This window comes from Salvia splendens, chromosome 7 (genome assembly GCF_004379255.2).
Source record: "Salvia splendens isolate huo1 chromosome 7, SspV2, whole genome shotgun sequence".
Taxonomy (NCBI): domain Eukaryota; kingdom Viridiplantae; phylum Streptophyta; class Magnoliopsida; order Lamiales; family Lamiaceae; genus Salvia; species Salvia splendens.
The window spans coordinates 34,432,721-34,504,809 of NC_056038.1; the positions used below are offsets into that span (position 1 = coordinate 34,432,721).

Below are 72,089 nucleotides of genomic sequence, written 5' to 3' on the forward strand. Positions count from 1 at the left end.
TTTCAAAATATTATTGTCGATCATTAACGAATCTGTACACATATCAATATATTTTAAATACAAGCTGTCTCTATTGATTCAAACATACCCTGAAAAATCATACTCCCGCCGTCTTAGTAAAGTAAAAACTTACGGAGTATTTTTTAGTCTATGTATCTGAAAAGTTTAAACTTTCTAATTTTAGAAATCTAACTACCCTACTAAATATACTAAATAATGTAAACTTACTCACCACTAATATTATTTCTACTATTTTTATTATACTATCTTATTTTACGAATTATGCATTAAAATCCGTACTTAACTAAATGGTCTTAGTTTTTTTCCGAGACTGATGGAGTATAAATTTTTAAGCTCTCAACCAACCGATATCTATAGACTATACTGAGTAGGTCGACGAGACTTCTATTCTACTAATTACATCAAATTTGGTGAAAATTTAAAATGACACGTCATCCCTTTTTTATAAATAAACATATCTAGTTTATTCCTTAATTAACTAAATTATCCATGCTATAGCGGTCCCATAGAAAACATTTACACAATTTAACACTTTCTTACGCTTTTATCTACATATATTTTGTTCTTTTATAAAAGAATCCATCCATTTGTAACTAGAAAAAAATGAATAAAAATAAAAAGAAGATTCTTAAACTACATGACAAAAATCGTGATATAGTTTTGTTCATATTTTTTAATGTTTGCATGATTTAAAACACTGGAATGCATATCCAAACAAGAATGCATCTACGTCCAGAAATGTAAATCAAATCTGATCTTAGGATTAGGTAATCTAATAGTCAATAACTAACCAAAAATACGAAAGATCATCATTATTAATCAATTTTAGGTCATTTTATAAAATTTGAGTTTGATGTCATTTTTTAGATCATTTTAGGTTATCATTTATTAAAATGACCTAAAATAGACTAACAATGACCTAAAAATACCCTCCGTATAATTTTGTTCTACATTTTTATGTTTAGATCTAATTTTGCATGAATTAAAACCCTATATAGATTCATATATATTGTGTGAAATCCCACACTACCACTAACTTATCATAATATTAAAAAATAGTATCCACATTCATTAACCTTTTCAATCGACTTTAAAGTATTTTTTAAAATCCGAATTGAGTTAAACGAAAATAGTTTAACAAACTTCTTTGGAGGATCATACAATAAATAACAAACTTTTAACAATGTGCAGATTTACCTATACCACAAAGGAAAACCGTATTCAATAAAGTCGGCCGCCGGATTAAAAAGTAAAACAAAAATGGCGGAAAATGTTTAAAGTGTTTTATATAGATAATGAAAAATTAGAGGGGCATGGAAATAAAAAGTGAAGTGAGAAAGGAACAGCTCACCTCTTAGATTTGAGGGTCCCACCAAATTTCTGCAAAATCTAGATTTCCTCGCCTGCGGGTCCCACAGACTTATGTCGCTCTTTTTGACGATGACCTTCCCTTAGAGCTTGCACAATGGAACGGATGTCCCGGCGGACATCCCGACGGACTTCCCAAAAATACCTTATACCACGTTATAAGGATATCACACTGCACTGCCACGTCATAAGGACATCCCACTCCACAATAACGAACATCTACACAAAACAATAAAAAATCGGGACGTCCGCCGGGACGTCCGTAGTGTCAACGCAATGGCGGATGTCCCGGAAAGTCGCAGAACTCCGGTGTCCGCAGCGGACGTTCGTATTCGTATGCATGTGCCTAATGGCGAACGTCCCGCGCTGACGTCTGGCACGCCGATCCGACTCTGCCGGGACCTCCGCCGTTGTGGATGTTGTTAACCTTTCACACATTCTCCTTCCCACCCTTTATCTGTATAAACTTGCTTCTAATCTAAGTTAGTATGGATATGAGATTTCGATTCCCTCCCTACTTCAGTGATATGAAAATTAAGACAAATATATCTAATATTAAAAAATCCTAATAATTGAAAGAAAATAAAAATACACATCACTTATATTAGTATGGAGAAAGTTCATAATATTTTCGACATGTGTAACCTAATTTTATATAGTAAATTTATTATCAATTACACATGACTATATAGTATATAAAGTATAAACACATTTAATCAATTTTCATGGTGTGCTTTATAAATACATTACGTAAACAGCTAACTAGATAATAGGAGTATTTCTAAATAAATTAAAAGGCATGTATCGGTAAGAATATGAGTATTATTGCTGGTCCTAAATAATTGATTTATCCAAAATAATATACCGCAATATATATAAAAATAAGACAAACTTTGGCAAACAAAATATTGATTCTAGGAGAAGTTCATTTATCGTCTTTCACCGTTGCGGCGTCGATGATTTCTATGAATATTCCATGTCTGTTGTACTAGACTATTATTACTATAGAAAATAATAGTACTCCACATTTTTAAACCAAAAAATACATTAATTCCCTGAACTCTTATACAGTTATATTCTATCACTTCATGATGATGAAATGTCTAGTAAGAATTTATACTGTTAAATATTTTATATTTCATTTATTATTTTTATTAATTGGACTATACACTTTTAACTCATTCCTTATATTTTATCATAAAAATAAAATAACATAGAACATATCTGAATAACTAATTGTTTCCATATTTTTTATACAAAATTTATGTCAAAATAAAAATGAGAGTATATTTCTTTTCTTACTTCATAAAATCCACTTGTGTTTTTTTTCATTGTGGGCCCATATAGTGGGCTAGTTGTGAAATGACTGAATTGGACACGTGTGATTGGTCTTGGAATATTTGCTACTTTTTGCCATTGTGTGTCTCTACTGTCTCACCTATAATTAAATGGCTAGGATAGGTTTAGTACCCGTCATTAGTCCTTAATTAAAAGCAACTTAATACATGATTAGGACATTTTGTATTGACACATGAATCTGTCCTTTTGTGATTAAGATAATTTAATGTTGGATACAAATCCATTATGCGCTAACACGAAAAGACTAGATTACCCTTTTAGATATTATAAGTATACAACTTTGCAATATAATCTCACCTATAATCTGACACATAATTCTCTTGCGATATCAAGATGGTTAGCGAAAAGACTAGATTACCCTTTTAGATATTATAAGTATACAACTTTGCTAATAATCTCACCTATAATCTGACACATAATTCTCTTGCAATATCAAGATTCCATCATATTGGTAAGTAGTACTCCTTCCGTCCCACCATAAGTGATGAATTTCTTTTAGGTACGATATTTAAGAAAATGATATATATTGAATTAAAGTGAAGAGAATAAAGTATAAGAGAGGAAAAAGTAGGAGAAATATAAAGAATAAAGTAAAAAAGAGAATAAAATAAGATAGGTTTAAAGTTTTATCTTTTGTTAAAAAAGAAAATTAATAACTTGTGGTGGGACAACCAAAAATGGAAAGTTGATCACTTGTTGTGGGACGGATGGAGTATAACTATATTAAATTATGAAATTCTCCTACACTTTCCAATTCAGGTATTGGCTACAATTTTCTCTAGCAAATTTTGAATATTGATCAGCACTGGCGACAAATTAACCGTAAATAATGAATTATGCTTGATTCAGATTTCCCAACGTTGTTTAATAGCTTGAGCCCATTATCTTTCATTAAATGATATAGAATAAAATATTATAAATTTTTATACTATTATTTAATTTTACCGTCAAATGCTATGAGCATGTAACTGTCTTTATCAAAACGGCATTAATAAATTGTTAATTATCAAATCTGTATGTGGATTAGCATGTTTGAATTAGCAATGATATAGAATAAAGAGAGGAATATAAACGTTATGATTAGTGGAGCCCCAGGTGCAAATCATGTTCGTGTGTATCAAGAAAATGATTATCTTTTTGAAACAAAAGACAGTTACTTAAAGGGTGGGTTAATTAATGATGATTAGGAATATAACGATACCAATTACTAATTAGTGTTTGCTGCCTTCTCAAATTTCCCTAGCGATGCATAGTGGTTTGACCGAATATTTTTGTGTATATATATTAGTTCGAGATACTTAAATTTCATAGATTCCCCATATTTATTTTATGTATTCATAAAATTGAAGAACATTGATATGAAAATTAATAAAAATTAAATCACATTGATAGAATAATATCAATTAAGAGAGGTTTTTGCTTTATGATAAATATTGTTTCCAAATATAGGGTTTTGTAAAATTCAAATATCATTTTCATATTGCATGACGGAAGTGATTTTTAGGACGTAGGATTATTTTTAGCTTGTATGATCAACTCTAATGATTAATACAATCCCAATTATGAATAAAAAAAGGGAAACAAGGCAAGGAAACAAGAAAACAATTGATTTGTTGGTTTTATTGATCATGTTTTTGGTGACACAGAGGATCCAACACATATGTCTAAGAAAGTCCTAAAAAAAGATATAATTCGATGTAAGATCGTTGTATTTAATTATGATTTTTAAAACCGACCTCACTAATCATTGTTATATCATCCATCCGAGAATTAAGGATCCAAAATGGTCCTTAAATTATATATTAATCCTAGTATTTTTTTTGACTTGTCCTTTCTCTTGTTTTCCATGAATAAGGGAACCAAGGGTCCCTAGATATTTATATATATACTTTAGCTGAAACTATGTTAAATATGGTTTTATAGTGATATGCAAATTAAGCAATAGTTAGAAGCATTCATAAAAATAAGAATTTCAAATTTGATAACCGTGTCCAGCAATTTTTAACATGTTAAACATGTGCAGTCTTAGGAAGTTTTTGCAAGTGTCACAAAAAAGTGTTTAAAATTGAAGGAAAATTGTATATATTTTTTATATTAGTACAAAACAAGTAGCATCACACAACCTAGCGTTATTTTCCGAACTACTATAGAAAAAAAAACGGACGAACACAAAAACAGAAAGAAAGGAATATCATAACCTAGCATTATTTTCCAAACTCAAAAATTCGGGAGTGATTTCACAATAATCACAAAAAGCACAAAAACAAGCTACGAAAGTACACGAAGGATCCGAACTAAACCCTAAACCCATCAAATTGTATTGTTATTCCTTGTTCGTGTCATTCAATGAACCCAATATCTAGAATATCTTAAGATCTTTAATTATAACCCTAACTTCTCACACTTGAATGGGACTTTAGAATTTTTTTTCTTCGGTTATTAATTATTATCACCATTTATTTAATTATTGAGAGAGAGGGATGCATGAGAATTATTGAGGTTTGAAAAATAATAGTAGTCTCTACACATGATGGGACCATATATATTCCAAACACATATAACGTGTGACGCATATGGTAGGGTTTGACATGCATAAATATTTGAGAATTATTGAGGTTTGATATGTATAATACATTTTTAAGAGCTGCAGTCCTCTCTCTCACTCTAAATAGTTGATGTGTGTGAAAAAAAAAGGATATATGTGTGAAAAAGATTACTTGTCAAAGCACTTTTAAGATATCAAAGAGATAGTGTAGGCCAACCCTAGATTATGTATTAATGAAGGCTGGGCAATACCAAATTAAAGAAGAAAAAATGGGTCCCCATATATACACGTAAAAAACGACTCTCTAATAATGTGTTTTGGTTTCATTTCATATAGTACTTACTAATTTAGCATGCTAGTACACTATGGGGGTGTTCGGTTTGCAATATTGTATATAGGATTAAATTTGTAGCGTGTTTAGTTCATGAGAATCAACCCCACAACTCAATCCTAGATGGATAATCATGGGATAATTAGTCATAGCTTAACCCCCTATGACTAAAATAATCTCACAACTTAATCCTAGATTGTATCTTGGTATTATTTTATCTTGGAAACCGAACACCACCTATATATATTTCTAATCTAGTTATCTTACACCATTTTATTTTCTTCGTAAATGCACTCCATTTGACTTATACATAATTTAGCATGCTATTACTCGATAATGAAAAACAATTCAATTGGTGTGACATTTCTTCTTCAACTAATAAATTGATTGTTCTGAGTCATCAAGGGTACTTATCGGTAAATCTCAAAAGGAAATTTGGGTTATATTATAAATTTATAATCCTCAATATTTGATTTTAGACGTTCGATAATGTCTCGGCCCAATATAAAGTGAAGTCCATTAACTCTATAAATGTTTCTTGATTTTTCACTCTAGATTTTGAAAAACCACTTTTGATGTAACGCATTTAATCCGCATATTACAATTTTATGTACGTAGTCATTTCATAATCCTGAGAATAATAGAGGAGTCAATAATTTATAAACGATGGTTTCTGCAAAAATTACACTTTAATTTTCAAGACATCTCATCAACCATCAAATTAAAAGAACTTAAACGAAAAAAAATATACATATAACTCAAAAATATTCCTAATATGCCCATAGATTGTTATGACGCGGGACTTGATTGTGCAAATTAATTGTACTTAATTAATTATAAGTGAGTTTTCGTCTTTAATTAATTTTATTCCCCAGTATCCTACTCTATTTATCCCCATCTAGGCCATGATTAAGATTTAATTTTTGTGTTGTTTTTGCTAGCAATTTATTTCATTTTTTTGGTGACTGGGGACAATCTTTTTTAGGTAGCAGCCCATCTATTGCCCAAGGAATCTGTTGGGCTAGGCCCATCAAATTAGTACACTTGCTCGCTCAAATTTAATTCAGTTGAACTCATTCTAAATCAAATCGTATTAGTTTGATCGTAATATGGGTCTCCTGTCTTTAAATAATATTGGCCCACCGGGATAGTCGGACTGGCCCTTGGCCCAATACGGATCCCTCTACTCGTACTTGAATTTGTTAGGGTTATTGGTCTCTGAAATCATATACTTTGGTCGAAATTCTATATTATTTCCATGAACTTAAAATTTAGTTGCAAATTAAATGAACTTTTGTTGTAAATTGATAGAAATGGTATTTCGACGAAATTTAGGAGAAAATTTTAAATTCAAGTAATGAACAAATTAACCTTATTTTCACTCGTTAAAAGTGACATTGTATCTTATATTGATCGGGTTCACCTACATAATCAGTTGCGCCATGTCGAAATTGTGGAAAATTTGCCACACAAGGCATATAAATACATAATTGGCGAGCAAATTTTAAGTTAGTAGAAAATACTCAAATTTTGGCCAAAGTATGTAAATTTAGCTACCATTGCCCTGATTTCTTATTCACCCTCTTATCCAGGTTCGTAGTCACATATACATGCAAACATATTTTTGAAAATTAATTTGGTGCATAGTCACTAGATCATGCATGAAATCCAATTCGAATTTCATTTTGAATCCTGATTAAATATTACAACATTTTATTCTAAAATTTATTGAGAAAATGCTGAGGTTTTCTTTCCAACAAAATTTCAAACTAGCTTGAGTTCCAATGCAATTTTCATTAAAGAATAATTTTAATTATTTCTTAAAGAATAGTTGCATTTAAGAAAAGCTCCATTCACTCGTATGCGCGTAATTTTAATAATTTTAAATACCTCTTGTTTTATGAACTTAATTATTTTTAATTATGAAAATGTCTCATTTAATTGATACTTTGTTCGTCCATAATCAATAGTTTTGTCCTATTTTGAATAGTACGTAAAATTCGTCTATGTTTATTGTGAGTTTCTCTAAATTAAATAATCGTGTGTGCTTTATTTTCATTGAAAATACTTCAGTCAATAGTTTATCTTCTCATTTTGGATAATTCATAAAAAAGACAGTCTATACGTTATTTCTCTTTTGTTATCCTTGTCTACACGTTATAGAGTTAATGCGATCAATTAACTATACCAAATACTCCATCCGTCTTATAATAAGAGTCACTTTTATTGTGGGCACGAATTTTTAGAAATATAAAGAATAGTGGGTTGGAAACGTTAGTGGAATATGAGACCCACTTTTGAATATTGGTTTTATAATAAAATGTGAGCGAAGTGAATTAGTGGAATGTGAGACCTATTTACCATGTCCATTTATGGTAAAAATGAAGTGTGACTTTTATTGTGGGACTGACTAAAATGGCAAAATGTGACTCTTATTGTGGGATTGACCAAAATGGCAAAATGTGACTCTTATTGTGGGACAAATGGAGTATCAAATACTCAAAAGTCAATATAACATTTTATATATATGGCCAATTTGAGAGAAGTAAACATCATACGCGTTATAGAGGTAATGCGATCAATTAACTATACCAATTATCAAAGTCTCAAAAGTCAATATAACATTTTATATATATGGCCAATTTGAGAGAAGTAAACATCATACGCGTTATAGAGGTAATGCGATCAATTAACTATACCAATTATCAAAGTCTCAAAGTCAATATAACATTTTATTTAGCCAATTTGAGAGAAGAAAACAACATAGTAGTAGTATTTAGGTTTACTTTATAGCATTACATTTTAGCGATCTTTTGTCCTAGTCTAATAACAAATCATCTGAGGATGGCTTATGTGGCTGTGCTTTCTCTCAAGCACACAGCATACGATCTCCTCACCAATTCTGCTCGCCTTTCCCTCGTCCCCTCTACTCAACAAATCTTATCTCAAGTATGCAACTACACTGCTTTATTACAAGAGCTTCTTCGAAGATCCAACAACACCAAGAGGCTGGATGGTTTCGAGGAGCCAATAAGAGATGCTGCGTATCGATTCCAAGACACTCTCGAGTTCTCAGAACTCGAGAGCTATGGGGACGAGCCGCGTGTAGACTTCGAGACCGTGATCACACAAGGGTATGTCTTGTTTTACGTAAGCACGCGACATTTCATGGTAGAACTAAATAGCCCAGTTTCAGATGAAGAAGAAGAAGAAGCGGACGACAACATTAATGGCTCGTTTGCTAGTACCGGTAAGGCACAAATTCAGAAATTTATTTTCTTGATTGATTTTTTTATTAACTAGGGATGTTAATCGGGTCAGTCCAATGAGATTCGAGCCAACCCTACTCGGGCTGCGGTTTAATCGGGTCATCATTATTTTACCTTAACCCTAAAGGTTCGGATTTCGGGTTAGCCCAGAGGTCTATAATATACTTTGGAATAAATATTTATGGTATGATCTTCTAAGGACAAAAAAGTAATTTTACAACTTAAATAATACTCTCCTCGTCCCTCTAAATAGTCCACTTTTGCATTTTGATCCGTTTTCAACAAAGTGTGAAAGACAATAAAGTTAGAGAAGGTAAAGAAAAAAGAAATATAATGAAGTTTTTGTTAGAAAAAAAGAGTGCAAGTAGTATGAGACGACTGAAATAGAAAATGGTGCAAATAGTTTTGAACATGAGAGAATTTTATTTACCGAATAACCATTATGTATTATTATTTCCATCATCTATTTTATTTTTATCTTACTTATCAAACGACCTCTAATGATTCATTTCCATCAGATCTAGACGATGGTGTGGATCAGATCGTCGGTCACCACACTGAGTTTTCCAAACTCCGGGATCACATGCTTAAAAGACTAAGGCCGGATGACATGTGCTTCTTCTCCCTCGTCGCAGAGTCTGGCACCGGGAGATCTATTATAGCCAACACCGTGTTGGAAGACGAAGACCAACGCTTCGACTGCAAGGCGTGGGTGACTATAGGTGCCCATTTTCAGCAATTGGAAATCGTAAGACTCATCCTTTACCAACTAGACAATGATTTTTCCGAAGAAGATGGTGATGACGAAGATGAGAGAATACGCAACTACTTGTACAAGGCTTTGGAGGGGCGTAGGTATTTGATTGTGTTGGATGATATGTGCAGTGTAGAGGTGTTGGAATACTTGAAAGGGTCATTCCCAGATCAGAGCAATGGGAGCTTGGTGTTGCTCACTACCAATAAAAAGGAAATGATTGGGTCATTACAACCTTATTTAGGTACTAATGTAATAGTGAGAGTTGGGGACTATCAATATTGGGGGTGGTGGTATTTAAGACAAGCGGTTTTTGGTGATAATTACCGATTCTTACATCCTGAAGTGTTGGAAGCTATAAAGAAGATTAGTGAGAATTGTGGGGGTCTTCGTTTGGCTCTTGCTAAGACTTTGCTATTTCTGGTAAAAAAAGACATCACAACAGTGGAGTGGAGCAACATAGCTGCAGATGAAGAACATCCTATTTTCAAGGTGGAGGATGAAGTTTCAGAGGTACCAACCTTTTTCACTAACATAAACTACTTACAAAATGATACGAATATTTGGTTTGGATGTTTAGGCCAGTGATAGATAACTCAACCTTTTTCTTGCATTCATTGTGTTGTCAGATGCATAAAATCAAAACTGAAATGGAGTCCTACAATTGGAATATGGATAACCCAAGAGAATGTCTTGTCGTAACATTGATTTCACGATGGATGGATCTTTCTGTTGACGTGGCACTAATCAAGAAGGCGATTAATCCAAAAAGGTATTTTTCTAAAATGGAAATCATATCACTTTGGGGGATGGCAGGCATTGGCAAAACTACTTATGCCAAAAAAATTATCCAAGATGAGGAAATATTTTCCAATTTTGATCATAGTGTTTGGATCACTCTAGGACCAAAATATGAAGCACGAGATATCTTAATAGATATTTTAGTACAAATATATCCTAGTGAAGATAAAATACAAATGAAAGAAGATGATGAGATAGTCACAAACTTATGTAAAGAATTATCTAGTAAGAGAATCTTGATTGTGATAGATGATTTATGGAGCAAAGAGCCCTTGCATCATTTGCAAGCATTATTCCCTAACATCAAAGGCAAAGCTTTGGTGACAACTAGGTTGAGAGAAGTAACTCAATGGGGAGAAGATGATATTGTTTATAAAATTCGGTTACTAGATAAAGAAGAGAGTTGGTGTCTTCTTCGTCAAAAGGTGTTTCCCGAGGGAGTGTGCCCGCCTGAGTTAGAGAAAGCCGGGCGAAAAATTGCAGAGGAATGTGATGGTCTTCCACTCCTAATCCTCAAAGTGGCCGATCAATTACTCCAAGAGGATAAGGATCCGAAGTTCTGGGACCTTGTAGCCTCGGGGAAAGAAACTTCTGTGTTTGCGAAAGCACATGATGAAATATCCGAGGCATTACTTCCGAGTTACAAGAGATTGCCACAACATCTAAAAGCATGCTTTCTCTACATGGGAGTTTTTCGTAAATGTTGTGACATGAACATATTCAAGGTCAATGATAAGTTGATGGCTGAGGATTTTCTCGAACATATTGTTTTCGAATGTTTATTTGACCTTGAGAGTGAGAGTGTCCTTTTGATCCATTGGAACACCCTCGGTTCCCTCATAAAGAGTTGTCGCCTCCATTCTGTGTTTTGGCATCTATGCAACAGTGAAGCCGCGAAGAATGGCTTTTTTCATGCGATCAATAGCTATGACGATTGTTTCATGGAGAACATGGAGAGTCAACGCAGGTTATGCATTCGCAATAGTACTTTGTTGGGCTTCAGAGATGTACACACCTCAATGGAGTCCGTTGCAAGTGCGCGTTCTTTTTTATGTGTGAGTCCACCTCATCAATATCCGGTCCCCGTAAGTTTTGGCTTGAGGTTGCTTAGGGTTTTGGATGCCCTAGCAATCCGCAAATACCAGTTCCCAGTTGAAGTAGTGGAACTACTTCAACTGAGATACCTTGCCTTGACTTGTTACGGCAGTCTACCTACATCAATATCCAAGCTTTGGAAGCTTCAGTTCTTGATTGTGAATCGGTACATGAGCACCAACACATCTTCGCTTTTGCCAGTGGAAATTTGGGACATGAAGGAATTGAGGCATCTTCAAATCATGGGTGGGCACATACCTAACCCGAATTGTGGTGCTTCTTTGCCAATGCTCACAACACTTTGGGATGTGAGTGCTCGGAGCTGCACACGAGAGGTTCTTGAAATGATTCCGAATCTGAAAAGGTTAGGGATACGAATTGAGCTAGCCCCCGATGGTGAAGGCGATTCTTCCTTCACTTACTTGAATAACATTTCTCACATTTCCGGACTAAAGTCACTTAAATGTGTCGTTGTAAATCCTCAATTCGGATCGAAGACGGTTCATCCACCTCCACCAATGTTCCCATCAAGCCTTACAAAGTTAACCTTGAGCGGTTTTGGATATCCTTGGAAATACATGAGTATCATTGGTAAATTGCCAGTTGAAGTGCTCAAATTGAAAAGTTATGCATTTCGAGGCCCAGTATGGGAGATTAATGAATTTTATTTCAAGAACCTCAAATATCTTCTAATTGAAGATACAGATTTGGTGTATTGGAAACTCAAAGTTCCTAGTTTTACGCAATTTGAGTGTCTTAGCATTAGACATTGCTACAAACTGAAAGAGCTCCCTATTGTCTTAAATTTGAATAATAAAGTGGAGATAATAGATTGCAGCCCTTTCACTGTGAATTGGGCAGAGCAGATGAGGCTAAAAGTATTGCCATTCCAGTTGACAACCCAACTTTCTTGGATTGGTCCAAAAGGTTAGCAATTTGGTTCTTATTGTATTTTAATCTTTTTAATGTTATGTTAAATACCTTATTTTCACACTATTCGTGACCATCTTTCTCATTTAGTCCATGTTAGCATAGTTTTTTTTTAGTTTTGTCCATTTAATTTGAATATACTATCCACTAAAATTTTATCTTCTTCTAGTTAATGTTGCAGCTGCTCTGGAAGAATGAGAATTGAAGTGCTTGTTCAAAGTATAAGAAGTTTGCTTGATTTCAGTTGTTTGCATCAAGGGTACTAGGTTGTGTTTAGTTCATATTATACTATGAACGTTCTTGTATTCAACGGTCCTCATTGAGAAATTGATTTAGTTTTGGCTTGTATAAATATTAACAACAGTTGTTCGAGCAATTGTAACTTGATTTTGTGTGCTTTTGTGATATCTTGTGATACGGGTACTCCATCGACCCATCACGATCGTAGAGCCACCCAATCCACCAGGGCTGATGGTTACCTCTCGACCGCGTTGCCAAGACACACGTTCTAGTTATCCCCAGCATTACGTTTGAGTGAAATCATGTCTATCCTTTTATTAGCATTATTATATGTTATTTAATTATTTGTCTTGTATTGAGTCGAGCAGAACTATAAGTTCTATTTCAGGTTTTCTTTGTCGGTTCTTTCCTGAAATATAAAAGAGAGTCGAACCGCATAGGGTCTAGTCGTCTAGATCTTATAAATAGAGCAATTGTATTTGTATATCATTCAAGTAATACAATACTATTAGTTGTCTATTTCTTCTTTATTCTCTAAAATTCTCCATATTCTCAACTAGGGTTTCAAAACACCACAATTTTGTGACGCACCTTGTGTCCTCGCTCTCACCATCCCGTTATCGACATTGTTCTCCTACCCAATACGTGTTAGCATGTTAGGTATGCTAAAAAGCATGCTTTAAACTGCTTTGTATTTTGTAAAACTTTATTTCCCAAAGTTAATTTTTGTCATATGGTTTGCTTTTTTTTGTTGTTATAGACTATTTCAAGTAAAAAAATATTAACTTTAATTAATACTCCCTCCGTCCCACATAATTTGGGACACTTTGACCGGGCACGAGTTTTAAGAAATGTAATGAAAAGTGAGTTGAAAAAGTTAGTTGAATGTGGGTCTCACTTTTATATATTAGTTTTATAATTAAATGTGAGTAGGAATGAGTTAGTGAAATGTGGGGTCCACTACCAAAAATGGTAAAAGTGAAATGAGTCAAATTATGTGGGACGGCCCAAAATGGAAAACTGGGTCAAATTATGTGGAATGGAGGGAGTATATTTCTAGTATTCACCCCATTATTTCCATATATTGTATCATAAAAAACTTGCAATCACTCTGCTTGCCTCATAGGTTCACTTGTCAGGGTAACAAATCAAGATCCGAATCCGAATCCAAACACGTATCTAATGATATAATCATAATTTTGTTCGTGTTTGAAATCCAAGTATAGATATCGAACCCATAGGTCGGTTCAAGTCGTGCAACATTGATGAGGAATGGAAACAAAAAAGTCCCCAGCCAATCATTGTACAAGTGTCGCTATCGGGTATGTCTAGACTAGGGAATTTCCCCGCTAAATGGGTAAATCTTGTGAGTAGTCCTTACAGCTGGAACATGAAAATATAAGTCAAACACAGAGAAATCAATCATAATTTTCTCAATTTCATGTAACAAGCTTCCACCAAACCAAACACCATCTTTTTGCAACCCATCTCAACAAAATTATTGCCTATGTGATAGTATTTCATGAATTCCACAACAATAATACCCATTTTGCGAATATAACTATACAACGACCGGAAACAGCTTACTGCAAACCTTATAGGTGAATCTTCAGACAATGAACCCAAATGTAGTTTCAGATTTAAATTTGCAGATTCAATGGTAAGAGAACTGGTAAAGATAAAATGAAGAGATTGAAATAATGATTCTCCTTCTAATCATAGACACATGCCATGGCCATTATTCAAGGTAAAAACTAACCCGGTTGCTCGGATACATGATCCTTTGGCCATCAAATTGATCTCCCAACCATATGTAAATTGGAAAATCATTGCATATCACAGAATTATAACTGTATTAGACAAACTGGTATTCATCAGAATGATCTAAAGAATCAAATCAAATACAGCCCTCCAATTGATTTAAACATAGTGTATTAGTGCTACCCCCCCCCCTCCCTCTGGGTTGGGGGCACACAAGAGGCTAGAGCATCTTAACATAACCTAAAACGTAAGACGGAAAGATAGATAGGAAATGTGTAAAATTTGTTAACAATAATGGTTGTCTTTATATAGTTTTGGACCTTTTGGTACTAGTAGAGCATAATCTGCCCATCTATGTTAAGAGTATCATGTAGGAATTCGAACCAACATTCCAGGGTCATCAGCCATTATAAGACAGGGAAGAGGCATAATCATAAAAAACATCATATGCAGAGAGAATTTTCAAGTCATCATAATCTGTCTCAGGTATATTGTTTATTCAGATAAGAGTCCTTACGATTAAGGTCATAATGACTAATTACGATCACAAGTCACAACTAGCTAAAATGCACACAAGTTATAACACAGTGGACTAGCATACAAAGTTAAAGTAGAGACCAGAGAGCAGCACGTAAGTTGGCGCTGTAGCTGCAGCACACAAATGAATTAATATGCATACTCCCTCAAGGCAAAGTTCATTGGGAAACTAAACTAATTTTCATAAAATAAACAGTAGAGGCAGCAAGTGACTTACAACCCTGTTAATCCGCCATCGTTTAACCGCAGACCACTGTCACACTGCTTAATCTACAACACACCTTCTTCAACCTGCTGGACTCTTAAACGCCAAGCACTTTGAGTTGTTGAGCAAAACATCATGACTTCTGACAAAAACGTCTGTCATCTCAGGCCCACAACAGGGGCTTCACTGGTGGAAGAACTGATGTTGTTACCACAAGCCAGTAGGTTCTAACTTAACGTCAGCTTTTGTGATTCTGTGAGGAAGTTCCTTAACTCACAGCTCTGATTGTCTCCTAATTTTTCGTCATTTATAACTAACAAGAAATTCAAAAGGTTTTTATCAAGCAAAATACCAAATAGTTGGAGTTGCTGAGAGCTTAACTGTGTAAATCTGATGGAAGCAACCACAAGTTCAGCTTTATAGTCATAGTATTAAGTAATAACACTACGTATTTATATATGCTAGGAGTTAATCAAGCTTGTAAAAATATGGAGTAATAACAATGAGTAAATTAAGAGTTAATCCGGCAGATAAACCATCATCCATCATAACAAATCAAGTTCAGGTCAAGTAAATAATCAAGTGTTCTTAGAATTGAGGCTAAACTACAATCTTTCTAGTAATCTAGGCAAAAGAAACCAGCAAAGCAAGTAAATCATCATGATTAACAACGACGAAAAGCAATAGGATCAAGCAGCTTCTCTTTTGAGTTTTGTCAAATTAAACAATCAAGAAACTGCAATTAGAGTTGAAAGACTAAACAAAACTGAACAATGTTTTTATAAAATAAACCTTGTTCAAACACTAGGTGAAGCTACCAATAATGGTCAGTAAAGCACCACTAATTCACAAACAGAATCATCATCTACTCTACTCATACCCTCAGAATCTGTAGCTTGTTCGAAAACGCAATCGCCACCCAATCCGGCTGCGAAGACGACCACTGCAGCTGCTCAATCTCCGCCCCGGCAGTGTACGCCAGAATCGGGTCCAACCCGCCCTCCACCGGCTGCCCCATCGACGAGAGGTCCCAAATCAAAGCCTGCGAATCATCCCCCGCCGTGCAAATGTGGCAGGAGCTATGCGGCGCCCAAGCAATCGCATTCACACCGGCCTGATGCCGCTGCAGCTCCACCACCGGCAGCGTCGGGAAGCGAATATCCAACACCACGACCTTGCTACTGTCCATTATGATTGTCGCCATGTATCTCGGATCCTGCTTGTTCCAGCCGAGCCGCACCAGCGGCGTGTCCGGCTCCGAGCTCTCGTAAATTATAGTCGAATGCTCCTTGTCGCGGAGATCGAAAACCCTAACCGAGCCGTCGGCGGAGACGGAGGCGAAAACGCCAACGCCGCCCCAAGCGATGTCGTAGACCTCCTTATCGTGCGCGATGAGCTGCGTATCGACCACCTCCTTCTCGATGTCCCAAATCGTGCAGGTGGTGTCGATGCTGGAGGTCCCGATCCGGCGCGGCTCGGCTTCGTTCCAGTCGAAGGAGGTGAGCGGGCCGGAGAATTCGCTGTTGCGGTTGTTGTTGAGGAGGCTCTTGAGCTCGACGCGGCGTCCACCGGCGTCGGAGTCGGAGATCTGCCAGAGGCGGAGGAAATCGGAGGAGGAGGCGAGGAGATCGGGGCGCTGGCAGTCCTTGTCGGGGACGAAAATGAGCTTGGTAGGGGGGTAGGGGTGGTCGAAGGAGATGGCGGAGTCGGAGCGGATCTCGCCGGTGGAGTCGTCGAGCTGGACGATTTCGACGCGGTTAGGGTACTGCTCGAGGAGGCTGGCGATGGCGAGGCGGTATTTCTTGTCCTTGCGGACGCTCCAGTTCATGGCGTAGATGTGCCATGGGGCTTCGTAGGTGTAGATTTCCGAGCGGCGCTGCTGCTCGTCTGATCCGTCTTGGTTCGGATCGCTGCTCGCACCCATTTTCGGCGCGGATTTGGATATCTCTCAATTTCTATCTCTTTGCCCCTCTCTGACTGTGAATGTCTCAGAAACAAATCCCACTGGAGAAGAAATGCCGCACACGAGGGTTGTACCCTGACGTACTACTTCATTCCAGTCCACAGATAAAACCCAATTCGATTTTCATGTACCCATTTTTAGGTCAAGCCATTTTACACAGTAACACCTTTATAGGCTTATTTCGAAATATCCCGACAAATAAGTAGGATTAAACTAAATTGATAAGGACAGAGTGGAGTATTAAATTGCTATGAATATGGAGTATTAATTCACTTGGCCCAGTTTACCTTTAATTTGGAAGCCCAAATTTTACTCCCAATTTCACATCTTAAATAGAGGGGGTAATTGCAGAATTGAAAATACTAATCAGCCGACTAATCTTGATCAGCAAGATAGGAGGAGACAACAACACAACTTTTGCAGACTTTGTGAGAACTCTTTCCGCCGCCCGCACCACCTCCGATTTCCGCCGTCTCCTATTTCAGGAGTACTTGATAGTTTGTGAGAATTGGAGGTAAGATTTTATTTTCCTAGATACTTGAATACTTGATAGTATAATTTCTACAGCTTGATTAATGGTTGATACTTGATAATAAAAGTATTAGTTAAATGAGAGTACAAAACAACAAATGAGTCATTATATAATTTCTTATTAATTTTACTTGATATAGTTTGATAGAATCATTTATTTACTTGTACAAAGGTAATCGATTGAGGCTATAGAGACCTATTGCCATGGGCGGACCCAAGTGTTGGGGAGGGGATTAAGCCCTTAATGATTTTTAAAAAAAAAGTTTTTCTCTATTAATTGTTTTTAAAATTTATTCAAATTTAGTGTAAATTATAATAAAAAAACCCCTGTAAATTATCTAAATCACTCAAAAATATTTTTTAAATAAAATTTAGAAATTTCAGCCCCTATCAATAAATATTTTTACATCCGCCAGTATTGCTGATTATGATGTCCAAGTTAGGGATTATATTCAAAGAGAATACATCTCTACAGGACCTTGTCAACTAAATGCTCATGTCTTGTACGGCTATTAATTATGTAAACCTGTTTATTTTTAATCAGTGTGTTTTTAAATTTCAGCTACAACTTGTTCAAATTTCCATCACTAACCACACTACTACACATTAGACAAATTCTATGTTTATGGGACAATAAGATGAAAGGGCATTCTCATGGTTGTAATGTTTGAGGTAAGCCGTAGATTACACACCCCTCAATGCTGCTACTCTGCGTCTGCGGTCTAAGATTTTGTCGATGAGGGATGACCTTAGGCTAGTGGAAAGCGTATCCCTTCATCGTATCTGGCTGTTTAAGGTCTTACCCTTATTTTCACCGTTGCTCGAGTGTCGTGATAGTCATCTAATGTCATGAAAGAGCACTTTCGCTCAATGTCCAAATTTTGCGGGAACATTGATCTATAAAAACATACTAATAAATAGTAGTAGTTGTGTAGTTCTGCTCTTCCATTCTTCATTAGTTTACAACGTCTGAGTTTCACTGTGCTAAATGTGGGTTCAATTATTTCTTATTCTTCTTTTGAGTTGGCAAACAGGCTAATCGTTTGGTTGTGTCTAAAAGCATAAAATATCTTCATGATATTAACACCATTTGTTTCTGCTGCTCATTGGCAATTTGGGCTTTTTAATTCGATGCTCATATATTTGGATTGATTTTTATTGTTTACATAATAAATAAATGGTGGTTTAGGTCGGAGATAGAGTGAATTAGTTTCGACTATATAAAAAGAAATGAAAAATGAGCTACGTGCAATAGCATTTAGGAAACCGAACTAGCTAGTAGGGTTGTACATAGTGAAGAACGTCCACATCGGTGTTGGAAGACTGATATTGTGTGGCGGCAGATGCTAGCAATGGGCAGTGGACGTTGAAAGGAAATGAATCTCAAGCCAACCCTAGACTGAGGTGGAGCTATTGTATCGTATGATTGATGATAACTTTAAAGGACTTTAGTGGTGTTTTTTAACACCGCCGACAGGATTGGTCAACCCTTTACCTCACGTGGATCCACCAATGGCTACATATTGCCGTTTGTTTGGGCAATAATAGTTGCGTGTGCGCTTAGCTAGCACAGGGTCGTGCATATGATTTAAGTGCTTGTAATACATATGATACGATTTAAGTGCTTGTAATACATATGATTAACGTTAGTTTAAAAGTTGTCAATATTATTGGTATTTACTGTATAATTCGAATGCTTATTCATGTATGGTGACAAAACATGGACACTACCAGCAATTTGACATTACTGGTCCGGACAAAACAGTTTTCTTCATGTTCATGTTCATGTTCATGTTCATGTTCATGTTCCTGTTTTAACAAGAATTGCTGGGCTGGGCCTAATGTTGAAAAGCCTTAATATCTCATTTATTAATTTATTTTATTTTTGGAAGTGGATGGCAAAGACACGTGGCAGGCTATTTGGTTGTTGGTAACTGCCGACGAGTTTGCAAATACCGGATGGATAAAATCGATAATTTATGGGGTCCACGCTTATGTGTCGCTTTTCGCCAGCGCATATGAGCGGATTCATTTCTTTGGTGTCGGCAAAGCAAAGTGGAATAGCTGTAAGTATTTTTATATTTTTCATTTCTTTGTGTTTATGGTCCTTTTTTTTAAAAAAAAAATCTTCATTCCAAGAATTTCTCTGTGTTTAGGGCATTAGCAATGGGGCGCCCTAAGGCGCGCCCTATGGCGCGCCACGTCAGCAGTTTTATCCTCCTACCTCCTCACCTGCAGTGGGGCGCCCTAAGACGCGCCCTAAGGCGCGCCCTATGGCGCGCCACATCATCATTTTTTTAATATTTATTACAAAACTCATACGAATTTAACAAAATTAATACATTAAAATACGAATTTCAAAAACTTCATTTCATTGAATAAAAATTAATACATTACAATGCGAATTAAAAAAACGCGAACTCAACAACGGCGGTTGCGAGCCCACACTTCTTCGATCATGTCGTTCATGAGCTGCGCATGATCCTGTTGGTTGCGCATTGAGGCCTGTCTAGATAGAACCTCGTTGAAGCCTAACGGTAACCCTCTATCGGGTGGCTCGGTCGACGCGCCGGCCAAACTAGATGCACGATCATCTTCATTCCAATCGGTGATGCTTCCGCCTTCATTCTCGACTATCATGTTGTGCATGATTATGCACGCATATATGACATCGGCGATGACATCCTTGAACCAGAAACGAGCCGGCCCTTTCACAATTGCCCACCGTCCGCGGCCATCGTCCGTGTACGCCACAATGGGGAGGACGATGGCGCGGACGATAGGCATCGGGCGCGCCATCCTCCGCGCCCTTAGTATCGGCCGCGACGATCGTCCGCGACCTATCGTCCGTATCCGCAATGGGCGCGGACGATCGATGGCGCGGACGATGCGCGCCATCGGGCGTGCCATCGTCCGCCCATTGCGGATGGCCTTATGGTCTTCACTTCATCAAGATTCCATTTCTGGCGTATCAAGCATAAATATTGTTTGGTGGAGTATCATATTAGATGTTTGGTTGTATTATTTTTATGCAATACTTTAAAAATTGGATTGGTAACTGAATGAGCGAAATTATTGGTTGATGGTTCAACTTCAAAGTATGTGATTATTGATCGAGTCGAAATTACATTTATTTCCAATATTATTTTCCTGTTTTATAAAGTTTGTCATTTATTTTTCTTTTCATTCATTGTACAAAATTTTTCATTTCACTTTTATTATTTTTTATAGTGAATTTCATATTCTACTAACTAATTCTCACTTAGTTTATATTAGTATAAACTAATGTAGTAATATAAAAATATTACTCACATTTTACTAACTTCTCAACCTCACTTTCTATTAAGTACATTTTTTAAAACTTGCGTCGAATTAAAACATGACAAATTTTATAAGACGGGATGGAGTATCATATTATGCAAGTATAAAATATACTACTACTTAATAAAATTTAGTAAATAATAAACTGAAAAAACATTTTTAAGCATAATTCTTTAATCTTATAAGTAACATTAATTGTCAACGAGTTTATACGTACAAATATTAAATACTTAATACTATATTATTTTATCAAAATATCTTAAACATGAACAAAAGTTAATAAACACAAAAGATGATATAAAAATTATTTGCTTGTTATTGTTATTATGATATGTCAGATGGTTTGCGAAGTAAATTCAAAATGTTGCGCAATAAAGAACAAGTAATAAGAACTTGTTCAATCGTTGGTAGATATTATATGGTTGAATCGATCAATTTTTTCGATTCACAAAAACTCATATTTTGACAATTTTAATTTACCGAATTTTCATACCTTGCTTGTAGTTGTATGTGTAGACTTTATTGTTTATACTATATTAGATATCAAGTGGGACCCATATATGCAAATATTGGCATATGAGAATCATAGATATTTCTGATCAATGTGTGGACAATTAGGTTCCACGCATTATTGAGTGTGGTGGAGTCTTAGCTTAATCAATAAAACTGAAAAATATCTATAGCCTATTCATATACATAATGAATGCATGGTTTGAAATTAAATGTGTTGTGCTAAATAAATAAAAGCATAAAGCAAGGCGACTTTGTGAAAAGCGAAGGCTACCAACCAGCAATTTAAAAATAAAGAAAATCAATTTGATAGTATATTTTAAAAAGAGTAAAAGTAACTTTGAATACCTCGCGATTAAAAAAAAGATTAAAAAAAAGTTGCGAGACATATTGATGCATGGCTCATTTTAAATTATTCTACTTTATAATTACTTTAAGTAATCTAGTTTATTGCAAGATTAAAGCTAATCTTTTCTTTAATTAGACAACAAACTAGGATCTGGCTGCTGGCATAAATCATGTACTACTACCTATCATCTTCTTGTTGCATGCAAGTGTTTAGTATTTTATCCATCTTAAACTATTAGAACTTTTTTACACAAAATTTTAGAAATTGATATTTAATAAAATAGACAAGCATAAAGTAGAAAAATAGAATAAAATAAAATAGAAGTTTTTTTTTCAATAAAAGATACTCCATTATTCAAGTAAAATGAAATAATCTAAGACGATAGAGTATAGTAGTATGTTATTAGGTTATCCACTATTATTGTATGACCAAAAAATTAAATATTTTACATTAAAATTTTGCTTATTTAATAGGAGTATGCTTCATTACTTTTCACCCAATACAATTTTCAAAATTTAGGTATCCCATTAAAATGCATAAAATAGTTAAACAACAAACCGATAGAGTACTACACACGGTATGTTATAGTAATACACACACATGAGACACGTAATAATCAATTCCACGTACCTATCAATTTGGTGACTTCACTGAATAATGATTTGTCCACACTATTTCAAGTTGTATCACATATAATAGTCGACATGGATTTTATATTTGAATCCGGCTTACCTTCACTAATCTCGCACACGCACTACACACAGTTTCCTTGTGTCGGAGAAAACCAGATAATGATAATAATATAATAATAAAAATAAAGTAAAATCTCGAAAACGACAAAAAATCATTCATCTGAAGCTCGTTCAAACCCTCAAATCCAGAATGCAGGAGCCTAATTCTTTTCATGGGGGGTAAGAGTGTCCACAAAAGGGGAGCCGCGGCCCGCGGCTCTGTGTGCGGCCCCCATTGCAGAGAGCCGAGAGCCGGGGCGCAGGGCCGGGAGCCGAGGGTGAGCCGCGGCCGCGGTCTTCACGCGGCTGAGCCGTGGGAGCCGCGGCCCTCCACTACAGCGGGCCGCGGGATTTTTTTTTTTTAAGTTTCGAAAATTACTTTATAAATATACACTCTCATTTCCATTTTTCCAACTCCATTTTACTTCCATTTTGCTCCAATCTTTCCTTCCAATTTCTATACAACCTTGGAACTATGGATTCCGACGATAAACAATTTCAACAAGCGGTAGATCTGGAGTTCCAAAACCTTGTTGCAGCGGTGCAACGTGAAGCCGACGAGGCGGAAGATGCGGCGGAGGCGGCGGCGGCGGCAGTCCCTCGGCCATTCTATCATCTGCGATTTTTCGACCGTGATCATACCGGGGCTGACCGCCGGTTGATGGAGGACTACTTCAACGAGAACGCCCGTTATCCGGCAGAAATTTTCCGTCGGCGATTCAGAATGTCGCAACGTCTCTTCGTCCATATAGCGACGTGTTTGGCGCAGCGGTTCAGGTGCTTCAACTTGCGATATGATGCCTCCGGCCGACCCGGCTTGTCGACATACCAGAAGTGTACCATGGCAATTAGACAGCTTGCATATGCCGGGCCCGCTGACATGTTCGACGAATACCTACAGATGGGCGAAACGACTGCCCTACAGACGTTGAGGCAGTTTTGCAGGGGCATTAAGGATATCTTCAAAGGGGAGTATCTACGGAAGCCATCGGCTGATGATTGCCAAAGTCTGATGGATATGCACGGGACTGTACATCATTTTCCAGGGATGTTGAGGAGCATCGATTGCATGCACTGGGAGTGGAGGAACTGCCCGGTGGCTTGGAAGGGGCAATTCACTTCTGGTTTCAAAGGCCGACATCCGACGATGATTCTTGAAGCAATTGCTGATAACCGCTTGCGAATCTGGCACGCGTATTTTGGGGTCGCTGGATCGAACAACGACATCAACGTTCTACGATCGTCCCACCTGTTCAATGACGAGAGCCGGGGTGAGGGTCCGCAAGTTAGATTCATGGCCAACGGCACTCAGTACAACATGGGGTACTATTTGGCCGATGGGATATACCCTCGCTGGCCCGTGTTTGTGAAGACGATCCGACAACCCGTTGGACCGAAGCAAACCTACTTCGCGAAAAAACAAGAGGGTGCTAGGAAGGATGTGGAGCGAGCTTTTGGTGTACTCCAAGAGCGATGGACAATTATATGCTGCCCGGCTCGACAATGGCACGAAAATGATGTCGCAGACATCATGACTGCATGTATCATATTGCACAATATGATAATAGATGACGAAGGATTTGCTGCAGAGCGGTGGACACCGGAAGATGGTGCTAGTTCGAGCTCGGGTATTGCCATGGAGCCCCTGCAGATGGGTGTACCACGTAGTAATGAATACTTGATCCAGCGGTACACCGACATGCGGAGCCAAATATCGCATTCATCACTGCAGACTGATATGATTGAAGAGGTCTGGAACCGTAGAAGTAGCGCCGCAGAGTGATTTGGGTTCCCCCAGTGTTTTTAAATTAGATCACTTTCGTTGTATAATTTTCCTATTTTAATATAATACAACGAAATTATTGTTACATTTTTTTTAGGTTGTGAATTTTTTTTGTTTACAATCCAAATTATTTTATTTTAATTAAATTTATAAATATCATAAATTTAAAGACTAATAAAATTTATTAGACATAAATTAAAAAATATTATTACAAAAGCAAACAAATTAATTTTATTTTTTGGAGAGGGCCACATTTCGTGGCCCTATTGTTTTTATACATTTCATGGCCTTTACCATTGTGAAGGCCATAAGAGAGCCACGAATAGTGGCCGGGTCACATTTGGTGGCCTTCAAGGACCACCATTGTGGACGCCCTAAAGAGAAAAAGGAGAAATTGACAGAAATGCAATCAATTTGCAGATAAGATATTTTCCGCTTTGTTTCTTCTGCTATAAATAAAGCACCCACAATTGCCAACTGCCTCTCCCAACGGTTACTTCTTCTCAACGGCTTCTTCGACTGAGCTGATAATCCTAGAGAGAGAGAAGGCGCCATGGATTTCAGCTCGTTCCTGACGTCGCTGGGGACGTCGTTTGTCATTTTCGTGGTGTTGATGCTCATCTTCACATGGCTCTCGAGGAAACCAGGCAACCACGTCGTCTACTATCCGAATCGAATCATCAGAGGGTTGGAGCCCTATGAGGGAATCCGCCTCACCCGCAACCCGTTCACTTGGATCAAGGAGGCTGTCTCCTCCACTGAGGCTGATGTCATCCGACATTCCGGCGTCGATGCTGCCGTCTATTTCGTCTACCTCTCCACCGGTATCTCTCTCTCTCTAGTGTACTATTTCGCGTGGTTGCATAAGCTACTTTAGTGTGAATTTTATCGAATTTTAGGTTTTTTTGTTTGATCTGAGCTAAATGTAGATTCAAATTAGGTTTGTTGTTTGGTAGTTGGGGATGTAATTGCAGACTAGATCTATTTAATTTTGCAATTCTTTTCTGTTTGTGTTTGATTTTCTTTTGAATTGGACTGATTGTGTTAGAGTTTTATTGGATCTGTTGCAGCACTAGGAATACTGGTTTTGTCTGGTGTTATCCTTCTACCTGTGCTTCTTCCTGTTGCTTATACTGCTGAGAAGACAATTTCCGCCAATGAAACCACTAGTGCAGGATCTTTCAATGAACTTGACAAGCTTTCCATGGCGCATATTGCGGTTAGTACTCTCCCTTTTCCGTTTCCGGCTTTGCATTTATTGATGATCAGTGTATTGTGGAATGATGTATGTGCTTAATAGCCTCTGAATTATGTTTGTGGTTGCAGCAAAAGAGCCACCGGCTATGGGCATTTGTTGCAGCTACATATTGGGTTTCTTTCGTCACGTATTACCTTTTGTGGCGCGCATACAAGCATGTTTCCAATATGAGGGCTGAAGCCCTTATGTCATCTGAAGTCAAGAACGAGCAGTTTGCCGTTCTTGTTCGAGACATTCCCCCTCTCCAAAACAGTCAAACCAGGAACGAACAGGTGGACTCGTATTTTAAGGCAATCTATCCAGATACGTATTACAAGTCAATGGTGATCACGGACAACAAAGTGGTACTTGCTTTGACACTCTTTTGCATCTCTCCATCAATGTTTTGATTCATTTGTGTAGGTGTGTATATAAGGATGTCATGTTTTCTCACCCAGCATTTGGTGTTCATATCACATATTGTAACTTGTCATCTTTTTGTTCAGCCCAACAAAATTTTTGCAGAGTTGGAAGGATACAGAAAGAAGCTTGCGCGTTCAGAAGCCATATATGCTGGGTCTAAAGGGACTGCTAGCCCTGAAGGAACGAGGCCGACTACAAAAACTGGCTTTATGGGGCTTGTAGGTAACAAGGTTGATGCAATAGAGTATTATAATGAGAAGATAAGAGAGTTGGTTCCAAAGTTAGAATCCGAGCAAAAGATTGCCATGAAAGACAAACAGCAACCTGCAGCTGTGATTTTCTTCAATAACAGGGTATCTGCAGCATCCGCTGCACAATGTCTGCATGATACAATGGTGGATAAATGGACCGCCATGGAAGCTCCTGAGGCCCGCCAGTTACTATGGGCCATTCTTTCCAAGAATTTCTACGAGAGACTGATCCGGCAATACCTTGTCTATTTCGTAGTGTTTCTCACCATCTTCTTTTACATGATACCAATTGGATTGATTTCAGCACTGACTACTTTAGATAACTTGAAGAAGTTGCTCCCTTTCTTGAAACCAGTGTTGGATCAGGCTACAGTCAGGACAATCCTCGGGGCGTACTTGCCTCAGCTTGCACTTATAATATTCTTGGCACTGTTGCCAAGTTTCTTGTTGTTCCTTTCCAAGGCCGAGGGCATACCTTCACTGAGTCATGCAGAAAGGGCCGCCTCTGGGAAGTACTTCTATTTCTCGGTGCTGAACGTATTTATTGGTGTCACAGTTGGTCACACGCTTTTCGATTCGTTGAAAACTATTCAGGATGATCCAAACTCTATATTCAATGTACTAGCAGCAAGTCTTCCAGGAAGTGCTACATTCTTCTTGACTTTTGTAGCTTTGAAGTAAGAATCCTTTTCCTTTCTCAACTAGTGGTTTTGTTGCTTGATTATCATTACCTTAGTGACATAATCTCTTTTATATCATGATCTAAAGAATCCATCATGCTTGACATCTCATGATGAGTTGGGCTGTTGTGTTGAAATCGAACATCAACACCATGACAATATATCTTCATCTCGATTACTTGTAGGCTGTCTCCAATGTTCGACTGACTTTGTGCTTTCAGGTTCTTTGTCGGCTATGGGCTTGAGTTATCACGAATCATTCCTTTAATAATATATCATCTAAAGAAGAAGTACCTCTGCAAGACTGAAGATGAAGTGAAAGAAGCTTGGGCTCCGGGAGATCTTAAATATGGGACTAGATTTCCTAATGACATGCTCATTCTTACAATTGTTCTCTGCTACTCAGTCATAGCTCCGATAATCCTTATATTCGGAGTGTTGTACTTTGGTTTGGGATGGCTCATTCTACGGAACCAGGTGATTCTCCTCATTCTTCATCCTGCATTTGCTTCTCGTTTTGGTTATATATATTTTCATGTTTACCTGACCCCTGACCCTGCATTTGCCTCTGGTTTCCATCAACAGGTGCTCAAAGTTTACGTGCCAGCATACGAGACCTACGGCCGGATGTGGCCCCACATGTACAACCGCATCGCAGCATCGTTGCTCTTGTATCAAGCCACAATGATCGGTTACTTCAGCGCAAAGGAGTTCATCTACAGCCCGGTTCTGGTCCCACTTCCTATTTTGACCCTCCTCTTCATCTACTTATGCTCGATGAAGTACTACCGCTTCTTCCAGGTGACAGCGCTGGACGTTGCCTGCCGGGAACTGAAGGACACTCCCAATTTGGAAGGCGTGCTCAGGTCGTACCTCGCACGTAGCTTGAGCGCAGAGAAGGGGACCGATGATGTTCAGTTCGTAAATGATTTGGTTCACGTTTCCAGACCAGGTTCTGTGGTTTGAGGTTTTTATCCACTTTGTAAATTTGTTTGATGTATGTTCCATATCTTAGGTTTTGTATTATGCTTCTTGAGTTGTTTTCTAGCCTTTTGTTCTTTGTTTCCACTAGGTTTGTTGTTGAGAAGCTGTGATATATATGTAGTCCTAGAAAATTTGTTATTTATCGATTTCAGTCATTTCTCTGCCAGAATTTGGTGTGTATTTGTGATTGTGGAATCTAGTGAAAAAAAATGTTGCCCCCTTTCTCCTGATTATTATGGTCTCAATTTTGAAATAACCTCTTTCTTTGTTTTGCAGAAATTTGCTATCTACATATTTCCTTTATGAAAGACTTTAAGGCTTAAGCCCGACATAAAAAGATTATATTTTTAATTAGTATATTTCTCATTTACCTTCTCAAAAAGGTAATTATACTTTCTTAAAAAATAATGAACTCCAAGAGGAGAGGGTAAATTGAAAGGCAAACAAAACTAATTAACTTTTTACCTTTTGTGTGAAGAAGAGGTAAAGATACCTTCTCAAAATTAAAGATTGTATTATACCTTCTCAAATACTCATTCCATTGGAGAATAAATTTTTATGTAAAAAGGTAAAGAGTGAACTACGCAAATGGTCCATGAACTATGCGTTTTGCACGCAAATGATACCTAAACTTTTAAAATATCGTGGGTAGTTCCTGAACTAAGGTGTAATCACATTTTTGATACTTTTTTCACTATTTATCACAATTTTGCACCAAAAATGCCCCCAAGGCATGAAGGGTATTTTTGGACTTTCATATCTAGGTATTGGATTTGATATTTTCTTTATATTTCTCTCTAGTACTAAATATGATATTTTCTTATAGTTTGAGTACCTAAAATGATATTATTAACTTCACTTTTTCAATCACTTTATGTCATATCTTCTTTCTCTCTTTCTCTAAAATTTTTAGGAAGTAAAAAATTAAAATAAAAAATAGTACTATGAAATTCTTAAATATATTAATTATAAAAATCAAAACTATAAATTTAATTATAAAAATAATTTTGCGCAAAATTTAATTTTGATTGTGATTTGATTATTTTTTTAATATTAAAAATTAATTTTTTTAATTAAAACTAAATTCTTAATATTTAATTATAATATGACATAAAGTGATTGAAAAAGTGAAGTGAATAATATCATTTTAGGTACTCAAACTATAAGAAAATATCATATTTAGTACTAGAGAGAAAAGATAAAGAAAATATCAAATCCAATACATAGATATGAAAGTTCAAAAATATCCTTTATGCCTTGGGGGCATTTTTGGTGCAAAATTGTGATGAATAATGAAAAGGTATAAAAAATGTGATTACACCTTAGTTCAGGAACTACCTACGATATTTTTAAAGTTTAGATAGCATTTGTGTGCAAAACGCATAATTCAGGGATCATTTGCGTAGTTCACTCAAATAAATATGATAGTTATGTCTCTTTACCTCTTCATTTAACCCTTTCTTTAGAGATGCTCTAGGAGGGATTATAATTGATAATAATATTAAATAAACTGGTTGAGTTGTACATGCTGTAGTACTCCCAAATTTGTGGGACACTGAACACCCATCTTTGAAATTTGAGCATCTTTAAGCGAGTGTGGGGTTCGATTATTTTTCTCTTTTTCTTTTGAGTCGGCCAATTACTTTATTTATAGGTTTTTGCCTGTAGGTGATAAATATTGATTTTCATTTTCTAAGACCCAATCTGTTTTTCAAAGTCCTTCAAACTAGATGATTGACTAAAAATTATACAGTAGTGATTTAAAATCCGAATAAATTCAAAATAATGTTTTAAATAAAATTAAATGGATTTGAGTTGCCTGAAACGCTTTTCCCTGTTTATTAGTTTGTTCTTTATTTAGCAGCTGAACTATTTGACTTTTGACAAGCAGAGGTTAGAAAGAGATACATTTTCATTTTGGATTATTCATTTTGCTATCAAAGTCGGAAATGAAAATTTTAGGGATAGTGAGGAAAACGTTTATTACGTAGTAAAAAAGTACAACACTCGATATGTATATGATGTACTATATCTGTTTTAACCTTTTTTATTACGTTACGGGAGTTGGTCTACTTGCTTTCACTATTCTATTATTGCTATATATGGTTTGATTATTTTATTGATGGCACTTTTAAACATTTAATTCAGCCAATCATAAGCATTTAACTTTAATTTTACTTTATGTAGTACTAGTAATTAACTTTGACACAAAAAATTCAATAAGTTATTTTGAAACTGATAAATATCGTTTTGGCCTAAAATCTTAACGGATTGGAAAAAAGACTTCTAAGAGCATCCACTATAGCTTCGGCACGCCTATAGCCCCGGAGGGGGCGATGCCGGGACGACCTATAGTGAGCGGGACGTCCGCCCCAAGGGGGACGAAAAAATGGGGGCGGACGAGGCGTCGGCGATTACGGGGCGAGGACGCGGGCGGTGGGGGATAAGCGCGCCGGTCTATAGTGGGGCGACGGTCGGCGCGCCTATCCGGGGCGGACGTCCGATTAAAATTTTTTTTTCGAAAATTAACCCTATAAATATCACTCCTCCACCATCCATTTACACTATTTTCACACACTCTCCCTTCATTCACTATCTACACTTTCGCTCTCTAAAAATGCACGGTGGAGACGATGAATCACCTGGCTCTCACGAATCGGGATATGACGGCAATCCTTCCCAGCCGTCGGGATATGGCGGCTCTCCGTCCCAGCCATGGAGTTGGAGTCAATCTCCCCCGCCGTGAGCATCGAGTCCAACTCCTCCACCATCTCAGCCGTGGAGGTCTTCTCCCACGCCCCAACCTTTGCCGAAGAATCTGAGCCGCTCGGCGTTTGGAGATTACAGACCCAACCTCGACGCCCTTAACCATCGCGTCCGGAGACCCCTTTCCAATCCAGCAACTCTCCTTTCACTGACGCAGATCAATACGCACTGGATACGATGTTCGGTCTGCTCAGTTCCGGCGTACCGGATACGCCCATTGCGACGAGAGTCGGGGGGTCCGAAGGGGCTGGCTCGGGCAGTGGCGCGCCCGCCCTCCGAGACAACATGCCTCTATCCGACGCGCTAGAGAAGCTGGAGGTTCCTCCCGCCGATCGTCGGCAGCGTCTGGATCGGGCGCCCCGCAGCCCGCGCCTATACCGCCGCCAAGGGTCCCTATTGCTAGCGAGGTCTTGAGATATAACGTATATGTGCAGCTGATGCACGAAATGCATGAAGTCTGCATCAAATATGAGGCCGCAACCGACCCGTTCATCAATAATATATACTCCGACCTCATACGTCGGATCCAGCGCCGTCTACGCTTGGCTGATGAGGGTCCTGGGGCAGCCGCGGCCGGCGGCAACTAGGGAGACGGAGAAGAGGAGGAGGAATCGTACTCCACCACCGATTAGATGGTGGCGGCGTTTTTATATGTATTTTGTTTTAAATGTTCGTTGTATAATTTTACATTTGCCAATATAACGAATATTCGGTCTCAATTATCTCGGTTTATAATTATTTTAATTCAACTCATTTTAAAACTAAACGAAAAAATTAAAATGAAAATTGGTTATAAAATTTCGGAGCTATTGGAAGTGTCCACTTATAGTGGCGGAAATAAAAATTTGGGACTGTGGACCAAAAAATTAGAGATATGGACAAAAAATGAGGCGGGGCTATACGGGACGTCCGCCTAGTGGATGCTCTAATTGATCGAATTGACTGTACTATATTGATTTTAATCAATGTATATAAAGTTAAATGTTTGATTGAGTTCCTCATTTTTGGTCAGTTTCGTAGACGGTGCCCACGAGGGAGGGAGGGGGTGGGACCCAACCGCGTTGATTGGTCAAACCATCAAACGTTTAATGCATTGCAATTTTTTTTTATTCAAATATTTTTCACAAGTCAAAAATCAATTAACAAATATCTTCTCCTTATATGTATATATATACACAATCCCCATTTCCCTACTCTCAAAACCTCAACAAATAGAAGGAACAGGATGGCTACCACCAATTTATTTCTTCCCCACCACAACCACCTCCGCACCGCCGAAAAATCCCGCCGTCCATCCCCCGCAGCCGCCGCCTCCTTCCAGAATTTCAAAATCGGCAAAACTCCGGCCTCAAAACGCGCCGTCAAACTAGCGGAATCGATCTCGCACATGCTGAATCTCCAGATCGAGAAGACGATCCAGAAATCGATCGAAACCTCAAATGCAAACGTCTCCAGCTTCAAGGAGAAGCACGACACCCCCACCACCTCCCCCAAGGAGAACATCTCCTCGATATGGCGCGAGATCCACGGCTCATGCGACTGGGACGGCCTCCTTGATCCCCTCCACCCCTGGCTCCGCCGCGAGATCATCAAGTACGGCGAGTTCGCCCAGGCCAACTACGACGCCTTCGACTTCGATTTCTACTCCGAATACTACGGCAGCTGCCGCTACAACCCAAGCCGCCTCTTCGAGAAGCTCGGCCTCACCTCCAGCGGCTACTCCGTCACCAAATACATCTACGCCATGTCTCAGATCGATCTCCCCCAGTGGCTGGAGAAATCGCGATTGGTCAATTCGTGGAGCTCCGATTCGAATTGGATCGGATTCGTCGCCGTCAGCGACGACGCCGAATCGGAACGGATCGGGCGCCGCGACATCGTCGTGTCGTGGCGCGGCACGGTGGCGCCGGCGGAGTGGTACGACAATATGCAGCAAGACCTCGAGCCGATCGGCCAGGCCGACGCCAAGGTCGAGCATGGCTTCCTCAGCATCTACGCTTCAAAGTGTGATACCTCGAGGTACAACAAGTCAAGCGCGTCGGAACAAGTCATGACCGAAGTGAAAAGACTAATTAACCACTACAATAAATTAGGGCAAAAAGTGAGCCTAACCATCACGGGCCACAGCCTAGGCGGCGCATTGGGCCTACTAAACGCGTACGAGGCCGCGAAGAATTTCCCCGCGCTTCCCATCAGCGTGCTCTCCTTCGCGGCCCCACGCGTCGGGAACATCGCATTCCGCGACGAGCTATACCAAATGGGGGTAAAGACCCTCCGCGTGACATTAAAGCAGGACGTGGTGCCACGGATGCCCGGGATCGTGTTCAACGAGGGATTGCAACGATTCGACGACATCACGGGCACGTTGGAGTGGGTGTACACGCACGTAGGGGTCGAGCTTAAGGTGGACGTCCGGTCGTCGCCGTACCTAAAGAAGGGGTTGAATTTGATAGGGTTTCATATGTTGGAGACGTATCTGCATTTAGTGGATGGATACCACAGTAGTAATTCGGAATTTCGGATGGATTCGAAGAGAGACGTGGCGTTGGTGAACAAGGATTGTGACATGCTAGTGGATGAATTGAGAATCCCACCTAATTGGTATCAATTCGCCAATAAAGGGTTGGTCCAAAACCAACATGGGAGATGGGTCAAACCCGACAGAGATCCGGAAGATATACCATCACCGACCGTCGAATCACACGCAAATATTAGTGTTGAATTTAATTCAAAATTATTATGAGTTTTATTCACTATTTAATTAGTAGTTGTAATTTTTAAACTTTGTGTGACAGCAGAATTAAACTTTGTAATTTTTTAGACAATTAGACCTTTAATCCATAACAATCAGCATATATACACAAGTTAATCAAATTTGTAGGGAGAAAAGCGAAGTTCTTTCTTGATGGCGGAATACTTGTTGAGCTATATTTAATGTTTTGACGAATTTGGTATTATAATTGAACCTATTAATTACTACATTGAAATCCATGAATTTGGACGGAAACTGCATGCGATCAACTCACACCCTATTTCAACTAATATTTTTGACTCTGATTTAGATTTATATTCACATGAAATAATAAAAAAACCGTACAAACTATGAACAAAAAATCACATTGCTATATTTTTAGCGTTGTCCTTAATCCTATTTTTCCTGCGAATTTTTTCACTTTTTTCTCCTCTCTTGTGGTGTTTTTGACAAATATTTTGACAAATTTGGACGGAAATTGCATGCGACATCACACATTTATTAATCCAACTAAGTTGTTGACTCAAAATTATATTGGGGCCCAAAACATTCACTGTGTATACTGTTATTCCTATTTTACTTTATTATTGCATTTAGCTTACTTTTTTATTTCCCAAATAGGTTTAAGTAATCAATGTGCCCATAAATTAATATTCATTTCACTTTACTATGTCATTGCAATTACGGTGAAAGAACTTTAGTGTCTGGACAGAAGGGGTATATGCATATTGCATAGTAGAAAGCAATTTATTTTAAAAGTTATTTCAATAGTTACAAATAGTGATATGCTGATATCCCTCTAAAAAGGATACTCCATTTCCCTAAAGTTTACTTATATTAAATTGTTTATTCTTATTTTTTTTATCGATAGGTGATATTGATTGCATTCACTGCACACAAAGATTTACCTCTTGTTAGAAATTCTTATCACCATTTTATGGTACATACTTAAAATTATAGTATACTACTTCATATCAAACACTGATTCATAATTTAGTTACATGTTGAACAATAAATTACATGACAGAAGAAATACTTGTTACATATTCCATTTTATTAGTTTGATCGAATTCTACATGTGAATCCTTTATTTTTGGTATTTATGTGTGCGTCAGTTTGATTCTAGTTACAACTCTTCCACTGAGAAAGCTAAGAAATCTTTATATAATTGTTTATATTTTATAGTACAATAATAAAAGAGCTCAGTTTTTACACTCATGAGCAGACACACACACTCAAGGTGGGGGGACTTTTTACTTTATAAAATTTGTGTAAATTATGGGAAACTGTTTTTTTTTTCCAAGTTCATATTTTTGAAAATCGAAAAATCCGAGATTTAGGATGATGAGTAGGTGCTAATTTTTTTATGAAAACAAACAAAAATAATGGCAATTGTTTAGCTGATGACGAAATAGTTTTTTATATCGATCCTTCCAACTCATCACAAGATTCACGTACATATATAATTCATATGTTTGATTTCGTGAGCCACCCAATCTTCATCTAAATAATCCATGACAACGTACTTGTCCTAACAATTATTATGTCTCTTCTGATTTACTGTAGTTATCTACTACCTCCGTCCCGCAATAAGTGTCACATTTTGCCATTTCAGTCCGTCCTACAATAAGAGTCGCATTTCACTTTTATCATAAATGGTAAGTAGATCTCACATTCCACTGACCAATTCTATTCACATTTTATTATAAAACTAATATATATATAAGTGAGACTCATAATTCATTAACTTATTCAACCCATTTTTCTTTACATTTCTTAAAACTAGTGCCCACACTAAATGTGATACTTAATGTGGGACGGAGGTAGTATCGAATTATAATTTCTTCACGTTCCCCTTCTCATAGTAAGGAAATATTAAAATGTCATTTTAGTAAGACAACCCTATTCAACCCGATATCTATATATTCAAGAAATCCCATTTTTGTGATGATGAGAAATCGGTTGTACTAGTCTTGTAGATATGTTATGAACAAAGGTACAAAAGAACCAAATAACAAGTAGTATTTCATTTACGTAATGATAATATTAAAAACTCATACATGTATTTCATTTACGTGCACACCAACTCCACAAGGACCACAATTCTATAACTTTTAGTCCTTGTTACAGGAGTTAATTAAATGGTTATTCTTAAATTATATATAGTTCTAATTAAATTTGATTTCATGATTACCCTTTTGTCTAAGTTTAAAAATATTATAAAGTTATAGCATCTATTTTTCTTTCTTAACTCAATAAATAATCAGTTATAACTTTTGATCTACTTAAATTGATGTGTCTTCAATAAAGACACATATGATAAAACCAATTATATTGAACAAATAATGATTTTGGTATAAACTTATTCGGAAAATGTGAGTCGGACTATTATCTGAATAACGGAAACAAGTATTGACCGTATTATTAGTAATTTTAGATTTGGGCTTAAAAGTTAGCATAACAAAATTTGGGCTATAATTTTAAATAAGCACGTTTTAAATATTAAGCCCAACTCAATTGCGAGGCCCATCTCCATTTCTTGCAGTGCCATTTATTTTTGTTGTTTTGTATAGTAGAATTAATAGCAGAACCCTAAAGCTCATGTATTTGTGTTGGCTTAGTGATTATTTAAATACTAAATAAACATCGCTCAAAGGACCTATTGCAAGTTCTATTTTTTTAAAAATTTTAATTTGTGCCTCAAACATATACTTCCTCCGTCTTGTCATAAGCAAAAACCTTCTTTTTGGGCATGAGATTTAAAAAAATGATATTTAAAAAGTTAAGTGAATAGAGAATAACGTAAGAGAAAATGCATTATAAACAACAAATCCACGAAATTATTAAGAGAGATACGCGTGTGTATTTTAAAATCTAAAATTACTGAAGCAAATAATATAAACATCAATATTCTTTCGAGAAATCTCCAGTGCATTTCTGATACACCCTTCGCCTCACAATAAGAGTTCCATTTTGCCATTTTCGTTCGTCTCATAATAAAAGTCCTATTTCACTTTTACCATAAATGATAAGTAAGCCTCACGTTCAACCAAATTATCCAACTTACATTTTATTATAAAACTAATATATATATATATAAAATTGGGACCCACATTCCACTAACTTATTAAACGTACTTTTCTTTATATTTCTTAAAACTCGTATCCAAATCAAATAGGACTCCTGTTATGGGACGGACGGAGGATATTTTTATTTATCATGTGCCCGACTTATTGTCCCCTCTCCGGAATAATCTACACTACCCTGCATTTATTTATTTTACATTCTGGCATATAAAATATTTTTAGAGGACGAATCAAGGTCTAAAACCGTGAGAATTTTTGGTTGCAAAGCCATACTTATTTTTGCATTACTTTACATATGCTGGTTCATGGTAAGTACAAATACGCTAATTAGTACTCCGTTCCATCGAACATGATTCATTTTTCATTTTAGTTTGTCCCAACCAAAATGACTCATTATTTAAAATGGAAACATTTTATCTCTACTTTATTCTCTTTCTCTAATTTTACTCTCTCTACTCAACAAACAAAATAAGTTGCAAAAAATCTCGTGCCGCCCAAAGAAGCGGTCATCTTCCTTGTGACAGAGGGAGCAACAGTATACATTAATGCCGGCAATGGTGAATCTAAGTGTATAGAGGTGACTGAACCAACCTTTATTAAATTCGATATTTTGTGTTACCGTTAGACCTCACGGCTTCATAGTTTCTTGTGTCATCCATTTAGCAGACATGCCTTGAGATACTAACAGACTTTTTTTTTTTTTTTTTTAAAATTAACTTCATATATTTATATCATATATATGAAGGAGGAAATTACAAATCAACTCCTATAACAAGGAGGAAAGACAAATTACGCCACCCAGGGTTCCAGGGTTCGAACTCGAGACCCTCAGGATGTACGCGGTATCCAGCACCCTTTTACCGCTAGGCCAAGGGGCTTGGATAGATACTAACAGACTTACCAAGGAAAACATTTCTTTTTATTATTTTGTTATTATTTCAATATTTCAAAACTAAAAATTTATAATATATACCTAGATGAAGTAAATTTTATGTTGACCAATGTATGCACTATCTCCAACGCGAATGGCGACCTTCTTTACCAGTTCAACTCCGCAAGTTTCATTTATCAATCACTTTGTAAATTAAGGTCGTTGGTTCAGGCTTAATTGCTAAAATTTCACGACGTTTGGATTTAAGTATATCTAAAACTTATTGTCATATTATACATTTTACTTAAGCTGTAGTAGCAAATAGACACGTGTTAAGGGACGTTTTCTCTAACGGAGGTTAGTGGCTGTCATTCGAAGCGGAGCACCCTATTCGAGGGTCGGCGGAAGTTGTTGGGTACCTGTGCACGGGATAGTCTTCCCGTCGGGCAGCTTGGGGGTAGGGTTTCTTCATGCGCAGCCCGGGGGAATCTTCCCGTGAAAAAGAATTATGGTTTGAGAAATATAACACAAACATATTATTCATTGATTGATTAAATGATAATAGTCCTGCCTATTTATAATACTAGAATATTACAACCCTAATTTATCTAATAGGAAAATAGTCTATGGGAAAAGTGTGGCAAACCAAAAGATAATTAAATCCTGTGATGTAGGATCATATCAACACGCCATTCTTTTTATATTTTTGAATTTATAAGTGCGACTTTTATTTCATTTATAGTACATTGTATGCACACTATCACAATAAGGTTTATTATTGTTTCCGGTTGTTGACTTGGTACCCCAAAACCTTGTGTTACTTAACTTCCTAAGATAAAAAAAATTGTGTCGCAAATATAATTCATTATAAAAGTAGCAAAATACAATCATTATATTACTAGGTTTGATTTTTTCTCTGTCGATGAACTCCTACGGCCGCATAGGCCACATCAAAAAAATAAAATTAGATAGTAAAATATGATACCTTGGACTGAGTAAAGAGAGCTAGAGACGAGTTCAATTCAAATTTACGTGACATATTAACAAATTAAATCGGTTAATTAAATAAAAACAATGCAATAAATTATATAATGCCGTGCAGCAACACACTTTATTATTAAAACAATGAAATTTCAAATTAAATTAGATATCTCAACTTCCCCATCTACAACCATTACACGTCCACGACCTTTTCTTCACTCACTTCAACTATATGTATATATATGCGTTAGCCATATTCCTTTCTTCATATACACAAACCATACAAAAACACAATCCTCATTCATCTCCCACTTCCAAATTATTCTCTCAATTTCTCAAATTCGTAATTCGATTCTAAATTAAATTCATAAAGAATGACCAATATGTACAATCATAAATCGAAAACCAGTGACATCGCCACAATGAAACCCCTAGACCCGGAGGAGTTCAGGAGACATGGTCATTTAGTAGTCGACTTTCTCGCAGATTACTACAAGAACGTCGAAAAATACCCGGTTCGCAGCCAAGTCGAGCCGGGCTACTTGAAGAAGCGGTTACCCGAATCCGCTCCCTACGATGCAGAGCCGATTGAGAAAATCCTCGGGGACGTCCAAAACGACATCGTCCCCGGCATCACACACTGGCAAAGCCCTAACTACTTCGCCTACTTCCCCTCGAGCGGGAGCATTGCCGGATTTCTAGGGGAAATGCTGAGCACGGGATTCAACGTCGTCGGGTTCAACTGGATGTCGTCTCCGGCCGCCACTGAGCTCGAGAGCATCGTCATGGACTGGCTCGGGAAGATGCTCAAGCTCCCGTCGGAGTTTCTCTTCTCCGGCGGCGGCGGCGGCGTGTTGCAGGGGACCACCTGCGAGGCCATACTCTGCACAATGGTCGCCACTAGGGATCGAGTCCTGAAGAAGATTGGGAGGGAAAACATCAACAAATTGGTGGTTTACGGATCGGATCAGACGCATTCCGCGATCCAGAAAGCAGCTCAGATTGCCGGAATTAATCCGAGTAATTTTCGGGCCATAGCGACGTCTAAATCGAACGCATTCGGGCTCACAGCAGAGGCATTTCGGGCTCAAGTAGAATCCGACGTGGAATCGGGCCTGGTGCCTCTGTTTCTGTGTGCGACGATTGGAACGACGTCGTCTACCGCAGTAGATCCGCTCGGCCCGCTCTGCTCTGTGGCGAAGGAATTCAACATTTGGGTGCACGTCGACGCCGCCTACGCCGGAAGCGCCTGCATCTGCCCGGAATACCGCCATTTCCTCGACGGCGTTGAAAACGCCGACTCATTCAGCTTCAACGCACACAAATGGTTCCTCACAACATTAGATTGCTGCTGTATGTGGGTGAAGGATCCAAGCGCGCTGGTAAAAGCTCTCTCTACATATCCAGAATATCTAAGAAACAAAGCTTCCGATGAGAAATCGGTGATCGATTACAAGGATTGGCAGATCACTCTGAGCCGCCGATTCAGATCTCTGAAACTCTGGCTCGTGATCCGGAGCTACGGCGTCGCGAATCTGAGGAAATTTCTGCGGAGCCACATCAAAATGGCGAAGAATTTCGAAGGATTGATCGGAATGGACAAGCGATTTGAGGTGGTGGTGCCGAGAAACTTCGCCACCGTGTGCTTCCGCATTTCGCCGATCGAGATCAGCGGAAATCACCAGATCGTATCAAAGGAAGAGGCGGCGAACAATATAAACGCGAAATTACTGGAAACGATAAACGAATCGGGGAAGATTTACATGACGCATGCGGTTATCGGAGGAGTTTATGTGATGCGGTTTGCCGTCGGAGCTACCTTGACGGAAAACAGACACGTCATCTTGGCTTGGAAAGTTGTTCAAGAACATGCAAACGCGCTCTTAAATTCTTCTTAAATTTTAGCTTATTGGTTTATTTAATTTAATGTGCATTTTAATTTGTAGAAACGTAAGTCCGATTCATAATTAATTTTGGAGGGAATTTGTTTTAAGATTCTTATTCGAAGAACTAGTGGGCTCAATCTTAATTGGTATATTAGGTGGACCATTAACTTTGGGCTTTTCGGTGGGCTCAATGATTTTAAAGAGGAGTATAATGGGCTTTTCGGTGGGCTCAATGATTCCTAATAACTTTACTTTCTTGTGTTTGGAAAATATTAAGATTTTAAATTTTATATTTGACTTAAAAAAATATAATATTTATTTTTTATTAATAAAATAATAATAATAATAATAATTATTATTATTATACTAATATTTTTAATGAATTATTAATTAAAAATATACTATTAATATTTTATATTATAATGAATAATTTAAATATGAATTATACATCATAATTATAAATATAATAATAAAATTATAAATATAGTTATTTATTCATATTATAATCATAAATGATATGAATATAAATATGATTATCATTATAACTATACTATTTACTGATATTATAATTGAATAAAATATATTTTTATTGATTAATTATTAATTTATAAAATAATTATTATTATTTATTATTATATTATAATTATTTAATAAATTATAAACTATTTTTACGATAATAATAATTATGAATATAATAATAATAATAATAATAATAGTAATACTCCATAATTATACTAAAATTCATTAAATATTTAAATATATAAGAATTCTAAAACTGGGAAAAAGAATACTTACTAACAGCTAGAATTCATAATCCTAGAAAATTGTACTACTTTTTTTTGTTTTAAGGATTCAGATTACTTTACCAGTTTCATTAAAAATCTAAACAAACACAGGAATTTAAAATTTAAGGAATCAGATTACTTTGTCAGATATATATTCCTGGCAACCTAAGGGTTATTTATTTCAAATGGGATTTATATAGTCTAAGACTGATATACATGTAAGAGGATTGATCTGCTGGGCGATGCTATGTACGAGTTCTTTCTTTTTTTTGTTAAAGCATGTTAATTGAATTCCATTTTAATGAAGAAGATTAGATTTATTCCGAATGGGGGAGTGACGCACAAGGGTTATGCGTCGTTCAACGACGCATAAGGGTTATGCGTCTTATCCTAATGACGCATAACCCTTGTGCGTCACATTGGTTAGTATTCCCGCCTATCACGCGGGTGACCCTAGTTCGATCCCCGGCAACGGCTCATATTTTTAAGTGATTAGTATTTGATAAAAATGAGTTATTCTAAACATTTGTTTTTGGCAAATATATATTACTTTTTGCAATCATCAAATCAATATATATATATACTATAACTTTTCTTGCTCAAATCAATATACTAACTTGTCTTGCTAGGCTAAGATTTTGACTTAGTAAATTTTGTATGTATTTTTTGGATTATAACTTGAGTCTAAGTCTACACACACAATCGTGAAATTACGTGAGAGAGGCAAAGAGAGAGAGGTGAATTATTGAGAGATGAGACTATAGAATATCATCGACAAAGTAAAGAAATTTGTCACTAAGTTAGAAACTTCTATTGGTGGTATGTATACTTGTAATTATTAATTAATTACGTGATTATTAATTTATATTTTTCTACAACACGTCGTATTCTATAACTCGAGCATCGTGCTAATCAAAGTTCATACCAATCATGAATTGCTTTACTATATTTTACTTACTCTTTTTCTATGAAAAGATTCAAAACGGAAAGTCGCCAAATATGAATCTAAATATTTTATTTATAAATATGTGTTAATAAAAATTATGGAATTATACTGTTCCTATTAAAAGGGTGTTTATATATAGGTGGCTTTCATATTAAAATAAACATCCGATAAATTACGACAAGCATGCGATGCACACTTCATGATTGGCAATTTGAAAGTTCATATATTTAATATTTTTATTTTACTTTTACATTTTATAAATTGTGACAAGAAATACGATTGGTCTGCAAAATAATTTACAAAAACCAAACCTTTTCAACAAAGAAAAATGATAGATATACTCGTCGTTGTGCAAACAATATGCGTTCATATAAATATTTGTCAAATTGATTATCAATTATCATTGAACTATGCATGCAATTATACATATATGAAAGGTTCAATTCAAATAAAAAGAGTGGAATTTTTTAAAAAAAAATAATAGGAACTCTACTACTTTTATATTGTGGGCATTAATTTGATAGGGCTAACGATATTTTTTAATTATATTTATAATATGGATTGATGCATTTAATTTTTTATTGAATTTAATTTTTTAAAGTGTGTGTTGATTTTAAAGTAATCGAGGGTGATAAACATAGACAATAAGAGTAATATGTATTTGCCAAAAACAAATGTTTAGAATAACTCATTTTTATCAAATACTAATCACTTAAAAAAATGTGTCATTGCGTGGGATCGAACCCGGGTCACCCGCGTGACAGGCGGGAATACTAACCAGTGTGACACACAAGGGTTATGCGTCATTAGAGTAAGACGCATTAACCAAAGACGCATAAGGGTTGAGCGTTTCATTAATAACGACGCATAACCCTTGTGCGTCACTCCCCCATTCGGAATAAATCTAATCTTCTTCATTAAAATGGAATTCAATTAACATGTTTTACCAAAAAAAAAAGAACTCTGCTATATACGCGTTCGATGAGCGATTAGTGACGTTGCAGAGTCATCATCAGTTTTCCCCTCTCCTCACTCCTCATAAATTCCCTCTCTCCTCTCTCCTCGTTTCTTCTCCTTCTCTTTCCTTCTTTCTCTTCCTCCCTCCTCTTCTCCCCTCCTCCATTCTCGTTTTCTAATCTGCTATCAAAATTTTGTTCTGCAATTTTATAGCTATGTAAAAATTTCTTTATTTGATATGCTTTGTCGTCCTTGCAAGATCTCATCGCCATCTTCCCTATTCCCATATTCCTTTCCACAACTTTTTCTATCTGTAATTTTTTTTGGATCTGATAACAATTAATCTTTAGAGCATCCGCAGCGGTGGCGAAAGTCGCCACCGCCGTCCGCGCCGTTGGCAAGGCGAAGGACCGCCGCCGCTGCAGCCGCGCCGCTGGCACGGCGCTGCTCGATGTATCGAGCACGTCCGTGCCAGCGGACGCACACGTGTCGCCCTCCCATTCGTCAACGGCATAGCCGTTGAGTTTAATTTTTTTTTTTTTTTTAAAAATCGGTTTTTTAATTAAAAAACCGATAAAAAATAAAAAAAAATTTCACTTCCCCAAAAAAATATATCTGTTTATAACTGTTTTTTACACCTTTTTAATTTTTTTTTTCATTTTTTTTACCCCAAAAATACACACTTTCATCTATAAATATCCCCAATTTCACTCCCAAAAATTCACACTTTCACTATAAATATTACCCGAGGATGCGTAGTCTTCCTCGGGTAATATTAGCCAATAATTATGTAATTTTTAATTTTTAGGAGTTTAATTATGTAATTTTTAATTTTTAGTATTTTAATTATGTAATTTTTAATTTTTAGGATTTTAATTATGTCTTTTTATTTTATTTGTAATTTGTAATTTTTATTGTGGTTTTTTTAATGAATTTTAGTATTATGAAAATATTTTTGTGTAATTGAATTTTATATTAATTGTGCTCGTCCTTGCGGAAGAGCACAGTTGTGGGTGTTGTGCTCTTGCCAGAGAGCAGGCATGAATAGTACCGCCCGGGCCCACAACCGTGCCGCTGGCAAGAGCACGGTTGTGGGTGCTCTTAGTTTAGGCAGACAAGAGATTATTATTATAGTGGATGTAATTGCAAAATCTAATTTTTGTGTGGTAGTGAGAAAAATTTGAAGAAAGCCATTTTGATGAAAACATTAAGTGGATAAATTCTTGGCAGATGCAAAACTAAGTCCACCGGAATTGTAGAAACGATTTGCATACATTAAATAGTTTGAAGTATTTGATTCAATGGTGAAAAGCTCCTTGATAAGAGCATCCGCAACGGTGGCGACGGTCGCCACCGCCGTCCGCGCCGCTGGCAAAGCAAAGCACTGCCGCCGCTGCGCTCGCGCCGTGCCAGCGAGCAGCTGACGTGGCGGCACGGGATTAGGCAACGGCTTTCAAAAAAAATTTTTTATTTAAAATCGGTTTTTAATTAAAAAAACCTATAAAAAATAAAAAAAAAATTTCACTTCCCAAAAAAATTATAACCGTTTATTACCGGATTTTACACTTTTTTTTTATTTTTTTCCCCCAAAAATACACACTTTCATCTATAAATACCCCCACTTTCACACCCAAAAATTCACATCAAACTACACAATTCTCATCTTCATTCTCCAATATCCATTCTCATCTTCGTTCTCCCATATCCATTTTCATCTTCATTCTCTCATACCCTAACAATGTCCGGCCAAGGCGATGACAACCCGCCCTCTCACGGTTGGAACCCCCAATGGTTCGGAGGACAACCGTTTCCTAGTCCGGAAACGGAATATTCGGCCCCTCCTCTCACCCAAGATTCGGCCGTTCCGGGTGGCTACCGGCCATACCTAATCGACGACCAAGGTGCCTCCGAAGGGCGATACGGGTGGACACCGGAACCTAGGTCGACCGCCCCTTCCCAAACTCCGACACCTCCTACTCGCGCTAGTGTCCGCACACCGTACACTCCGGCGGAGATGGATAAATTGTTCAAGGCGTACTTCGAAATCTCCGAAGATGCGGCGGTTGACACGAACCAATCCGGCGATCACTTTTGGTGGCGCGTCTCTCGCCGGTACAATGCAAACTGGCCGCCGGGAACGATCGAGCGCAACGAGAGTATGGTGCGCAACTGCATCGGCCGAGCCAACGAAGAAATTGGCAAGTTCAATGGCTATTTCCTCCAGGAGTCGCGGAATGCCGGGAGCGGCCGGAGCGAGGTCGACATCATCACTGCCGCGCTGAGCACCTACCAATCCTTGAACGGTAAGTCGTTCAAGTACCTCAACGTTTGGCAGGAAACGCGGTTCCACCCGAGGTATATGGGAGGCGTAACATCCTCCTCTAACGGCTCCTCCAAACGGTCAAGGTCGGTATCCCTATCCGACTCCGGCTCCGAAGAAGTGGATAGCCAACTCGCCGGAGCTAACTTGGGTAGCCCCGACGCCGGACCAAGCGGTTCCCAACGCCGACCGCAAGGAAGGAAGAAGGCGGCGGCCGACCGCCGGCGCTCCGCGACTCCATCGGCCCCTGCCCCCGAACCCGCACCCTATGTTCCACCTCCACCCCCGAACAACTCGTTGTGGACCATTTTGGCCCAACTCAATATGGCCGATAGGTCAACTATGACCCCCACGCAACTTCAAACGCACGAGGACATGATATTGGGTCTCAAAAAACAATTGGGGTTGGTGCCGCCGGATGCGTAGTCTTCCTCGGGTAATATTAGCCAATAATCATGTAATTTTTTTATTTTTAGGAGTTTAATTATGTAATTTTTATTTTTAGGATTTTAATTATGTAATTTTTAATTTTTAGGATTTTAATTATGTCTTTTTTATTTTATTTGTAATTTGTAATATTTATTGTGGTTTTTTAATGAATTTTAGTATTATGGAAATGTTTTTGTGTAATTGAATTTTAAATTAATTGTGCTCGTCCTTGCGGAAGAGCACAACTGTGGGTGTTGTGCTCTTGCCAGAGAGCAGGCAGAAAAAGTGGGGTCGGACCCACAACCGTGCCGCTGGCAAGAGTACGGTTGTGGATGCTCTAAGGTTGGAGAATTTGGTGATAAAGAGAAAATTACGGATGAGAGAGAATGAAGGCATGATGCAAAATTACGGATGGGGATGCGATGATTGAGAAGTCGGTTGAATGAAAAAAATGGCATTGCCGGAATTGAGTAGATATGAAATTCAAAGAAATTAATAGATGTTGAGAGAAAATTGAGTGCTTAGATTTGGTGGGCTCATAGTGAGAGATGGGGATAGAGACTATAATGCGGAAGCTTTTGCGTTTAAAAGAAGGGGAATGAGAAAACAGAAAAAAAGGAAAAAAAAGGAAAAAAAGATGACTTGGTCGAGGCGCTCACATAGCGCTCATTCAAGTCGCCCGGCCTATCATTTCTCATACATGTAATATTCAAAATAAAATCTAGTACTCATAATAATATAAAAATACGCACAAGTCACAAGTCACAACCTATATGTAGTTGACTAATGCCGCACGTTCGTTTTCCAGAAAGGCTATAGATGTAATCGCAAGAAATAGTTTTTATATACCGTAAGAAATTATTTAATAGCAACCAACTTCCAAAATGCTCACTTGGTTTGGGTGGTTTATTTATTTATAAAATAACTAACTAGTTTTATAAACTGCTGCATTATTGTTTTAGATGGATGGTTAATAGATGCGGAAAATAATTTATAGAAAAATAGAATATAATTTGTATAAGAGCATCCACAATGGCGGCGAGCGGACCGGCTAGCCGATCTCCGACGCTCGCCGGTTCACTCGCCAAACCATTGTAACCGGCGAGCGCCATTTCGGAGAAAAAATCAGCGAGCGCACGCCGATTCGCGAGCGCTGGGCGATGCGCTCGCCGGTCCGCTGGCCGCCATTGCAGGCTCCGGACCGGCGAGCGAATTTGTTTTTTTTTTTTTATTTTCGAAACACTATATATAAGCGCTTTGCACGTCATTTTCATTCGCACCACTTTTTTTTAAATAATGTAATTTTTTTAAATTAATGTATTTTTTAATGTACTTTTTTTTAAAATTAATGTATTTTTTTAATGTACTTTTTTTTAATTTAAATAATATTATTGAATTTTCCTGTATCTGTGTCGTAAATTTAATTCCGTATTTTGTGTGATTGTCAATTATTTGTTTTATATGACAGGAGGATTTTTAGTGTAAATAATATTATTTCGCACCACTAAGCTATTAATTTAAATAATTTAAGTGTAAATAATATTATTTCGCACCACTAAGCTATTAATGTACTTTTTGTAATTTTTTAAATTAATGTATTTTTTAATGTAAATAATATTCAGATGATATGACAGGAGGATTTTTAGTGCTGATGATGTGGCCGGAGGAGTTTGTGGCTGAACTATGACTGGGTAAAAGCCATTGTGGATGCTCACCTAACAGTAAAATGCGGTGAAAATGCTATTCACCCTAAAATAACGTGCGGTCAAAATTAATTTGGCGTTGAATAAGCATTTGATATTAATTTAATTTAACCCAACCGAATTTACTCAAATGAAATAATTAAATAAGGTGAAATTACTTTTGACTGAGCCAAATTAAACGCGTTTGACTGTGTCATGGGTTGGAATGTTGGATACTTTCTTTTGGTGCATTGCCTAGACACGAACACGAGTGGTTGGATTCGGAAAAAATGATTAATACTAGAGGATGGAATAAAACTTGAGAGTCGAGACCAGGTTTATTATTAGGCCATCCACAATAGTAATAGTCCAGCAACAGCCCAGCCATAGCCTAACCACTGCTACATCATCAGTACTAAAAATCCTCCTGCCACATTATCAAAACAAGCAAATAGCCCAGCAATAGCCTAGCCACATAATATCCACATCACTATTAACAAATATATACAAAATAAAATAATTAACAATCACACAATATACGAAATTTAATTTACGAGACATATACGGGAAACATTAATAATACTATTAAAATTTTAAAAAGTACAATAATTTAAAAAAAGTACAATAATTAAAAAAAAATTACAATAATTTTTTAAAAAGTACAATAATTCACTCCTCGTCGCCGTCGTCGTCTGCTCCGCCGTTGTCGCCACCATCGCCTCCGCCTCCGTCGCCGCCGCCTCTACTCCCGTCGGCTTCCCTCCGTGCCGCCTCCAAATCCTCCTGCATGCTCAGGAGCAATGTTTGAAGCAAACTCTTCTCCACGGAGTCCACCGCCGCCCGCCATTCGGCCATCGTCTTGACCATCTGAGCGCGCGTTTGTTGACGCGCGAAGAATTTGAGATCCGCTGTGGATTGGCCAAGGGGGGATGCCGACTGGACCTCCTGTGAACCCCCGGCGACCCCCCTCGCCTCCCGTTGAGCCCGCCTGTGCCCAACCGGGCGAGTACGGCGAGCAAACGAACGAGGGGTCGGGACCTTCTGGGCCGTCTCAGGGAGGTCGTGGGAACCACCGCTACTGCCGCTGAAATAACCGGAATAGTTCAACCGTTGCTTCTTCGGCCAGCCAGAGTCGACACCTACTCAGAACTTCTCGGAGTCGTTCAGCACAAGATAGCAGTTTCAGTAGGTGAAGTCCTTGTACACCCCCTTCAGGGGGAAGGCTTTCTCCGCTATCCTCCTGCAGTCGTCCTCCGTTTGCCCACTGCTCATCATGCGGAGGGCGTTGGTGTACAAGCCCGAAAATCGGGAGACCGCAACCCTAATTCGGTCCCACCCCTTCCGGCAATCCTCCCCATTGCGTGGCCTCCCCTCCGGGCAAAACCTCTGGTAGGCTGCTGCTATCTTGCCCCACAAGTTGACGATCCTCTGGTTGTTCGAAACGAGAGGATCGTCGCAAACACTCACCCACGCCTTGGACAGCGCGACGTTCTCCGCGTCCGTCCACCTCCTCCGTACCGAGTTGTCGTCCTCACCCGGCTGCGAGGACTCGCCGACCCTTTTCCCCTTGCCTTTCTTCTTTGGGGCGCCCCGACCCTGCCCTGCGCCCCCCGTTTGAACGGGAGCATCCGGAACACCGGAAAGATCTAACCCCAAGTCATCGAAGGAGAAAGTGTCAAACTGGGCTGGAGGCGCAGCCTCCGTTGGCGTCGATGTGTGCGACGAACCAGTCGAAAAATCAAAACTGAGGCGATAGACGTCCCCCGGCGTCCCCTGTGTCGCGGGCGTCCCCTGCGTCGCCGGTACCCCCCCGGGCATCATCTGCATCCCGGGTGCCCACCCCGGCATCTGGACACTGGGTGCCCACCCCGACATCGCCGGAAACGCCCCCGGCGGACTCCCCCCCGCTGGTATCCCGGGCATCATCTGCTGCCACGGGTACATGTTGTAGTATGGGGGCATCTGACTCCATCCACCTCCCACGGGGATCGGGGGAGTTTGAGATCCGCTACTCCCTGAAGTAGGCTCGTTGTTGAGATCCATTTACCGTTGTTGATCTTGTACAGAAATTTAGATAGAGAGAGTACTCGTTAATACAAGTGGTGCGAATGAAAATGACAGGCAAGTCGCGTATATATAGTGTTTCGGAAACAAAAAAAAATTAAAAATTCGCGCTAGGCGGTGCGCTAGGCGATCCGGACGCTGCAATAGCGCCTAGCGGATCGCCTAGCGCACCGCCTAGCGCCGCGGAACCGCCGAGCGGTAGGCGGTTTTTTTTCGCGAAATCCGCTAGGCGGCTGCAGTAGATCACCTAGCACACCGCCTAGCGCCGGCGCTATTGTGGTTGCTCTACACATAAACAACTCCGTACACCGCACATCCCTCCTTTTTGTCCGCCTCCAATTAGCGTTGCATCGTATATTTTGGAGCATGAATATTTTCACAATAATAAGATACATATAAATCACATACATATATAGACTATAGTACAACACTTATATCACGAATCATAAAAGGTTTAATATGATTAATAAAACACAATATCCATATGTATAGATTGATTGAATACATGAGAATTAATATATGTCTTCACATAGTCAACAATATCGACTCTAGGATAAGAGCATCCACAATAGTGGACTAGCGCACGGACTAGCCCGACGGACAACCTCTTGTCCGTCGGATAAGGCGCCATTCCGTCCGCTAGTCCGCTATTGTGGGCTTCCGACGGATGAGCGGACGGACTAGAGGTTTTTTTGATTTTTTTTCAAAACTCTATACATGCGGCTCGTTGCACTTCATTTTCATTTGCACCACTTGTATTTACGAGTTTAACTTCTTTCTCTCTACATCCCGAAATAGCTGATGCGGGTGGTAGTGGTGGGGATGTGATGAGACCTATTTCATGCATCGGTTTAGGGGTAAAATATAGGCTACTTGATCAGTTTATCGCGCAAAGCGAGTGTTAATTGTGCAGGAATACCGCTTGACCAAGGGCAGCTAGGACAAGCTGATCAAGCTGGCGAAGAAGGCGAAAAAGGCCAAAACCATGTGGGTTGATCAAGGTGGTGATCAAGCAGTTAGCCGGGGGACCACTACATTCCAGAAGGAGGACACGTATGGCCGATGCGCTGGAAAGCAATCCTCAATCAGTTATCAAGGACTACAGCTGTGAAAAAGAAAAGGAGGACACGTATCAGCAGATGAGGCGCACAATCCCAGCAAAGACGAATATTCGCTGCCAAAGTTGTTATCATAGCCGGAGGTTGTTGTGAAGAGCCTATATAAATGGAGGACGCAGCGCCATAGTGGAGGCTTCCTCTCCCTTTTTAGTTTTAGTTTTCGCTTGTTCCTGGTTTCGAGTTCCAAAATAGCCTAGGTTAGAGAGTAGAAATGGTCAGTTAGAAGGAGAGCGACCGAAGGGAGCGACAGAGAAACCCAGATATGTTCGGCGCCGTCTCAAGTTTTCGACCGAGGATCTCTCGGCTTTATTCGCTTTCTCATACTCTAGATCTAGTTGCTTAGTTTAATTTCGTTTTGTTGCGTAGTCAAAGAAACGTTCTTGTTTTGTATTCCGCTTCTTCACGATTCTGTTTTGAGTTAAAAATCAAAGTTATTTGTTTTCGGAATTTTCATCTACTGTTCTAGTTTAATCTTTATCTTTAAAAAAATCCCAGATTCAGTGTTGAACTTTCATTATGTTGAATGGAAAAGTGTTTCGTAGATTCGTAGCATGTTTAGGTAGTTAAATCTTTTATTCCAGTTTGTCGCTTACTTGATCGGTTCGCTATTTTCCAGCATGATGAGTCACTTGATCCAGTAGTTAGTTTATATTCCGCCTAGTTTAATCCAGTAGTTTAAAACTCCCAACTTAAAGCGTGGCAGCAGCCGAACCCTGTTCACTAAACACACACTCAACGCACCAGTTTCACTATGGGATCGACCTCGTACTTGCCGCTTGCTGTTAGAAGTAGGATGCATGTTAGGGAGTTATAAATATTTTTGTGAAAGAGAGAAGCGCCTTGATCAAGTCGCAACGACATTTGCAAACTGATCCACTCGGTTGGTTATTTTTCCATATAACTTGCGAAATCAATCTCGTCGTTTCACCAGGATGCTGATGACGTATGCCGGTGAATTAACTAAGAGTTGCGGGCCTATACGCCCGCGGAGATAAATCACCTGATACAAGCTGCCTTGCAGCAGCAGCTGCCGACGGTACCTCGCCCCATCCAGCATCGAGCTGTAGTTCCCCGGGACCACGTCGTTGCACACCAACGGTTGTTTGACGACTATTTCGCTAAGCAGCCACGGTTTGGGGACAACTTTTTTAGGCGGCGTTTTAGGATGCACCGGGATCTATTTATGCGTATCGTGAACGCTTTAGAGCGTCGGTACAAGTATTTCCGGTTGGATGCGAGTGGCAGACCTGGTCACTCGTCTATACAGAAGTGCACTGCCGCAATAAGACAGTGGCGCGAGACGAGTACCTCCACATCGGTGAGACGACTGCCCGCGAATGTTTCAAGTATTTTTGTCAAGGTGTCATTGAGATATTCAGGGAGAGGTATCTTCGGAAGCCTACCCTTGAAGACTGCGAGGCTCTGATGCAGATGTAAGGGAATGTGCACGGGTTTTCGGAGATGTTGGGCAACATAGATTGTATGCACTGGGAGTGGAAGAACTGCCCCACCGTCTTGGAAAGAGATGCACACGACCGACTTCAAAGGCAAGAATTCCACGATAATCCTCGAAGCCGTAGCTGACTACCGGCTGTGGATTTGGCATTCGTATTTTGGGGTAGCCGGGTCGAACAACGATATCAACATCCTCCAGTCGTCGCCCCTTTTCAACGAGCAGTGCGCCAACGACAACCAATACGATATATGGTACTATTTGGCGGATGAGATATACCCTAGGTGCCCCGTCTTTGTGAAGACGATCAGATGCCCAACAAATCCAAAGAAGATCTACTTTGCGCAACGTCTAGAGGCGGAGCACAAAGATGTGGAGCGGGCATTTGGTGTGCTCCAGGCTCGATGGGCGGCAGTGAAGGGTCCAACACGGTTGTGGTATGACGACTGCATTGCTGATGTCATGTACGTGTGTATTATCATGCAGAACATGATCGTCGAACAAGAAGGTCCAGAACTGACTGATTGGGCCAATGAAGGTGCTGATGTTGCCGGTCCAAGCCACGGCGTGGCTACCGCCAATGTATGAATGGGATACCTCACGGGGACGCCGATCGGGTCCGTGCATTTGCCGAGATGTGCCAACAAGAAGCCCATATTCGACTCCAGCAGGATATAATTGAAGAGTTGTGGGCGCGGAGGAGTGCACGTTGATATTTATAATGTAATTTGTGGAAATCGTTGTTTTTTTTGTTGATTTGTACTTTTTCAATTTTTTTATTTTATGAAATTACGATTTCATTTTTCCCGTATTCGTGCCGAAATTTTAATTCCGTATTTGTGAATTTTTTATTTTGTTTGTTGGGATATCCTAGTGCTAGTCGTAGTGTTTGTCCACTATTGTGTAGTGGGATGTCCTAGAGATGTAGCAGCGCAGTGGCTAGTCATAGTGATGTGGCAGAATGTGTTTTTAGCTAGTCCTAGTGCTAGTCTGCCGGAATATCCGCCTCTATTGTGAATGGTCGAAATGTCTTACACAATTAATACATATAGTTTGTCGGAAACCTTTCAATATCCACTGTCGTGCCCACATATGAGAAAACAACTAAGGGACCCCATAATCAATGGTCACATTTTAAATGTGGTACATATAGTAACAAATGGGACCCGTAAACAATCATCATATTTAATATGGTATATATACATACCCATTATATATTTGTGGCAAAATAAATCCTTAAGTCCTTATTCTTTGATTGTTTATTTTACTAGGTCCTTATACAATTTTTTCGTTTTAGTAGGTCCTTATACTTTTATATTCGATATATTGCAATCCTTATTTAACGGAACCATTAACTTTTTCGTTATAAAATAACACATTATATGTTAATTATTTAAATATATTTCACCTAATATCTTAGTTGGAAAATATGAACATAACATAAATAATAAAAAAGATTAAAACAAAAACAAAAAAACTAAAGAATTCCAAATCGTTAAAAGAAATTTGTTGTTTGATTATTTGAAGTTCGAATATTAATTTATATTTGGTTCCAATGATATATTTGGGAGCCAACGAAGCCGGCGGCGCCAGTGACGAGGACGGAGAAGCCGTGGGGGCGGCGGATCTGGGCGGAGGAGTGGATGACGGATCTTTTTTTTAATGTTATGTTCATATTTTCCAACGAGTATATTAGGTGGAATATATTTAAATAATTAACATATAATGTGTTGTTTTATAACGGAAAAGTTAACGGTTCCATTAAATAAGGATTGTAATATATCGAATATAAAAGTATAAAGACTTAGTAAAACGAAAAAATTGTATAAGGACATAGTGAAATAACAATCAAAGTACAAGCACTTAAGACTGTGTTTTGCCTATATTTGTAGCTATAGTTCATAATGTCACACGTATTCCTTTCCTCTCTTTCGTATAAAAATATGGAAATATGGAGAGCTCTAACTTGACACTTTTTTTGCCTCCTAGTTATTTTAGGCAAGTAGTTACCTAAATTTATCCCCCCTTGTTTTCTACTTCCTCCGTCCCATTCTAAGTGGAGCATTTATAATCCGGCACTAGATTTTACTATGTAGTATTATCTTGTGAGTAAAATAGAGAATGATATTTTTATATTTAGAAATATTTTATTTTTATAGAGGGACATTCTGATATTTAAGAAAGCGCTCAAGCCATTCAAGAACATGTCCATGGTACAATAAAGAACAGAGCCAAAAACAAAATGATGCAACACAAACCAACGATACCCAAGCCAAAGCAAATACAACCGACAGCAAAATTAATGACTCCAAGGCACCAAAAGCGATTACAACCGACACCAAAACCTGCTAGAAATCTTGTAGGTGAAGAAAAGGTTATTTACGTTTTCAATTTCTCTTTACACAAAACATACTAATAATTTCATTCCGTCCCAATTAAGTTGAGTCGTATTTTTTTTAGGATGTTCTAACTAAATTGAATCATTTCCTTTTTTAACAAAAATACAAAACATCAAATCACTCTTACTTTATTTCACCATCTACTTTACTCACTATTCCTCTCTCATATTTTTCAATATAATTTCTTAATCTACGTGTCCAAAAGGTTTATCTCAACTTAATTAGGACGGAGGGAATACTATTATCTTCGATAATAAGTGCCTTATTTTAAAAAACCCAGAGTGCAATGATGACATCTTCCTAGGTTACACATCTTTAGTAGTACTATTAAAATTTGACAATTAATTATATATACATTTAATGATGACATCTTCCTAGGTTACACATAGGGGTGGGTCGATACGAGATATCGTATCGAAAACGTTGTATCGTATATCGTATCGAAAATATCGATATGAAAGAATTTCATATCGTTATCGTATCGAAAGTTTCGATATATCGAACTTTCGATATGGATAATATCAATATCGTTATCGTATCGATATTTCGATATATCGTACCGAAATTCTATATATCGATATATCGAATTTCGGTACGATATATCGAAATATCGATATCTTATCGAATAACTGTATATCGAAAATTATAATTTCAAAACTTAAAATTCACACAAAAATTAATAAAGCTTCAACACAATAAAATTAATAGTGTTCTTATCGCCATAATCAAAATACAACACAACCAAGTAAAAAAAACACACCATAAAGTTTGAACAAACTCCATCACAATAATTAGCAAAAACTAGTAGTTGTCTTGATCTTGATTCTTGAACACCAAACACTTCATCTTGTCGAAATCATCTAGAAATATTAACCTACATAATCCAAGACCAAGAGAGATGAGAGATTAGAATTGAACAATAAAATGGGCATCTACAAATTAGATATACAACACAAAGAAGTGGACATTTAATTGACAAATTACAAACACAAAAATATGCTATTAACAATACTAGAAACTGTGAATGTGGCCCTTCTCAATTTGATGGCAAATAGTATTAAGATCATAACTCAATAGAGATTAACGAGTAATAAAGCCTGGCTGTTTCCCCAGAAAACTGTCAGCAAAAATATCTTAAACTATATGTTGAGTAAGGCATGACCGAAAAGGACTGGGCAAATTCAGTTGGATATAGGAAGTGATACTTGATCGAAATGTAGCATATGTTGCTGAACTAAAATATCTATCAAGAAATGCAGCATGTCTAAGAAGAATAATAGAAATTAAATTAAGATTTAAAAAGCCATTTCACATATTACGAAACCTTTTGTACTAATACAAACACAACAGAATAGACATATCAGGAACTTACCCCGAGTGCAAGGGTTGAGATAGATGAATTTCTGAATGTAACTAATCCAGAATGATTTTTATCAGAGAAGAGTTCAGACCAGAATACAAAGTACAAAGATATAATCGAAATAAAAACAGCATGAAGAGTGTAATTTACTTACGAACTCAATCTCAATTAAGAAGCCTAATGGCTACCACATATCAGATAGCAACCAAATTTAAGACTAATACCTCATCATTTGGTGGATCAACTAGTAGAAATAAATTTGGAGAACCATCTCGAGTCTCTTGAGTAATGGTTGAGTGACTTGAGCCTAAAAAGAAACATAAAATGGAATTAATAATATATAACAAATAAAGTTTATAAATTAAAGAAACACTTACTTTTTTCAATTTCTTCAATTTCTTGATAAAAAGCATGGTCATCATCGGTCGGATCCTTGTATAAGCTAAAATCATCCGCTTTGAGCCAATCATTGGTGCACACCAATGCCTCAACCATTTTTGGACTCAAACTAGTCCTAAAAGGATCTACGATAATATAGCATTACAAATTAACTACACTTTGCAGACCATTCTACGTTTAAAACTTAACTTCACGGCGTGGAATAATAATTAAGTAATGTCAACAATTTTATGAATGACGAATGATATGTCCAAACATAAAATGATGTCGCTACCTCAATTAGTGTCCATAGACTTAGAGTACTTTAAATCTGTTTGGTTAGAGAAATAGAGACATTACTTTTTTTCTTTTGCATTTTTAGCAAAAAAAGGTTGCTTTCTCTCAATGAATGTAGCATTTTATTTGAACATTCGTGAATGCGAATCATTACTATATAGAGATACATTGATGGAGATAAACCAAACAAGGAAAATCGAAATAATTGGGCGAGATAAAATCGTACTATGATTCGACTAATTCTACATCCAAATCACAAGTGCGTTAATAGTACCAGGAAGAAGCTGGAGGTGTTGAGTGTTGACTGTGAGGAGCGATATCTCATCCACTTTCGGGTGGAAAACCGCGAGCTGAGCGTTGGAGGAAAGCTGGAGGACGTCGCCGGAGATGGACCGTGGAGGCGTGGACGACCAATTGCGAGAGAATCGTGAGAATGAGAGTGACTGAGCGAGATTGAGATTTGAGAAGGAGACGGCGCGAGATTGAGATTTGAGGAGGAGATGGCGATAGGGTTCCAAATCCTAGGGTTTCATACTTTCATATATATATTTTCTAAATATATTAATGAAATAAATAGATTTATATATATTTATAAAACGATATATCGAAAATATCGATATATATCGTATATACGATATATATCGTATATTCGATATATATTGATATATATCTAATATTCGATATAAAATGATATATCGCGATATAAGGAAATCCATATCGTTATCGTATCGAAAACTTACGATACGGTATCGTTTCGTATCAAAAATTACGATATATCGAAAATCCGATAATTTTTCGATATTTTTCAATACGATACGAGCGATATATCATTTTTCCGATATTTTTCCCCAGCCCTAGTTACACATCTTTAGTAGTACTATTAAAATTTGACAATTAATTATATATACATTTACTATGATAATTAACAAGTGTCCTCAATCATCAATCACGCTGTCTAATTACAAGGGATCGATAATCAATTTCATTTTCTAGTGAAAGCATCACTTTTGTTACTTATGTTCCCAAAAAGTATTACATTTGATTCGGCACGAATTCAATGCATAATTGGAAAAATAAGAGAGAAATAGAAAGAAAAAAGTTTTTAAAATATTATTAGTGGAGAATGAGTCTCACCTCATTAGAGAGAAAAAGTTTTCAAAATTAGAAAGTTTATACTTTTAAGGGACGGAGGGAATATCTCTTTCTTATTCTCTCTCTTCTTTATTCATTCTATCTTTACTTCCTTTACTTAACTCGATAATTATTACTTCCTCCGTCAGCCATTAGAAGTCCCGGTCACTTTTGCGCACTCGTTTTTATAAAAATGATACTCCCTCCGTCCCACAAGAATATGTATTATTTCCTTTTTAGTCCGTCCCACAAGAATATGCACTTTCTAACTTTGGTAACTCTTTTATCTCTAATGAGGTGAGACCCATTCTACACTAACAATACTTAAATTACTTTTTCTCTTTATCTCTCTCTTACCTTACAAATTTTGCATTAAAACTCGTGCCGAACCTAAAGTGCATATTCTTTGGGAACGGATGGAGTAATAAATAGTTACTACAAGACAATAGGTGCACTATTTTGCATCTTTCAAGAAAATTTGCGATGTTCTCCCTTTGTCTCATTCATAATGTCCACCTTTCATTTTAGTTTGTCTCTCCTCACTTTTCATTAAAATACTTATTCACATTTTTATTCTATTTAATTACATCCAAGAATATGGCCATGTTGAATTAAATTGAGGGAGCGAGGGTGTAGTTTTGAGTATGGATGTTTATCGGGTCGGCCCATCGGGTTTTGGGCCAAAACCCTATTCGGGTTACAGGTCAATCATGTGCGGGCAAATCGGGTTGTGATTTCTTTCAGCTTTCGGGTTATAAAAGTTCAACCATAACCCTAAAAGCTCGGGTTTCAGGCTAGCCCAGCGGGTTAATCAGGTTGCTACTGATAATATTAACATGCTATCAGCGCAATAATATTGATGAGTAATTGATATCTGAAGTATACAGTTCTGCTACCGGGACAAAAAGCATAAATTAACGTAATTTCTTTTCAAAAGAATATATACTTCACACACACAACTACAACTAGTAAACTACCATAAACAGGTTTAATGGTTATTACAATCAAATTATTTAACTAGTTAACGCAAAATAGTGAGAAATAAAATATCAAGATTCCATCTGCTGAGTCATTGTTATACTCAATTATTCATCAAATCTAGAAGAATATCTAGAGCATTATTATTATTATTATTATTGATATTATTTATTTATTCATTATTATCATTATCATTATCAATTTATCATTATTATTATTATTATTATTATTATTATGATTATGATTATGATTATGATTATGATTATGATTATGATTATGATTATGATTATGATTATATATACTCCATCTTTCGTCAGTTGCCTGTTTCAATGCCTAAAATCGTGTGAAGGAGAATGGATCCATCCTACAATAACCCCACTACTCATTTTATCATTACATCCGCCATTATTTTCTCAGCCAAATCCAAATTGAATACCAAAAACCCTGACCCTGTGTTAACCTAGAACAGTTGAAGTTCTCACAATTACAATTTACACATGCAAAAGAAAAGAAAATAAAAATTAAAAATTAAAAATTAAAATAAAAATTATAAGACTAGTAATGCTGTCCAACAACCCCACTCGATTTTACGACAAAAAAAGAAATCCTCAACTTGCCCATCCCTCCTCTCTCTATTTCTATATATACCTACCATATTATCTCTCATTCAATTCAGGAAACCCCCCAACTTTAATTTTTGGCTCGCGTTTCCAACTCCAAATTAGCTCACAAGGTGAAACTCTCATTTCCCCTTACAAAGCAACACACAAATATCAAATTCATGGGTAGTTTACCCAATCAAAAACTTGACACCGGATTCTCCGGTGTCATCAAGCCCCTGGACCCTGAAGAGTTCCGGAGACAGGGCCATCTAGTCATCGACTTTCTTGCAGATTACTACAAGAACGTCGATAAATACCCGGTTCGCAGCCAAGTCGAGCCGGGCTACCTGAAGAAGCGGTTACCCGAATCCGCTCCCTACGATGCGGAGCCGATCGAGAAAATCCTCGGGGACGTCCAAAACGACATCGTCCCCGGCATCACACACTGGCAAAGCCCTAACTACTTCGCCTACTTCCCCTCGAGCGGGAGCATTGCCGGATTCCTCGGGGAAATGCTGAGCACGGGATTCAACGTCGTCGGGTTCAACTGGATGTCGTCTCCGGCCGCCACCGAGCTCGAGAGCATCGTCATGGACTGGCTAGGGAAGATGCTCAAGCTCCCGTCGGAGTTTCTCTTCTCCGGCGGCGGCGGCGGCGTGTTGCAGGGGACCACCTGCGAGGCCATACTCTGCACAATGGTCGCCGCTAGGGATCGAGTCCTGAAGAAGATTGGGAGGGAAAACATCAACAAATTGGTGGTTTACGGATCGGATCAGACGCATTCCGCGATCCAGAAAGCAGCTCAGATTGCCGGAATTAATCCGAGTAATTTTCGGGCCATAGCGACGTCTAAATCGAACGCATTCGGGCTCACAGCAGAGGCATTTCGGGCTCAAGTAGAATCCGACGTGGAATCGGGCCTGGTGCCTCTGTTTCTGTGTGCGACGATTGGAACGACGTCGTCTACCGCAGTAGATCCGCTCGGCCCGCTCTGCTCTGTGGCGAAGGAGTTCAACATTTGGGTGCACGTCGACGCCGCCTACGCCGGAAGCGCCTGCATCTGCCCGGAATACCGCCATTTCCTCGACGGCGTTGAAAACGCCGACTCATTCAGCTTCAACGCACACAAATGGTTCCTCACAACATTAGATTGCTGCTGTATGTGGGTGAAGGATCCAAGCGCGCTGGTAAAAGCTCTCTCTACATATCCGGAATATCTAAGAAACAAAGCTTCCGATGAGAAATCGGTGATCGATTACAAGGATTGGCAGATCACTCTGAGCCGCCGATTCAGATCTCTGAAACTCTGGCTCGTGATCCGGAGCTACGGCGTCGCCAATCTGAGGAAATTTCTGCGGAGCCACATCAAAATGGCGAAGAATTTCGAAGGATTGATCGGAATGGACAAGCGATTTGAGGTGGTGGTGCCGAGAAACTTCGCCACCGTGTGCTTCCGCATTTCGCCGATCGAGATCAGCGGAAATCACCAGATCGTTTCAAAGGAAGAGGCGGCGAACAATATAAACGCGAAATTACTGGAAACGATAAACGAATCGGGGAAGATTTACATGACGCATGCGGTGATCGGAGGAGTTTATGTGATGCGGTTTGCCGTCGGAGCTACTTTGACGGAAAACAGACACGTCATCTTGGCTTGGAAAATCGTTCAAGAACATGCAAACGCGCTCTTGAACAGTTCCTGATTTTTTCTCATTTATTTTTTTCATTTTTATTTTTATTTCTAAACAATGAAATGTGCAATTCCGTCATCTGTTTTTTTTTTGGGTGAATTTCAATAATATATATAATTAAAATTATATATATATCTTGTGTACATATATGTATTAATGGGTGTATATGAAATTAATATTTTTCAACTGAAAGTTGAAAACATGAAATAGTGGTTTTCTTACGAATTAACACTTGTGACGATGTTACAGTGAGTGATAATTTACATATGATTGGAATTAATTATAGATGAAGTGTAGCATACTACTGTATTAATTAATTACACTTTTAAATTTACGTGAATTAGGTGACACATTCCAACACTGCTAGGCGTCATCATGCTTAGAATTAGTCGTTACTTGTTCTCTTAAAAGGTCATGTTTATAATTATATTTTATAATGATGTTTAGGAGCTAAATCACTATCTGAACTATCAAATGACAGGAAATCCTTTGACTGGGTCCATCTAGGATAATTTATATATTTATTTATTATTATTGGTTGGCAGAGAAGAACTGCTGTGCATGTTCTTTGTGTCAATGATGGAATGAAGTGTGAGATTTAATAAATATGGTGATGAGAATTCAACAAATAAATTTATGAGGGTAGCTAAGTTATGAATGATTAATTCATGTATATATAATCGAGTAAAAGTTATACATACTTAATTAGATTTAAATTTTAATGCTTTTTTTCCAAATTCCAACCATATATAGTCGTTATTTAATCCAGGAGTAGTTGATATAGATATTATTTGAAGAACTGAACTGCACCACCAATAACACATTAATAGTTTGCAAATTCTTTTTTATTTTTGTTGTTTTTGGTGAATGTCGTATTGTGGGTGGCAGCTGCCTCAGATGTATGCTTCGTCATTGTCGACAAAATAATACTCTCTCCGTCCCAATAAATATCAAATACTCCTTAGTTTCGGTAATAGAGAGAGAATAAAAAGTAGATATGATTTTTTTTCCATTTGAAAACATTTCATTTTTAATGGAACAACCAAAAAGAAAAACGTTTCATTTTTAAAAGGACAGAGTCATAGTCATATGCTACTCCCTCCATTGTATATTAATAGAGTCATTTTTCTAATTTAGGAAGTTCCAAGTTAATTGAATCATTTTTATTTTGGGCAATAAGTAATTCTCCATTTTTTAATAAAGAGATATTGGTCCATAAAACCATAAATTTTGGCCAAATTTTGGTATTTCCCACGAACTTTAAAATTGGTCTACAATATCACAAAATTTTCATTTTGTTTGTTATTTCCCATCTCAATTCAAATAAAATATCTTCACATAAAAACTAATTCTACTTGGCAACCGTGAAATATTTACGATATTTTAGACCACTTTTTAAGTTCTTGGTAGTAGGATAAAAGCCTCGTAAAAAATCACGTTGATCTAGTAGTGCCAAGTAGGATAAAAAATACACGTAAGTTAGTTGGATATAGTGATTTAACCGCCATGGGAAATAACAAACAAAATGTAAAGTTTGTGATATTGTAGACCAATTTTAAAATTTATAGAAAATACTAAAATTTGGTCAAAGTTCATGATTTTAGGGACTAATATCCCTTTAATAAAATAGGAGAACGTTCCTGGATAATCAAATTCAATTATTACATCTGATCGGATTATACTATCCAGTTCTTTACTAGTACTAATTTCTTATGAGATTTTAGTATCATTTAGAAATGATTGTGTGTTTCTGTTTCCTAACCCGCATACTATATATGGATTAAGTGTAAGAAGATGATATTATAAATTTTTCACGAAATGTATTAGTTTAGAAACTACTAATATGCGGTGGTCGAACCTACTTTCTATCTGAATTCGTTGTGTTAATCAAGTGGAGGAGTAATGTAATCGCATAAAATCGAACTCGTGAGATCGAATATAAAAAATATTTATAATAAATATAATATTTTAATAATTTCTTTTAAATTAAGGTGAAAATAACACCGTTTTTGTTAGGATCGTCGACTGCAACATTAGTTTGATATTGTCCGCTTTGGATCAAGCCCGCACGGATTTGTTTTTGGGTCACTCCCAAAAAGGAGTCAAACTAATTGGGGTTGGACATGAATTTTATACACCTTCCAACTTCCCTCACTCATCCGATGTGGGATAGGTATGTAACCCAACAAACCTCCCCTCAAACCGAAACCACATCGGGAACGCAGTCGACACAAACGTGAGTCGTTCCAACCCTGGCCCCTGGGTCATCCTGGGCCCGACTCTAATCGGGGCTCATCCAGGCACAACCCATAGCCACCTGGGCTCTGATACCACTTGTTAGGATCGTCGACTGCAACATTAGTTTGATATTGTCCGCTTGGGTCAAGCCTGCACGGATTTGATTTTGGATCACTCCCAAAAGGCCTCAAACTAATTGAGGTTGGACAGGAATTATATACACCTTCCAACTTCCCTCACTCATCCGATATGGGATAGGTTTGTAACCCAACCGTTCTAAGCTTCTTCATATAAATAATTAAGTTATACTCAACCCTAGAGGCTATGGCGAAAATAAGACTTATATCATATTAATTTTTTTCAAAATGCGACAAATTTTGGGAGGAATGAAAGGAGTACGAATTTTTAGATTCATATAAATGAGTAATTAAAACAAGAATCTTCATAGGGCAATGAAAAACGCACACGACTCATGTGAACATGTGCCCAAGTGTCCCCCACGTATAGCAATATATTTAATGAGAAGAAGTCCAGATCGCTTTTACTCAATTCGATTTATATTTCTGTATAATCATGTACTCAATACTTGAATATGAATTTTGTTAAAAAGTTGTTTTTTTGCAGATTTATAAATATAATATCAAATAACAATAAACTAAGTGCATAAAGCAAAAAATTGTACTATTTTGATTGGTTTTGGTATGATCAGCTCACAATATTATCTATACAATTATCATGCTTAATTTTTTATTCAAATAAAATACTAATGCTTATATTTAGTGCGTAATTACGTAACGTTTGTGGATAAGTACATCTAAAGGCTAAAAACATGTTGGATTAACGTTCCGTAGTTAACAAAGTTTATTGTAAATTCAGATTATATCTGTAATTTCACATAAAAAAGGAGTTAATGGAGTACCTATAGGCTATAGCTGCGTTTAATATGCTACAACATGGATGATAGATTTGATTGAGATATTTTTTTATGTATGATTATAATGTTTCTATACTATGTTTGAATATATTATTAAATATCTAATAATTAATGTATATTCAACTATTTTGTAGAACGTATTAAACTTAAACATACTTATATTACTTATTGAGAAATTGATAAAGTAAAAGAGAATAAAAAAAAATAGGTAAAATAAGAGAGATAGGAGAAAAGTGGATAAAATATGAGATAGAAGAGAAATAGTGGGTAAAGTACGAGAAATAAACTTTCAATTTTTAGAATCAATACTACTTTTTGTAAGCATCCTAAAATGGTAAAATGAGACTATTTTTCGTGGACGAAGGGAGTATTAATTAGAGAGCACATGACAAGGTCGCATACATAATTTCACAAATTATTACTCTCTTTGTTATAGAAAAGTATAAAATTTGGAAAGTGAGATCCACATCGTTAGTAGTGTAGTGTAATAATATAAGTAATAAAATAATATGTAGGGAAGGGTAATGTGTTGTTTAACTATTTCAAAATTAGAAAGTTTATATTTTTAGGAACGAACTAATAAAGAAATAGTTCATATTTTTCAGGAACAATGGAACAATATTTATATATGGACTCTCGTTATAAATTAAATACCTAACTCCTTTTAAATTTTGAGGCGCAAATTAGTTTTGATGACGTGGGTAGTGTATTTACATGTGTATGTGTGTGTTCAATTAATTAAACAAATAATCTTCGAAGTCAAATGTCACCAAACCCAAGCGTCCTATTTTATTAACGTTTTATTTTTTGGCATTTAGAGTTGTAATTTTATGTTACTATTTCGATAGTTACACACTTTTTTTGAGTGAATCCTTTTGTGTATATTTCACATCACCAAATCTTTTTTAACGAATTTACTAAATCAATTAACTATTCCGTTATTTAAATTCCACATATATCATCAATTATTTAGATGAAGTCCACGTCAATTGATCAGAAATTTGGAAAATAAATATACATTTAATTATTTCATTATCTCTTGCAATTTTTTTAAACTCATATTCATGTAATAGCTGAATAATTAGAAAATTAAATTAAATAATAGTACTACTATGAATTTATTTAACGGCGCCGAGAAGCTCAAGTGCATGAAATAAGGTGGTTGTTCAATTTGGAGAGAAATCTCGATGATATCAAGATTGATAGCTTCAGTTTTCATGGAAATATATTCCTTGTACATGACTTGGTGGCAGGAGTTTTATTTAGGAATACATAGACAATTTCGGAAAAAAGAAAAACTAATAAAAATAATATTATTATGAATAACCTTTTCCATAACATATACCTATTAGTTGTCATTTGAACCTATTTAAAAGCCACGGTGAACTCGAATCCAAGACCTTTTGCCTCAAGTATTAACCAATACCACTAGATCAACTTTCGCACACACTTTTCTCTTCTTGTCTCTGTAATTTTTGTTTTGGGTGTCTCTCTCGGATGTTTTGTCCTCTCTGCTAGCTTTTCTATTTTTTTCTCTTGTTGGTTTTGGGTTTGATGTCTCTAGATTTACCAGACTTGTGTTTTCTCTAATAAAAAAAACACGTATTTTGCAAAAAAAATATTGTTTCGTGGAAAGTTTCAATGGTAGTTCGTGACTCTAAAATTAAATAATCAGCACAAAGGTTTAACTCATAGACCAAGACACCAAGTATACAAATTTAGATAGTTAAATAGTCAGCACAAAGATTATACCTTATACTCCGACATTGCTTGTCAATTTAGAGGACATCTTATTTTATCTATCAATTAATAATCATCAGTATTTTTATATACTGAGGTTTATATGCTAACAACCTCACAAGAATATATTGTGGTATGAAAAGGACCACCAACTCCATGTTTGACTATATCTTATAAACAAATGTAATAAATGTCAGCATACAACGTGCCCATGACCGAATTTAAACCGAGGATCAAATCTCACTACTGTCGTGTAGTTGCAACACCTCTCAGGCACAAGTGTGAGGCCTTGGGAGGTGGGCTTCTGGCAGACAGTGGGTTAAGCTCTCCCCCTTAGCGGGTCACTGCGTACCCTGATTTAATACCCCTCACAATACTATCGAACTGTGATGTGAGGGGGCCTTAGGTATGAATTTAAACAGGAGTATATTCTAGATTTTCTTCACATAAATTATAAGTTACGAATTTTATAAATAATGTGTGATGTTCGCATTTCACTGTGCTTTTATCTAAGTCAAGAGATAGAGATAAAGGAAAGCCTAAATAAACAAAATTTCAATAACTAGCGTTAGTTGAGCTATATCCATACCATCTGAGAAATCCATAGATATAAAAATTAAATGGTTTTGGAGTTTCGGTTGATACAAAAACAAGTGTTGAGAGTCGATAGTCTCAATCTTTTTGGGGGATGGCTCAACTAACTCGTGAATTAAAATGTAATTTTTTGAAAAAGTCGTGCTTGCCTAATCAATATTCCAAACTAATTTTCGTTGAAGAAATATTCAATTTAATGTGTAATATACATATGGATATATTTGCATCGATGATGAGCGATGCAATACGTCTTAATACGTGGGCATAATTTCGATATTTAGCCACAAGAATAACTTGATTTTCGTAAAGAAGAAATTGTTAACCCTTTTTTATATACGAATAGACTGAATCACTTTGTCACATTCTCATATTTACGATAAGATATTAAAAATATAAATGAAGATGAATCATGAATGGTGAGGAAACGATATATTCGAGTTCAAATTCCACCAAAATACTTTTTAAGTTGAGTGCACATTATCAGGGACGGAGCCATGAAGTCTACATAGGTGGGGCAAAAATATACATAGAGATATTTTAATACATTAAGAAGGGGCAAAAATAAGGAAATTTAGAAAATTTTAAAATTAACTACTAAAAATAGCATACATGAATTTTTTTAGGTGGGGCAATTGCCCCTTGTGAATGCCATATAGATCCGTCCCTGCACATTATTTTTGTTGGTTAATTACAAATTTAGGAAAAAGAATACGTTGAGTCGGATATGGTGAATAAGATTGTCGCAGATGTTTAGAAGATAGAGGTAATGCGGTGGAAAACTTTCATTTTATAATCTCTACAATTTTTTTTAGAGACGCGTATCTCATTAATATTTAAAAGGTTAATAAAACCACTATAATAAAGAAAGGTTTCTAAAAACTTGGGATTAAGAAATTTCATAGAGAAGAACTCGTAAACTCTCCTACATATTGTAACACATTCAAAGAGTTAAAGAATCTAAAATAATGATAAATACTTCGTCAATATTGCATTAAAAATAACATGCGTGACGCATTGCACTTCGGTTGATAGGGAAATGACAAATCATTCACTTATTATTTATATATTGGAAAAGACTATTTCCTCTCGAATTAATTGAGCATAATTTCCAAGCAGTTGTACCCAATTATATTAGTAAACTAAATTTTCGTTTAAATCATTGTATAAATATAGTATAAAATTAGCAACTGGAGATAAATATATAAGTTTTGTTATTGTTCTAAGTTTGGATTTACTTAAATATGAACGAGTAAACTCGATCCATAGTACTTAATCAATCACCAACTCTTGGAAGTTTCTATAGTCGTTGCTCCATTGATTTTGTTTTCATTATTTATTCTTTTCCATTTAGACTTTTGGCTCAATATTTGACTAAAGGATATGTAATGTTACAAGGATTTTGTTACGATAGGGAATGGTATAAACCAATTAAACGAAATTGTAGTTTTCTTATGCCATATATCCGCACGGTGAATCCGAATAATGAAACTTATAGGAGTATATGGGATCAAATACAGCGATGAAGGTCGTTGGCGGCAATGAGTTGCAGAAGAAGAATGAAGGGAAATCCAACCCCGGAGGATTGGAGTGGAATTTTCACTATGTGGGACCGACGCCAACTCAAGACTGAATTTAATGGAGTTTTTTAGTCCCATGTGAGCCAGCAATGTGGTCGGTTGAGCCCACAAAGTCCTCAACCCCAACTAGATTTTCAATTATGTATCATGTTGTTGAGATGCGTTGAAAATCTATTAGTAAATGGACACGCACGTTCGCACTTGTAGAGACAACATACAAGCAAGGATCGATAGTGTGGGGTCAAGCAAGTTTGACAGCCTCCGATTTCACACACACACACAGCTACCTCCAAAGCACAATTTCGGAAACTTATGACCTAGCATAGATGGTTGAGACGGAATGAAACGAAAAAATGAGTCAAAACATGCTCGTTTTATGAAGCAAGGTATACGTTGTCGTTCAATATCGTTATTTAATGTGCTAGCTATTTAAAATGTTATCAAGATACATATCAGTTTGTCTATATTATAAGTTTGGACTTACGAGTTTCAGTTTCTGAATCTGTAGCAGAAAACAAGATTACTTGTATAAATATTTTATCCAAACCCCTGATTGTAAGTACACAACATGACCGTGTTAATAATATGCTGTGAATTTGAATGTTGTTATATTCTTAATTTCGCTAGAAAAGAAGGATTATGAATCTTTGGATATATATTGCCAATAAAATAAAATGTCACGCGTGGAGTATTTACCCTAAGTCATGGCTACTCTACCAAACTCCCACAAAAATAATGACAATTAATTGCAGTGGAAACGTCATAATGCATTTAGACTTTAAAGCTAATTCTATAGGGTAACAACTCTTTTGAGTTAGGTTATTCATGTACTCATCAATTACAAAAATAAACTATAGTCAATCAATTGTATTAAGAGACATATAAAAAGTTCACCATCATTTGGGAGTTAAGATGTTCTTATTAATTTTGTTAGCACAACTACTAATTTCGAGGGACCATTTTCATTGACATAACATTAAAATTTGGCAATATTCAATTAGCAGCTAAACTTGAAAGGTGACCTTATTTTCACATATACAAAACAATCACTGCGACGACAATGAAATCCTTTGGTAGAACAGTCGACAAATGTTGTCAAATCCAATTTCCATTAGAAATGTTTATAAGCAATTAGTCAATTCAATTTTAGTGATACACCAACTAGGTCAATATTAAGTTGGTGAATTGAATAAAATATGTAAATTATTTTTGTAGTTGAAATATGGAATGATTCCTTTTCCAAGAGGTTTCTGACTGAATATGTACCACTACCAACCTAAAATGCTTTGTTTAATTTTTGACATTTTGTTTTACTAATATAATCATTAATACCAAACTTCTTTCTTCAAGAAAGATAACAATGAATTTTTGTTCAATGATGGCATGATTTAAGTGTTCATATGTGTATGTTATATTCTTCATTATTATTAATTGTAATTATTATGTCCTCTTCAATTCCGTAACAAATGCATACATATTCTAAAAATTGAGTTCTTACACTAGCTAGAATAACAAGATTTAATTATCATCATAGTAATCTAAAATAGTAGAGAAAATATAAATTTCCGAAGTGCTCGGTTAGTTTCATAAGTCGATCTTCTTTTTCCATAGACAAATTAATATACTCTTACAATAAATAATAGCGTACATGACAAGATGGCTTATCGTGAAAAATACATTTTCATGAGAATAATGATATAGTATAAATTTAATGAAATTGTTATGAACTTCACTGCATCCGAAAAATATGCTAACTTCTCGTTCCTAGTGGGATTTACCCATTCAATTCTTGTAGTTATAATCTTATAAAGCGGTGGAAATATATAATTATTAATTCTTTCTCACCCAATATATTCTTAGCACTTCATTAATATTAGCTCAGTTAATTAGTTCCTCAAACGATCAACTCAAAAAATTATGCACCACCATAATCTCAAATCTGAATAATCTACTATATCCACGTCGGAAAAATATCTTAGAAAAAGAACTCAATTAAATGAGTTGATTGTGTAATCATTAAAGAACCACCAGTAACAAGAAAAAGTAAATCCCATTGAAATCTACCCAAAAAAGAAAAAAAAAGTAATTAAGTGATACAAGTTTCCATATACACACGTGGCACATGAGCAACTGGCATGAGGATAGTCAAACCACCACCAAACATTCATGATATACTCCATCCGCCCCATAAAAGATGTCACACTTGTGGTACTATACGAGATTTTAGGAAGTTTTGTTTTGTATGTTAAGTAGAAAGAGAAAATATAACATTTATATTATTGTGAGAGAAAACTTTTTCTACAATTTTGAAATGTTCATTAGTGGGACAAACTAAAAAGGAAAGTGAAACATTCTTTTATGTGACGGAGGGAGTATAATTCAGCTAAAACGGCGTAGTTCTGTGGTAGCGACAACTTTGCCCATCAGTACAATGAGGAAAAGAAAAACTACTTCCTCTATCCATTAAAAATGAAACGTTTTCGTTTATAAGTTAATCCATTAAAAATGAAAAATTTCCTAAAATGGAAACAATATCAACTCTATCTTATCTTCTCTCATACATTATTATCTTTTCAATAACTCACAAAACAACACTACATAAAATCTCTTACCGAAAAACAAATGTTTCATATTTAATACGACGAATGGAATATATATTTTGCGGATCCAGGTGGGCTCGGGGTCAACCAACCCGCCGCAGTTCTACAAGATCAACTACAGAATTTCACTAAATACGACCTTTGAAGCTCTCATCGATCCCACATTGCACATTTCCCAGTGGATTCAACAACCAGGGTCGACCACAATGCATATTTCTTAGCAATTCCCACTAGACTTGAGGTTCGATTGATTTTCAATGTTAGTGTCGAGGGCTGAGAAACTCCACTAAATTCGACTGCTGGAGCTACATCGATCTCATGATGCAACACCTTTAATTATTCAAGTTGGAATTTTCTTGTTTTTAGTTTCTAACATGTGTCTTAATATATTTACATAAATAGTTTTCCTTTTTGCTACCAACCCACTTTGTAGTCATTCAGCTTAATTTAAAATTTAATTCATGGTGAAGCAACCAAATGCATTTAACCACATTTATTTCACTGATAACTTGTAATGTAATGACGTTTTATTAAAATATAGAATCAAGATATATCGCATGTATGGAAGATAAAGTAAATAAAGCAAAAAAGTATGTATTAGTACTATATAAGTTCAAATGGTTTAATATAGTATCACTATGCATGGGATAACCTAAATCACCTTTTCTCGAGCACTAGTTACAATCATCATGAAAAAGTGAGGATCTACTATTAAAATTACTTTAAAACATGTTTCAGTTACTTCCTAAATCTATTTATTTATTCTCTCAAAATAAAATTTATGATTGAATTTGCAAGTGCATTTGGTTTAGTGGACTAAGGCTGTTTAACTGGGATATGATAAGTAAATCCATTAGCGCATAATACTATATAAGTAGTAGTATAAAATATTTTTAAAGGATAGTAATTAATTATTTATCTATTGCAATTATACCAAACTTCATTTTTTCTATTACCATTATGACTTTTCACATCATTGTCGACACATCAACTCACAATATGCACTTTGGTTGAATTAAACGCTAGATCCTTAACTATATAAATAAACATATTTACTGACTAATTACTTTAATTTCATTATATTTCTATATCCAATATTTTACCATAAAAGCACTTTTTTTAAGAATGTGATCTAAAGAGTTTTTTTTTTCAGATTTGAACACATTTTCAAAACTAAATGATTTAATCGTTGAAATGAAGTGAAACTTCGGGTGTAAAAATATAATTTTCCCTATGATTACATTATAATGATTTATTTTTGTTACAGCATATCTCTAAATAAGTCCCAATCCAATTGAGAAAAATTATAAAATGTGTTTGTGATAAAAGCAGGCCAATAGCCCATTAGTAGCACAATGGGTCACTAGATCCGCATATAATAATTAAAATTTTAATTAATTAATTAGTGGTTAATTAGGGGGCACTACAGTTTTAATTATGATTATTAGAATTATTAACACTAAAATATACCAATAGTATTTCAACTTTGATTCCT

The 72,089-nt window shown here is 37.0% G+C and overlaps 6 protein-coding genes across 8 annotated transcripts; 5 read left to right on the top strand and 1 right to left on the bottom strand.

The window, feature by feature from the left end:
• The first annotated feature begins 8,404 nt into the window (after window positions 1-8,404).
• LOC121810980 (putative late blight resistance protein homolog R1A-10) lies at window positions 8,405-13,243 on the top strand. Of its 2 annotated transcripts, XM_042211731.1 has the most exons (5): window positions 8,681-8,758; window positions 8,821-8,874; window positions 9,412-10,160; window positions 10,277-12,470; window positions 12,643-13,243. In XM_042211731.1, exons 3-5 carry the CDS (start codon window positions 9,477-9,479, stop codon window positions 12,669-12,671), a joined length of 2,907 nt encoding a protein of 968 aa, XP_042067665.1. In that variant the 5' UTR covers window positions 8,681-8,758; window positions 8,821-8,874; window positions 9,412-9,476; the 3' UTR covers window positions 12,672-13,243. The 2 variants fall into 2 exon arrangements, with proteins under 2 accessions (XP_042067664.1, XP_042067665.1); XM_042211730.1 differs by having other exon boundaries at window positions 8,405-8,874.
• Window positions 13,244-13,743: 500 nt separating this feature from the next.
• Window positions 13,744-17,335, bottom strand: LOC121741952 (WD repeat-containing protein LWD1). 2 transcript variants are annotated; one of them, XR_006037951.1, is made up of 3 exons: window positions 16,097-17,335; window positions 15,229-15,529; window positions 13,744-14,096 (listed from the first exon to the last, which is right to left on the bottom strand). XR_006037951.1 is itself a non-coding variant. In XM_042134940.1 (2 exons), the coding sequence occupies exons 1-2, from the start codon at window positions 17,138-17,140 to the stop codon at window positions 15,524-15,526; spliced, it is 1,050 nt and encodes a 349-aa protein (XP_041990874.1). In that variant the 5' UTR covers window positions 17,141-17,335; the 3' UTR covers window positions 14,927-15,523. The 2 variants fall into 2 exon arrangements, 1 of the variants encoding a protein (XP_041990874.1); XM_042134940.1 differs by lacking the exon at window positions 13,744-14,096 and having other exon boundaries at window positions 14,927-15,529.
• A 7,542-nt stretch (window positions 17,336-24,877) lies between these two features.
• Window positions 24,878-28,212, top strand: LOC121811282 (CSC1-like protein ERD4). Its single transcript, XM_042212109.1, has 6 exons — window positions 24,878-25,228; window positions 25,475-25,623; window positions 25,731-26,006; window positions 26,148-26,992; window positions 27,217-27,472; window positions 27,581-28,212. The coding sequence occupies exons 1-6, from the start codon at window positions 24,958-24,960 to the stop codon at window positions 27,959-27,961; spliced, it is 2,178 nt and encodes a 725-aa protein (XP_042068043.1). The 5' UTR covers window positions 24,878-24,957; the 3' UTR covers window positions 27,962-28,212.
• A 3,724-nt stretch (window positions 28,213-31,936) lies between these two features.
• On the top strand, window positions 31,937-33,570 carry LOC121811283 (phospholipase A1-Igamma1, chloroplastic-like). Its single transcript, XM_042212110.1, has one exon. It carries the CDS (start codon window positions 31,971-31,973, stop codon window positions 33,486-33,488), a length of 1,518 nt encoding a protein of 505 aa, XP_042068044.1. The 5' UTR covers window positions 31,937-31,970; the 3' UTR covers window positions 33,489-33,570.
• A 5,154-nt stretch (window positions 33,571-38,724) lies between these two features.
• On the top strand, window positions 38,725-40,414 carry LOC121811678 (tyrosine decarboxylase-like). Its single transcript, XM_042212577.1, has one exon. It carries the CDS (start codon window positions 38,810-38,812, stop codon window positions 40,331-40,333), a length of 1,524 nt encoding a protein of 507 aa, XP_042068511.1. The 5' UTR covers window positions 38,725-38,809; the 3' UTR covers window positions 40,334-40,414.
• Window positions 40,415-59,307: 18,893 nt separating this feature from the next.
• On the top strand, window positions 59,308-61,140 carry LOC121811197 (tyrosine decarboxylase-like). Its single transcript, XM_042212002.1, has one exon. The coding sequence runs from the start codon at window positions 59,400-59,402 to the stop codon at window positions 60,921-60,923; it is 1,524 nt and encodes a 507-aa protein (XP_042067936.1). The 5' UTR covers window positions 59,308-59,399; the 3' UTR covers window positions 60,924-61,140.
• The last annotated feature ends 10,949 nt before the right edge of the window (window positions 61,141-72,089 follow it).

Bases quoted from the DNA above. Each gene is read 5' to 3' on its own strand.
- LOC121811678 (XM_042212577.1), top strand. From the start codon at position 38,810: ATGACCAATATGTACAATCATAAATCGAAAACCAGTGACATCGCCACA.
- LOC121811283 (XM_042212110.1), top strand. From the start codon at position 31,971: ATGGCTACCACCAATTTATTTCTTCCCCACCACAACCACCTCCGCACC.
- LOC121811282 (XM_042212109.1), top strand. From the start codon at position 24,958: ATGGATTTCAGCTCGTTCCTGACGTCGCTGGGGACGTCGTTTGTCATT. The intron at 25,229-25,474 runs GTATCTCTCTCT...GATCTGTTGCAG, and splicing joins TTTCGTCTACCTCTCCACCG to CACTAGGAATACTGGTTTTG. The intron at 27,473-27,580 runs GTGATTCTCCTC...TTCCATCAACAG, and splicing joins GGCTCATTCTACGGAACCAG to GTGCTCAAAGTTTACGTGCC.
- LOC121810980 (XM_042211730.1), top strand. From the start codon at position 8,469: ATGGCTTATGTGGCTGTGCTTTCTCTCAAGCACACAGCATACGATCTC. The intron at 8,875-9,411 runs GTAAGGCACAAA...CATTTCCATCAG, and splicing joins TGGCTCGTTTGCTAGTACCG to ATCTAGACGATGGTGTGGAT. The intron at 12,471-12,642 runs GTTAGCAATTTG...ATCTTCTTCTAG, and splicing joins TTCTTGGATTGGTCCAAAAG to TTAATGTTGCAGCTGCTCTG.
- LOC121741952 (XM_042134940.1), bottom strand. From the start codon at position 17,140: ATGGGTGCGAGCAGCGATCCGAACCAAGACGGATCAGACGAGCAGCAG.
- LOC121811197 (XM_042212002.1), top strand. From the start codon at position 59,400: ATGGGTAGTTTACCCAATCAAAAACTTGACACCGGATTCTCCGGTGTC.